The sequence below is a fragment of the Megascapheus bottae genome, chromosome 5, assembly GCF_031878675.1.
Source record: "Megascapheus bottae isolate mThoBot1 chromosome 5, mThoBot2.hap1, whole genome shotgun sequence".
NCBI lineage: Eukaryota > Metazoa > Chordata > Mammalia > Rodentia > Geomyidae > Megascapheus > Megascapheus bottae.
In genome coordinates, this window is record NC_143513.1 from 15286420 (window position 1) to 15358508 (window position 72089).

The window sequence follows — 72089 nt, forward strand, 5'->3', positions numbered from 1 at the left end:
CTGGTTTTGCTCTGTATGAGGTACAAAGAATCAAACCAGGGTCATTGTGCAAGCACTCATTACCACTAGGCTAAACTCCTGGCCCCTACAGACACATATCTTTATTGAAAAATGATAGAGCATTATGAATAGGAATGTTTTTAAAAGGTTATGTGATTTAAAAAAAAAGATGATGAAAAATTGGCTCATTAAAAATTACTATCTTCAGGCCAGGCCCATAGCCTAGTAGTAGCATGCTCCCCTAGCATGCATGAAACCCTGGGTTCAATTCCCTGGAACCACATATACAGAAAAAGCCGAAGTGATACTTTGGCTCAAGTGACAGAGTACTAGCCTTGAGAAAGCCCAAGGACAGTACTCATGCTCTGAGTTCAAGCCCCAGGACTTGCAAAAAAAATACTGTCTTCCCAATATTTCATCTTGAGCAATATTCTCTATGTATTATGTATTTTGTTTTTATATGTCCAGTTTCTAACATATAGTTAGCTTTATTTCCCACATACATATTTGGATATAATCTCATTGACAGCTGAATTTAGCATCCTCAAAATCATTCTTAAGCTCTAGCTAGTCCTGTATTTCCAAATGCTACTGGACTGACCCATAAACATAGACATAGGCATAAATTCAAAATAATGATTGAAAAACAGCTCACAATTTGATGTTGGAAAGACAGGGTTATCTCTTGTCTTCAAAGACACTTTCTATGTAACTGTCAAGTAACACAGAGCATTTAATTAATAGCACCTAACGTGGAAGTCCTGCCTCTGTCTTAATAGCAGTTCAGAATTATAAGCAGGTCATTGCAATAAACTATACACAGTGGTAAATCCAGCATCATCTCCTGCTTCGAAACCCTGTGTGATTTCCATTGGCCTGGATAATCAAGTCTACAACTTTATCCCAGTTTGCAATTTTATCCAAATACTTTTCAGTTCTCAGCTTCAACCACATTCGTCATCTTACTCTAGCATCTAGTTGCATCAAACAAAGATTTTTGTCCCTTCATCCTTCTCTGTCTGGATGACCATTTGCCCTTCCATCTTATCTTCTTAGAAGAGCTTTAATTTCAAGAACTTTTCAATTGAGTGTTGCCCTCTAAGAAGTCCCATGAGGCAGATTTAGCTGCTCCATATTCCACAATACCTAGGTCCCTATCACAGGGTTTGGATGTGATTGTTTACTGATCTTTCTCCCTCTCCAGTGGAGCATCATTCTCCTAAGCATCACTGATGCTAGTGGAGTGCCTGGAACATACAGTGAGGTTTGATAAGAAGTTGTGTATCATGTGTTATTCCACTCTTCTTTGACTCTGATACTAAGTATCTTCATGTTGATAAGAATCCTCAGCAGAACATTCTTTGGTAGGGTCATTTAAGCTCAACATGTTGCATTTACATGTATGTAAAATACCCCAAACATATACCTGGAATTTTTATGTTGAATTTTACATTATTTTCTTGGAATTTGCCTTTTACTTTTTGATATCATGGCAAGCGGGCACAAAAATGAAGGGAAAACTCTTCTATGCATGTCATGAATAAAGTATGATTTCTTAGCTTGCTTATTGCTACAAAATTATTTGGTGCAAGACTCAAGATTTTAAGAAAGTCATAACAAGGCAATTATAGCCTTGGGACTCCTGCTAGAAGGAGTCTTGCTTAGCTCCTTTCTTTCCCCTCCTCCCTCTCCTCCTAAGGATGCCCTTCATAAGGGTTTCAGGAACCTGATCTAAGAAATAAAACATTTTAGAAATCATGATTTCTCAAGACATTATCTTAAAAATATGTTTCTCTTCCCTCCCCCTTGCAAATTGCTTTAGGTTTAAGGTGGTTCTGTCAGTTGTTATCAGCTGAAACACCAGAAACCTGAATTGCAATAAAAATATTGACAGAAAAAATTTTAAGTAATGAAATAATATACGCCTGTATCATTAAACATCACATGCCTGTCAAGATTCTCTTTCTCAATGTGGTTATTTATATACAATGGAATTCTAGGCTGCTATCAGAAAGGATGACATCATAAAGAAATGGAAAGACGGGAAAAAAATCATATAAAGTGAAATATTTCTGTATTACTTGAACAAGAAAACTAATCTTTCATAAAATATATTACTATCTATATTTTCTAAGTGAAATTTAAAATATGCAAATATCATAAAGCTATTTTGATAGCTGTTTATCCTGTCATTCATATTGATCTATCTTTTCCAAAGAGGAAACACTCTTAAAAAATGGTTGTTCGGACCTCTCAAAAACCTTATAAGACATCAATAATATTTGCAAACATATGTCAATTACAGTTCACTAAGAAACAGAATACATTCCAGGTAGTTTGAATAGGCAATTATTTACTACTAAGAATTAAAAGTGTAATTCTTTAGAGGCTTGAAGCTGGCCATCCAGAAACATTTCCAGAATAATGTGAAATAGTCTCATCAGGGAATTATTGTTTGCGTTTCAGTTAGAAGGATGAAGAGTCCTGCAGTCACAATAGGAGCTACTGAAAATGGCACCATGACATCTCTAACCAAAAGGGTGATAATCTCTACCACTTGCTGTCAGCCTGCCCCACACCCTACCAATACATGTCAGTTGAATTTGGATGTGGGACCCATCACAGGAAAACCTTGCTTGCTTCCTCGGCCTCACTTGGCAGTAGTAAGCAGTAGTATGGTGACTGCCACCTGACTTTTGTGCCCAAATCTTAACAAGTACCTCTAACTGGCTGAACCTAATTTGCATTGGGAAAGTTCATAGCATTGCGGACAAGGGACATTTGCTTTTAGCCTTCCAGCCCCTTCAGTACAGAAATGTACAATATGACAAAGCAAGGATGTTTCTCAAATAGCCATAAGCATTACACTGAGGTACAGAGATTTGGGAAATTTCTTATGCAAGGTGACAGACTTGAATTCAGTTGTGCTGGTCACTTGTCCTTTCCACTATATCAATGCATAGCACTGAATACTTGGAAGACATTTGCTGAAGGAGACATCGTTTCAAATCATATGCTAATTAATTCTGGCATCTGAGAATATGGCCTCCCTTTAGTCTTCTGTCAAATTTAGTTCTTCTCCAAATTCAGACTTAATCTTATCTTACAGTACTTACAGTGAAGCCAAACATGGCTTGGGGTTAATACCTCTGAGTATTTTTCTCAGCAGGCTTGCTGCTTAATCCAGTTAAGGTCAGCACAATACAAACTTTCTTATTAAAAGGAGAAAAACTCATTATTAGGGACTTCATTAGGGGCTTTTTTGCTGCTGGTTAAAGCTACTAATATGACAGTATTTTTAATCTTTATTTTGTGTTTTCTGCTGACAATCTATAGAAAAAATGTTTAAAAGGGTAAGATTTGGGTTCTAAAATCATTTTGAATTTTAATTCTACTTTTTTTAAATGTAGGTTCTTTTAAGCAAATCTTCTTATATTTACACATCAAGGTTAAAATAAAAAATACAGAATATGCAAATAAAATATTTGGATAAAATGCAAAATTTTAATGCACCTGCAACATCACATTCATAGGCAATTATGACATAACTTTCTTTTCACATGTGGTTTACATCTACTTTGGAGATATATATTCTTACCTTTTGTTTTCTTTTCTTGTAATGGAGTTTTACCATTGTCACTGTTATAATTTAAGCTACATCTCTCCCCTAGCTTTTTGCTGGTTATTTTGGAGATAAAGTCTCTTGGACTTTGCTGCCTAGGCTCATTTTAAATCTTAATCATCTTAAGTAACTAGGACTATAGGAGTGAGCCACTAGTGCCCTGCCAGAGTTGTATTTTCATATATATATATATATATATATATATATATATATATATATGAGCTAAGTGCAAAAATTCTTATTTTGTACCTTAGTAGACGAATGCAAATTACTAGATATACCTCTAATTTAGACTTAAGTATCAATACTATGTTAAAATTAAGTTCATGGAAGGAATAAAAGAAAAGCAGATATGACCATTACAATCTGTTATGATAGATTTGTACTTTTTCTCTTTTTAAGGAATAACAATATAATTTGACTAAACTTGTTGGCCAAAGTGGATCTAATAGTTTTGTATTTAGAGTACATGGGATAGAAAACAAAGTCAAGAAACAACACCTACGGATGTTATGAATCAAATGAAAAGGTAAAATAACCTTAATCTTCAATGGGTTAAGTTATCCCATTATCACAGATGGACTTTATAGGCCTATTGATTAAATGGATCAAATCAACAGTTAGACATATTTCCAATCAAAACAAGCACTTGTGTTCAGCATAGAAAATAGTGGAAGCTGTGATTTTCCCAGAGAGATATGTTACAAGTTTCCAAAAGTGTATAATTGATCTTAAGAAAAAAAAGTTGGCGGGGCATGGTGCCTCATGCTTGTAATCCTAGCTACTCAGCAGACTGAGATCTGAGGATCAAGGTTCAAAGTCAGCCCAGGCATAAAAGGACCTGAGACTTTTATTTCCAATTAATCTCTAGAAAATAGGCTTGGCTCAAGGGTAGGGCAGTACCCTGGAGCGGAAGAGCTCAAGGATAGCATCCATGCCAAGTTCAAGCCCCATGATGCTGGCGGGGATGGGGCCAGGAGGGAACACTGCTACACTGCTGGTGGAAGTGTAAACACGTTCAACCACTACAGAAAGCAGTGTGGCAGTTCCTCAAAAGACTAAACATAGAGCTTCCCGAAAACCCAGCAATTCCACTACTTGGCATTTACCCAAGGGTTCAAAAACAAGGACATACTAAACCCACTACTAGAACAGTGATGTTCATTGCAGCACTATTTACCATAGCAAAGATATGGAACCAACGCAGATGTCCCTCAGTTGATGAGTGGATCAACAAGATGTGATATTTATACACAATGGAATTCTATGCCACCATCAGAAAGAATGACATTGCACCATTTGAAAAGAAATGGAAAAACTTGGGAAAAAATCATATCAAGTGATGTAAGCCAGACCAAAATGAACATAGGTTCAATGGTTTCCCTCATTTGTAATAATTAGTACCATCTACAACTCTCCTAGCATAGGATTACAATAGTGCAAAACCTGGATACATAAGGCCAAATAGGATGAGGCCAAATTAATGGACCTCCAGGGTGTGAAAACAAGAGCTTAATTATGAGTGACTGTTATTCTTAATGTATTATGTTTTTCTCTATTCTCTGGTGTTGCCCTTTGGTTAATCTTATATTGTTACAGTATCCCACTTTGTTACCTGGTATATTATATAGATGTTTACTAGTTTATTTGATATAGGATGGGAAAAATGAGGGAAATGGGACAAAAACATGAAAAGGGGTAGCAATGTGTGAGAAATAATGCACCTTCAATCTGGCAAATATAACTGTAACCTCTCTATACATTAAAAATTTAAAAACAGTGCAGGAAGAGTAATGGTACTTTTTAAATAAAATGAGGTATAGATGATTCTAATGAGAGCTAACTTAAAAACACCATATTATTTCCTTTATTGTTTTATCCAATATTTTGGCTATACACTAAAAAGAAATGCATAAAATATGTAAAACCAGACATTATCTATATTATAAATATAGACATATCTTCTATATATTTGCTTTTCTCTTTCTTTTTCATAACATTAACATTTATTGCTTTATCTGAATACTGTATTGAAAACGCAAGCATTCAGTTTACACAAAGAAATTATACAATTATATACTGCTTCACAAAGGCAGTAAACACATTATTTTCTACAAAATCTACTTTACAGAAATTTAAAAATTCTAAATATCAAAAGATACAGATGAAGTACAACTGGAACTCCTTGCCTTTTTCTTTCTGAGCATGAGAAATCAGAAATTACTGTCTTAGAATCACTGCCATTACTTATCAAGCTGTTGATGGCTGCTCTAATCACTTAAAGTGTTGTTTCTCAACCAATTTTTTTTAAAAATTGCTGGAAATTTGAGTTAAGGTATAATTACATAAAGTACTTAGTATTTTAAGTATAACATTTCCTTTTAAGCATATGCTTTTCTTTTCATGAGACTTACAAAATGATCACTAAGTTATAACTATTATGTACTTTTTCATGTTGCTGCTGAAAAATGCCTTCTTTAGATTGTATAATAATACTGACATTTAGTAATGAAAACAAAGTTTGGGTGCCTAAAAACCACAACCTACTTTATAATTGGTTAAGATCTTGAAAACGAACAAACTAGCTTTTAAAGTATAATCTGTTATATCTAAGACTATTTCCTTTATTAATTTTCATGTAGGGCATGTTTAAACATACCAAGAAATCTTATCATAATGTCAATGTTTATTATGTCCTACACTAGGCAATCCTATCACTAGAACAAAATGGTTTGGAGAATTGTGTCATCCTGAGCCAACCTCCAGTTTTATTACTTTGTTTACTGAAGTTAATATTGAGTTGGAGCTCTTCAACTATAAGTAGGAAAATTTAGTTTGTATTTTATCTTTTGTATATTTTCCAAAATCAAATAATTTACTCTAACAGGCTTCAGACTAGTGATTTTACTTAAAGGTTTCTCCCCTCTATCAGTGGTTACATATATTAGAAAAATCATATGAATGTTGGGCATAAATATGACCTCACAAAATATACTTAAGTAAGTAAAATAAAGTACAGATTTTTTTGCCAGTCCTGGGCTTGAGCTCAGGGTACTGTGACTCAAGTGGTAGAGTGCTAGCCTTGAGAAAGCCGAAGGACAGTGCCTAGGCCCTGAGTTCAAGCCCCAGGACTAACAAAGATAATATATATATATATATTCTATTTGATATCTTTAAATATCAATTGACACTAAACCAATTACTATTTGTTTTGCATCTTCTGAAATACATTTGCTTTAGTGAATTGATTTGTTTATTCATCTATGTATTTGTTTTCTGTGTGGGGGTCCAAACTTGGGCATCTTACAGACTCTCTGCAGGCTTTACTACTGAGCTGTCTGCCAACCTCTTGTGATTATATTATATATTTGAATATTATATTCTTGAATATAATGTATTATATATTATATAGTATATGTATTAATATATTAATATTGCACTATATTATACATTATATAATATTATGTATAATATAATATATTATGTATTTATATTCTTGAATATCTGAATGGATATTAAAACAGAAACTGAAAGAATGTAAGAAATGTGCCCATGAACAGGGAATAAACTGAACCCAGACACCAATTCCCATCAGAGATTCTTACCTCCGCATAGGCAGGTGCAGGCAGGAGAGCCTCTAGGCTAAAATGTTAAGTTTTACAAGGAAAATATTCTTACTTCTTGTTTTGGAAGTGAATGGTGAAGAATACGTTGTTTTACAGGACACTCCACCATCAGCTACATCCCTTTGATTAAATATGTAACCAGATCTCTCTACTCATTATCAACCCACCAGTCAGGTAATAGCAGATTTTTCTGTGCTGACTGTAGAGAATGTTGCCAGGGAGTATGTGTGTGGGGGGGGGAGGACGGTTTCAGTGACAGTACTAAATAAGAATTCATTCTAAAATGATTAATAGATTTTTTAAGAGTCTTATATAATCCTGACCACTTCTGCATTACAAAGTCTTGTGAAAGTAAAATATATAGAGAGTAAATAAAGGACAAGTTTCCTATACAACATAATGAAAAGGTACTTTATTAGAAACTATTAGCATTTCATTGTATATACTGAGTGAGTACAACAAAATGAATACTTTGTGGTCAGCATAAATGTGCTAAATTATTGAACTGCACAACTAAATATGCATATGACCTTCAGTTTACTGACACAGAGCTTAGGGGTTTGAAGGTCTGACTCTTCTCACACTAGAGTAATACAAGAGATTCATTTGAGTGTTCTTTCATTTATCGTCTGTTTCCTGTAATATCAAGCATCTGACTAGTCCTAAGTATTTAACGTAAAATCTGTTTGGCTGACCTTATCTCCCAATGAAACAACTTCAGTCTTTAAGTAATTATTTTTCCTCTGTATTTTTAGTTGGAGAATAAATGTCACTTGGTTTCCTTCTTGTTTTTTAAGTTTAATTACAAAACTATTCCATATATGGAAAAGTTGAAGGAATGAAGCAAATATATGAATGAGTGCACTGAAATGTAAAGCTACAACATGAATTTTCTAAGAAAAAGACCTCCAGCACAATCAAAATATATTATCATTCACAAAGTCTCAGGCCATGTACAATTCAAGTTCAAATGAAAATCTTTAAAAGTCGAACTTTGATCTCAGTTTATTTTTCAATAAACTATATTTGGGAGTTTTATATGCATTAAGACGATGCTGTGAACTGAATCCAGGGACTTACATGGGGGTGGGCAAGCCCTCTATGGAGAGGGAAGTCACATTTCCAGTCTTTTTAAAGCTTTGTTATTGCTGTTAAAACTAATTAACATACTTTTCTCATTGAAAAATGTATTGGATCTTCAGTTTGTTCAATGTTATGGCTTTGAATGAAATAAAATAATTTCTATGTATACCCCAATGCATGCATGGATAGCTACTTCTGAAATCTCAGAAGGTAATTCAACCAATCAAAATAGTCAAATGCAACAGGTCACCAATGTCTCATCTTTCTAGTCCTACTTACTCTGGAGCCTGAGATCTGAGGATTGCAATTTGAGGCCAGTCCATGAAACTCTTAACCCTGGTTAACCACCCAAATTGTCATAGGTGAATATGTGGCTCAAGTGATAGAGCTCTAGCCTTGAGCAAAAGCAGCTTGGGATAGTACCCAGGCCCTGAAGAAGCCCCAGGGCCAGTGGGTGTGCTCATGCAAACACACACACACACACACACACACACACACACACACAAATAATCACAGTGTCATGAGCTCTTTGAAGCAAATCATTCTGAGAGAAAAAAAGAGTTTTGCTACCTAAAGACTCTTCATTGGAAATTAAATAGAGTAGAAGGTTGGTCAAATCAGTTTTATTTTTTTTGTTAATCGTTAGGCTTGAACTCAGGGCCTACATACTGTCACTGAGTTCTTTTACTCAAGGCTAGCCACAGTGCTATTTCTGGTTTTCTTGTGGTTAAAAAATGGGAGACAAGAGTCTCACAGATTTTCCTGATAGGACTGATTTTGAAACATGTTCCTCACATCTCAGAGGTAATTAGAAGTAGAAAGCAATGGTTTCTGGAAACTGTCAGTTCATATTTTTAAAATACTTTTGTGCTGAAGGTGAGCTTTATTGACACTCCAAGCAAAAAAATGTTGACCTGGGTGCTGTTGGATCACACATATAATTCTAAGAGGCTCAGACATGAGGATCGAGATTCAAATCCAGCCTAGGCAGAAATGTCCATGAGATTTTAATTCCAATTAATCAGAAAAATGGTGGACTGGAGACACAGCTCATGTAGTAGAATGTCAGTTGTGATTGAAAAATAAGAAAAAGAAAGAAAAAGACCAGTTGGGGAGTGGAGGCCAAGTACCAGCAGACTTACACACACCAAAAAAATTGCAAGGGAATTTCATTATGCCACTATTGAACTTGGAAAAATTCTGGAAATTTGATAACATATTTCATTCCTGGCTATACAACTAAGACTGCTAATGGCCTCTTTTCTAATATCTCCCAAACACCTATCAAATCTATGAATTTTTTTCTATCCCTACCACCAAATATAACATGATATGAATTCTAGATAATAAATAGTTCTAAATTCAAACCAAAATAGTGGGACAAAATAAGATATCAAATGACTGTAACAAATATCTAACAGCCGTAAAAGGTATAGGCTTAAAAAAATCACTTTATTAAGATTAATTTATTGGAATTAGAATATCCCTTTAATTATGAGGCGTTACATGCTACAGAATCAATAAATTAAGTTTTTATGTACCTTTTTGTCCTTAACGTGACTAAACTAGGAGACAATTGTACTTTTTATAAGTTCCAGAACAGAATAGTTCTGTATGCTTACAAAGTGATGCAGAAAGTGAAGGTAATCTAGAGACAAGACCTTACACTGCTCATCTATAAACACAATCTTTACAGATAACATTATATGCTGTCATCTTTTTTGTTATTTGTTTGTTTGCTTTAAACTGAACTTATTCCAGATAACCTTTCCCAATGGTGCCGGGTTATTTTCCTCTATCACATATCTGAGCTAAAAGGCTGATTCCTTTTAGCCACTTTGCAGATTTTTTACTTTATGCTGTACAAATAAATCTACCCACCACAATATACCCCTGTTTCTTTGTAGCTCATGCTTATGATTCCCTTCACATTTTCATCTTTTGGATACTAGTTTTTACCAGTCTACTATGTTTCACCCATTCTTCTTCTGTGAGTGTGTGTGTGTGTGTGTGTGTGTGTGTGTGTGTGTGTGAGAGAGAGAGAGAGAGAGAGAGAGAGAGCTATTTCTAATAGCTATTTGAAGAGCTATTTCTAATATTGTCTAGTCTCCTAGAAGCCCAATCTCCACTGCTCCTTTTGTGCTCACTTCTTTCTCTTTCTACTATCATTAATATCGATTATTCCTTTACTGTCCCCCCACCTTTGATACATCTAAATCTCTTCTCTTTACAACCCCCCCCCCCAGATTTCCTCCTTTTCTCTCCCCACTCCTTCTTTCTTTCTCCCTTGTTTTTACTGAAATATCATTCACTAAAAAGTCAAGGCAAGCAATGGTCATTATTTGGAACAAGGGTCTCACTATGTAGCCCAGGCTGCCCTCAAACTCTAGTAGCTGGAATTATAGGCATTTCCCACTGCATCCAACTGCAATGCAAAAACTAAAGCTATACTCCCTTAATCTTGTGTCCTATTCATCTCTCTCAGTCACTGACAACTTTATAAGCTCATTTGCAGATATTTTTCATTACTTCGATTCATTTGCAACTCAGTACTATCACTAACTCAATGTGACTTTCAGGCCTACCACTCTACTGAACACAATACTCATTGAAATTATCCATGACTCCATGAGAAACCCAAAACGACGTATTATCTTCTCATTTTATATAAATTTCTAAATAGCATTCAGTAATATTAACTACTTCCAACGCTTCTATACTTCCTCCTTCTGACACTGAATCTCATTTTCCTGTCACACTCTAGAGTGTTCTTTCCCAGTCTTTTTAAACTTGTCCATCATCTTCTACCAAACCATTAGGTTCAGAGTTCTGACTTTCCAATTCTTTAGGGCTTAGTCCTACTCATTGTAAACTACATACAAATGACTATTGAATTTGTATGCTATGCTTTTCTGAGTTGGCTACTCAACAGCCCAATGTCTCAGAAGTAATTCAAACTAAAGTATGAAGCCACTGTATCCAGTAGTGTGTGTCATTATTGCCCAGTCAGATACATAGTCCAGAACAGTGTTATTATATAGTATGGTAGAATGGCCTTAAACACTGTGTGTGTGTGTGTGTGTGTGTGTGTGTGTGTGTGTGTGTGTGTGTGTGTGTTCATGCAGGCTGGTCGTGGGATTTGAACTCAGTGATTGGGACGCTCCTGAGCCTTTTTTGCTCAAGGCTAGCACTCTGCTAGTGGAACCTCAGCTCCACTTAAGAGTTTTTGGTGGTTAGGGCCAGGAGTTTGGCCTAGTGCTTAAAGGGCTTGCCTAGCATGCACAAAGACCCGGGTTCAATTCCTTGGTACCACATACATAGAAAAAAGCCGGAAGTGGTGCTGAGGCTCAAGTGGTAGAGCTCTAGCCTCGAAAAGTCCAAGGACAGTGCTCAGGCCCTGAGCTCAAGCCCAGGACTGGCAAAAAAAAAAAAAAGGGTTTTTGGTGGTTATTTTCAAATAAGAGTCTTAGGGAGTTTTCTGCCCAGGATTGGCTTTGAATTGTGATCCTCAGATCTCAGTCTTCTTGAATAGTTAGGATTATAAACATGAGACATCAATATCCAGATCTGAAGCCATTTTTACACATGCAAATGTGTACCATGTGAGATATCATTTAGGATCTGGGGGCCAGATGGCCCTCACAAGCAAACAACTTCTCCATGTTAACTATCTTGGTTAATATCATTGGCAATATCAGGACTGATGAACTTTTTTATTTTTTCTCTCTAGTTCTCTCTTTCATTGCTCATTTCTAATGTCATCTGCACTATCTTTCTTCTGTTATCCAAAATAACTGCCTAACTGTGCACATCAGTCTTGCTGCCAAGTAATAGTTTTCATTTTCTTTTCAGAATAACTTTTCTAAGACCTCATAATACCTTTATTAGGTTTCTATTGCTCATGGAATAATATCTAGACTCTATCAAAGCTGTACGGTAAGAATGTTTCTAGAATTTCTGTGTATCATCTCCTGTTCTTCTCTCCAAGTCTATTTCTCATTTCAGCAACACTGCGAAACCAGCTTCTCTTCAATCATCCTTAGTACCCCAAGTACCTCATTCCCTAAATGCTTACCATAAATGCTCCTGTGCTTCCTTTCAACTCTTCCTTCCTTATGAACTCAATAGGAGGAAAACCTATTGTATTGTCTAATGTAGGGATACATTACAAAAGGAGAAGGCTATTCTGAAAGTTTTCCACTACATTTACAGTCGAGGTATCAGTTGGAAAGGAACGGTAGGCGAATGCAATCCTAATACACAATGCTCATGTGTGAAAATGGAAGCTAGTAACTTGAGGGGATGAGTAGGGTTGGGAAAGATGAAGGAGAATGTTAGAGACATTGATCAAGATGCACAGCACCTACAAATTGATTTTTTGAACTGAAACTCCTTTTGTATAACTACTTGAATATAACTTTTAAAGAAAAATAGCCAGGTACTAGGGACTCATGCCTATTATAGCTGCTCAGGAGGCTGAGATTTGAAAACCACAGTTCAAGGTAACCTGGGCAAGAAAGTCAGTCCATGAGACTCATGTCTCCAATTAATCAGCAAAAATGCCAGAAGTGAAGCTGTGCCTACAGTGGTAAGAGTATTGACCTTGAGCAAAACAATCTCAGGGATATCACCCAGGCACAGAGTTCTAGCCCCAGGATCAGGAACAAATGACATAAATAATAAATAACAAAATAAAAAATAATTAAAACTAAAAAGTAAAGAGAAAGAAAAAATAAAAATCTTACCAACCAACCAACCCAAGACATTCACAATACTACTGGTTATCTTCCAAGTTTACTGGAATTCCTCGCCTCAGATACCAAAGAAGTGAAGTTATATCAGTGGTTTCCTCTTTTAAGAGGGTCTGGCAACAAAGAGTTGGTCTAGAAGCAATTTATTGTCACATCTCTTTCCCCCAGCCCTCATATAAAAATCCCGGCTGGACCTCACATAGATGGCTACTGAAAGGCGCCATTACGTCTTACGTCATCACGCAAGGACATGAGGGTGGATCCTTCATCCAGAAGACATGTGGGCGGGGCTTGCGCGGTGGGCGGGGCCAAGGGGTGCAGGCGGGGGCGGGGCCGGCGAGGGGTCCGGGGCGCTTCTGTTCTTCAGCGGCGGGAGGCCGCGTCCGTGGAGTCCTTTCGACATCGGGTCCCGACAACATTCCAGGACACTGCCAGTGCCGACCAGGGGCAGCCCTGTGACCGGACGGAAGCAAGTGGCAGCCCGGACTGCGGCCGGCGGGAAGCACCCGGTACTGGGGAAGTCCCGGGAGCAGCACCTCGGCGCCCCCCACTCAGCCTCGGGGCCCCGGCGCGGGTCACTGGGCGCGGCGCCACCGTGAGCGACCCCCGCCCGGATTGAGAGTACCCGGCCGGGCTCCTGTGCCGATCGCGCCGCCCCGCGGGGCGTGGGAGCCACCTGCGCCTCTTGGCGCCTCAGCGCCAGGCCCGGGCAGCTCACCTGGACGGGCGCGGGGCGCGGCGGCCTCGCCCCCTCCCGGAGGACGCAGGTGGAGCGGGCGCGGCCCGTCGCTGAGTCCAGGGCGCCGGGCTGCTTGTGCCGGGGTTAGGGAGCCGCCTCAGGTCGGGACACAATGAACGGCGGCGGCGCCAACATCACCTATGCCAGTCGCAAGCGGCGGAAGCCGGTGCAGAAAACGTGAGTGACCGGGAGAGGAGGGCGTCCTCCGCCTGGGGGAGAGGGGGGAGGGCGCGAGCGCACGGGCGCGCGGGGCTGGAGGCGGGAGGCGAAGCCCCGCCAACCCAGGGTGGCCGGGAGTTAGGTCCCTTCTGCACCTCGCCAACCAGATCGAGGGTGGCAGGACACTTGGGGAGACCCAGGACGTGGATTTTCAGTTCTTACATTGCGCGTGTGTGTATACACATATACATGCACAGGCATACCTGCATACATATATATATATGTACACACACACACACACACACATACACATACACACACACACACACACATACACACAATCTCCGCACTCTACAGGGTGGGCAACGCGCTAGTTGTCTTGCCACTCTGTTCTCAGAGCTGAGTTTGCTGCTGAGGGCTCTGACCTGCCTTGTGGGTGCTACTGGATTACTTAGCATAAGCCTGCCTGGAAATCCCTCCCCCTCCCCCCCCCCACCTCCAGTAGTCAGTCCCTGGTGTGAGGTAGGTTAGAGGACAGCCTCTACTGCGATTCTTGGTTGGGTGGGGTGAAGAAAGAGGCTGAGGGGCTCTGAAAGGGAGTTTTTTTTTTTCTTTCTATAGCTCCTGGGATTTCTGTTGCTCTCTAATGTGCTACTTGTTAGACAGTGATTTTATTTATTTATTTATTTATGAGCCGAGGGACCACATGAGTGAGGTGTGTAAGGATGATACCAGGTAGGAGGGCTCAGTGGTTAGGTAGGTCGCAGTGAGAGTTTTGGTGTTACTTTTTATCTTCTCCTTGGGAAGTTTTTTCCCCTTTTTCTTTTTGTATCTGGGCTTAGAAGACTTAAGAGCTGGAATTTTATTGGAGGAAGTTTTTACTCCTAGTATCTACCTGTAATTCCCTCTTCTCTTCAGAAGTTCCCAATTCTAATATAATAGAGTGATTAACAAATTTCCTTTTTTGCTTGCTTGTTTTGGTGTTTTCGTGTAAGGAGGTACTTCAGTTTTTTTTCTGTGTGTGGAAAAGAATCACTGGAGACATTTCCTTTTGTGACATAGGTGTATTAGTGGATTTGTAATGACTATATGTGAGTTTCTTTATCGCATCAGTGGTTTTCAAATTTTTGTAAGCAATTTAAAAAACATTTGTTTACTCAGAGGAAATAAAAAGTATGCATTTTGCCTAAATCTTGACAACACTGCATGTGAATCATAAAAAATAACAGCTCAAGTACTTAAAACCTTAAATGCTGCATTGGTTTTTAGCCAGTATTAATTTCCTTTAAGAATTTAAACTATTGTAGTTCTTCAGACCTGATTTATAGATTGACATTAACAGAATGCTCATGTTTAATAGCTTGATTAAAATATGGAAGTTTCATGGTTCATCTGTCTAACAGAATTGCTCAGTTAGCAATTTCCTATGTTGGTAATATTGCTTATGATTTAAACACAGTTGTCTTAATTGCCTTTGTTGATTGTTAAAAGAAATTTTCCAATGCCTAACGCATTTAGGCACTGTGAGCCAGTGCTCCACCTCAGGTTTTCTGGCAGTTAATTGGAGATAAGCCCAGGCTGGCTTTGAAGCAAGATCCTTAGTTCTCAGCCACCTGAGTAGTTGGCTTACAGACATGATCCACCAGCAACTGGAAAAAACTTTGTTTTTAATGAGTGTTATTTAAATACTCTATATTTTCAGGCAAAAATACTTTCTGTGAATTTGAATGTGTGCTGTCTTGCAGCTTGAACTCAGGGCTGAAGCAGTGCCCATTATAACTGGGGTTTCTATTGCACTCTAATTTACTACTTGTTAGGCATTTTAATTTTATTCACCATAAGTTTAACATTTTGGGTTTCTAGTTAATATGAAATAAAAGCACCTTCCCTTTTACCTTACTACATTTTAAAGATGCACTTCTCTTAATATACTTATATGTATTTACTAATTCCTTTTTGTTGTTATTGTTGTTTTTATTTATTTTTTTTGCCAGTCCTGGGGTTTGAACTCAGGGCCTGAGCACTGTCCTTGGGTTCTCTCAAGGCTACAGCTCTACCACTGAGCCACAGCACCTTTTCCAGCTTTTTCTATGTGTGTAGTACCCAGGAATTGAAACCGGGTCTTCATGTATGCTAGGCAAGCACTCTACCACTAGGCCAAACTCCCGGCCTAATTCTTTATAATATACATATTATATTTCCTCATTTATTTTATTTAGGTAGATGTTTCCTGAGAAACATTCATTGCTTCTAATCATACATTAAAGTCACTAGGGGACTTGTGCTGGCAGTTACATTATCAAATGGGAGTGTTTTCACTTATTTTTACCCAAATGAAAAATAACAAATTTTATAATGAAGTTCCTTGAAGTTCACTCTAAAATTAAGCTATTAAACTTTAAAAGGAATCTCTAAATTAAACTACTAGTGAATGGCTAATGAGGCTTTAGCCATGCCAACATTGGGGAAAATACATTTTTCTTAAGTTGAAAATGTTCAGACCTACTTGACCTGTTTACTTGCGGAGATGATATGCTGTAATGTAATTACAGAACTGTTTTAAAAGTGGCCATTCTGAGATATGATTCTATAAGAGGGTAAGATAGATTTCAACTTGAAGCTCTTTCAATAGTGAGCAAAGTAAACGCCCTCTAGTGGCAAATCTCACATTGAAAAATTACCTATATGAGGAAATGTGTTTAATTTCAGAAAAGGATCTTTTGTATGATAGACTTAATGTTTCCTTTATTTCTGGAATAAAGAAAGTTAAAGGGTCTGAAAAAATCTTATGAAATCCATATACTTTATTTTGGGAAGAAAAATTGCAACGCTGGTCTAAAGAAGGGAACCTATTGTAATGTTTTTAGAATGATCTGTATTTAGTAAATATACTCGAAAAAGAGTAAATATTTCTACTTAAATCTTGTTCTTGTTTTCTTCTCTTTAGAGATGAATTTATTTCTGTACTTTTATTTTGTCTCACAAAGATAGTTGAAAAGTCATACTAGAATTAAATAGAATCTGTTTTCGTTAGTAATAATTGGAGTTTTGTTAATAGCTGAACTGTCTCGTTATTTCATTTTACCATATTTCTACAGAGTTAGCACTTAATTTTGGCAAGTGTTATGTATTGGAAAAGGACATCTATAAATGGTATTATCTAAAGATAATACCGGTAGTAGTGACTATAAAGCTATCCTTCATGAGATGTCAGGATTGAAACATTGGTTGATCTCCTGTTAAAACTCTTACTTTATTAAAATACTGTTAATCTTAGCATAATATAAAACATTGTCTTTCTGACTTTGCTAAATTGCAATTTATTTTATCTCAACATCTTAAGCATTGTGTGTATAATACAAGCTACTGAATTTTATTACTTCCGCTATATAATACTTATTAATGGGTTATTCCAGTTGCATAATCATTTTGAAATTTCGTCATTATTTTTCTCTGAAGTAGCAATACTACATTGTGGCTAGGAAACTCCTGCACATTGCAAGAGATGAAGTGAAGTGAAGGTGAAGGTGTTCAGTTATAGGCAGCATTAAATGACCACAGAAGAAATACTGAGATCTAAGTTGAGAGGACTGGATTTAAACTAACAGCAGTTCCCTTGCTGCTGTGGATCTGGTCAAGTCTACAGAACAGAACAGTCTACTACACAGACTCTGTTATAACTACAATTACTAAATCCCAAGATCTTCATAAATGTGAACACTGCACAAGATATCAGTGATATGGAAACATAAGTTCTGTTCTTCCAATACTGTTAGCTTGCATGTGGCAGCACAAAGATTTCTGTGAAGCGGCAAGAGGCGGTATATGGTTATGTTCTCACAGATCCAAAGTAGTCTACTTCCCCAATGAATAAACTTATTTAGCTCAAGCTTGTTCATATGTTCAGTTAAGACAATTACTTAGAAATAAGTACCATGAAATTTTTAACCACAATTTACCTATCTACTTCAACATTTAAAAAAAATTGCATGGTGGTTTAATATAACAAAATTACTGTCTGCATTTTCACATGCTCTGATTCTAGCTAGCTTTATATACCTAACTTACTGCATTTTTGTGGTAGTACAAAGGCTATTGTATTTAAGTTTTATTGATAGGGACCCATGGTTCACATGAAAAGTTACCCAAGAAGAATGGGAAAAATCTTGGATTGGGTATTGGATCTCATGTCTTTCGGCTCCAAACTTTACCTTTTTACTAACTACTCAGTAAACCCAGGCAAACGTCATGGGATTGTATGGGCCCCTGCGTTCTGGAGATTTTTCCACGGTTGGCAATCTAATAGCACCGTGGCTGATAGAAGCTACTTGCTATTTCCCATAGGTGGCTCGTACTTACTCATCCATATTTGTCCATTTATGTCATTTCCTCTTAGGATCTTTGATTTGCTACCTACTTTTTTAAAAACTTTTTTTTTGGTCAATCATGACACTTGAACCTCAAGGCTTGGGCTCTTTTCTTGAGCTCTTCTTGCTCAAGGCTAGTGCTATACCACTTTGAGCCATTGCTCCATGTCAGGTTTTCTTGCAGTTAATTGGAGTTAAGAGTCTTACAGTCCAGGCTGACTTTGAACCAAGATCCTCAGATCTCAGTCACCTGAGTAGCTAGGATGATAGGCATGAGCCACCAGCACCTGGAAAAGCTTTGTTTTTAATGAATTTTATTCAAATATTCTATATTTTCAGGTATAAATTCTTGAGTTTGCTGGTTTTGCAGCTTGAACTCAGGGCTCAAGGTAGTGTCCCTGAGCTTTTGGCTCAAGGCTGTTTTGCCCTACTTCTGTCTTAGGGGTGCATTTTATTAGAGATAAGAGTCCCATGGACTTTCCTGCTTGGGCTGGCTTTGAATTACCATCAGATCTCACCCTCCTCAGCTAGGATTACAGCTGTGAACTACTAGTGCCCAGCCAGGTGTATATAATTTTAAGGTTGAATTAATTGCGCTCTTGACATTTAGTACCAAATTAACACTACACGGATTTTCTTACTTTACTCCCATTGGCATCTGGAGATATATTTGTATTTATTCATTTTGCTCAAAAATATTATTATCAATTTTGTAAAGAAAAAGGAAAAAGAAACTAATATATGTTGGGATTGTGCTGTGTGTGTTACTGGGAATCTATAGGTTTACAAATATTCTGTTTGAGTTATCTTGTACACGTGGATTTGTTTACATAGATTTTTTCCATTTTTGCTTTGCTCTTTTCTCTTTTTGGATTGAAATACTTGTTTAGGAATGGTTTTCTATAAAATGATTAGATATATTTACAAAATCATATATTTAGTATTATCATAAATTCAGCCCGTTAGGCTGATGTCTTTTTGTGGTAGTTAAGGGTTTAAACATTCTCTTTTCTCAGTGTTTTCCATTTAATAATTTTGAACTAAATCCATTTTCAGAATTCTATTTGTTTTGATTATGTAAATAATTACTGATAAGTTAGGTAACATGTGATGCTTACTCTTCTATCTGGATGCTATCATTGATTTAATTTTCAACCACTTTTCCATCTTGCTGTTTATTTGCTTATGGATAACTTGTCACTTAGATTTATTGGAGACAAAGATTGTGTTTCTATTTTCTTAATTGTAGTATGAATTTTCTGGAATAAAAAGATAGCTATAGAAAGTTACGCATTCTGTCATCACAAAATTGTGTCTTGCATGTATCTTAAACCTAACTTAGATGGCCACATCGGCATGAACTTTTGAACATCAGTTTTACAGTACAAACATTGTTGACTAGGATATTGTGCTTGACTGGCTCTGTGATAGAATGTGTTTCTTCCTAGTAGGATAAGTAAACTCCTTAAAAAATGGCTATCTTTTCACATATCTCTTTAGTTACTAAATCTTAGTACCATGCACGTAGTATTTGAGGTTTGATCCAGGGTTTGAACTCAGGGCTTTGCACTTGCTTGGCAAGTGCTCCATTACTTGTGTCATTTTGGCTTTTTGCTGTTATTTATTTTGATTATTGGGGTGATGTACAGAGGGGTTATAGTTACATTCATCAGATAGTGGGTACATTACTTCTTGGACCTTTTTACCCCTTCCCAAGTTTTTTGCTGGTTTTCTTAGCGTTGGAGTCTTGTAGACTTTTTTTTTTTTTTTTGGCCTGGGCTTACTTACAAACACCATCTTCCAGATCCGATTTTTCTAAGTAGCAGAGATTATAGACATGAGCCACCAGTAGCTGGCAAGATCTATTAAGTTAATAATTGTTAACTACTTAAAATTTTCCTAGTCGTGTTTTTTAATGATTGATGTATAATGGATACATTTATTCACATAAATATCAAAGGTTAGTGCTGTACAAAAAATATGGTCAAGTGTGGAAGCATGCTTTTGTATTCCTGACATTCACCAAGTTAAGATGGAAGAAAGACTGAATTTGAGAACAGCCTGGACAGTACAGTGCTACACTGCCTTAAAAAGAAAATATGTAGGGCCGGGAGTTTGGCCTAGTGGTAGAGTGCTTGCCTAGCATGCACAAAGACCCAAGTTTGATTCCTCGGTACCACATACATAGAAAACAGCCAGAAGTGGTGCTGAGGCTCAAGTGATAGAGCTCTAGCCTTGAAAAGTCCAAGGACAGTGCTCAGGCCCTGAGCTCAAGCCCAGGGCTGGCCAAAAAAAAAAAAGATATGTATATGCATGGAGAAAAGAAGACAATTTAGTTTCTTTTTCATGACTCTGGAAAGACTAGTGGTTTTAAGGCATATTTCATTTTTCTGGTTTTCACTGCTGACATGTTCTTAGAGCAGCTGCTTCTTTTGCTTCTCACAACTGGACAACAGCAAGAAGACAGTGGTAGAAGATTCTGTCCTATTCAAGTAACTTCCAACATTTGTTCTCAGAATTCTTTTGCCTCATATAGGGAAATAAAATATCAAGCTATAATCTGTCCAAAAATGAGATTTGACTTTGTTTATGGTATTTATCACCTCTGCTATTTTACATAAAGCATGTAGTTTATGACTAGAAGCATACAGGAATCTTGTGAATAGAAATCATCTTAGTAGATATTGAAAAAAGAGGGTCTAAGTTCTAGAAAATATGAACAAATAAGATAATCAGACACAGAATGAAACCAAATAAAAATAAAGACGTTACTGATAGATAGGCTGAAGCAGAGGGGCAAGACTGAATCATCCAGAGGAAAAAGTCAATATAACAAGTCAGTTCCTGGCAAGGTAATCTCTTGTTAGAAAATATCACTTTAATGGAATTACTGAAGCTATTTTTACATGTCATTTTGAGTTTATAAGTAATATAGAAAGCATTGTCACAGTATGTTATGATTAGGCTGGATTCTTATTATTTTCGAGGTTACTTCAAACACTGGCGGCAAATTGTGTGTCTAGCTAACATTGTAGTTTAGAGCATTTAAAAGGGTTTAGCAGGATTCAGACTGGACCTACCATTGAGTCTATGAGATTCAGTAATTTGGTCTCAGGGCTTCTAACCTAAAATTGTGGCATGCAGTCCATTGGAACATTGATTTTGCAATTCTGATGTACATATTGGGACATATTTTTTGAGGTATTTTTTGTTTGTTTTTGTTTTTGCCAGTCTTGGGGCTTGAACTCAGGGCCTGGGCACTATCCTTGGGCTTTCTCAAGGCTAGAGTTCTACCCACTGCACCATTTCTGGCTTTTTTTTTGTTTGTTTGTGGTTCTGAGAAATTGAACCAGGGTCTTCATGCATGCTAGGCAAGCACTCTACCACTAGTCCACACTCCTGGCCCTTGAGGCTATGTTTTAATCTAAGAAAAAATAGATATTTCTTTACTTCATCAACATTTTACAATATATGTAGTTAGGTCACTTAATACTTAAATTTTAGAAATGTGATTTCATGCCAAATGTTTCATAAGATACTAAAAATACATGACAGAAGAAGATGGTTATGCACAGTACGAAGAAAGCCTCAGATTATAATGCAGAATTAAGTATTATACAGTAGCAATACAGTGGCAATACAAGACAAGCAGCATACTGCATAGAGTTTTAAGTTACTGTTACTTTTTATTCCATATAAGCTTATTTTACTGGAAGATCTTTGTTACTCTCCTCTGGAATCTCTCACGATCATTACTGCAAGATTAAGAGCTCATGACTAGGGGGCCAAGTGTAATCACAGCTCCTCAAGAGGTAGAGGTAGAGACTGGCAGTTCAAGACAAGCCCAGGCAGAAGCAAGAGATTTTTTTTCCCCTAAAGCAAACTAAAAAACAAAGGGAATAGGACTGAACACACACTTCCAATTTGTTATTTGTATAGAATATTCCATAACGGAATGGCACACTAGACATTTATGTAAGACTCAGCAGACATGTGGAGTTGGATAGCTGATCAAAATTTTAAGCCAAAGACCATAGAAATCTGGAGCAAGGATTTGAAATGGATAACACAAAGCAGGGTTTCCTAAAAGCACAGAAATACACATTGATAAGTTTCAAAGATGTTGTAATTCTGGGGTAGAATGGAAATGGAAGCTTCAACTATACACAGTGAAGCCAGATATAATCTGGAAAGACCTTTGCTAAACTAAGTTTCGTCAAGATATCTTGGACAAGCCCAGCGTACTATAAGATTTTAGTAGAGGAGTGACATAGTGACTGGTGATATAATCCTAATTTTAGTAAACGCTACTCTCTTTTTTATATTCTTAGTCACCAAAGGCAGCCTGATAAAATACAGGCCTGAGGATGCTGATCCAGAGCTGACCAAGGCTCCCCAGCACCAATGTTTAGTTTCCTACAATTTGGTGAAGCTTACTGTTTCTTCTGTGTCTTTCATCAAACATCTTGGCTCTTCCTACATTGTATTTCAAGTCTGTGCTGAGGTACTTGCCTTGCCATTCAAAAGCATCACCTCCATCAGTGCTTACTTCTTCCTTACGTTGCTTCATTTTTCTTAATGCACATCAGCTAGAAAATCAAGCGACATGTCTTTTCGTTTATTTCTCTGTCATTTAACTGGAACATAATCTCTGTGAGAACAGGAGTTTTTGTATGTTACTGGTGACTGTTCTGTTCGTTTCATATAGTAGGTCTGTTGAAAGAATGGGCCTGTGGGGCTAGGAGTATGGCCTAGTGGTAGAGTGCTTGCTTAGCATTCATGAAGCCCTGGGTTCAATTCCTCAGTACTACATACACAGAAAAGCCAGGAATGGTGAGGTGGCCCAAGTGGAAGAGTGTTAGCCTTGAGAAAGCTCAAGGACAATGCCCAGACCCTGAGTTCCACCCTCAGGACTGGAAAAAAAAAATCAGGCCCATTCTCTTTCTTTCCTTTTTTTTTTTTGTTTTATATTCAACCAAGGGATTTCTAACAGTGTATCTTTCCCAGTTGTACTCCCTCATGAAATCTGGTTCAAGATCCATTGCAGATACCAAGTTTTGATGAAATATTTTTTCAAGCAGTTAATTATTCTTTCTACTTAGCCATTGACAGCATTTTCCCCCCAAGCCTCAATTCTTCTTCCTCCTTCTCCTTTCCAAACCAGTGTCTTCATTGTTCCATTTCCACACATGTGCATAATGTATTTAGGCCTTATTCACCCTCTTTTACTCTTTACAATAACCCATTACTGTCCATGACAGTTATACCCAAGTTATGGTAAATATTCATTTTTGTTAAAATGCATGTTATTTTTTTCAAAGGAATTCATTGTGGTATCTTGCCATATATACAATATAATATTATATATATATGTATATAGTAGCTTGGCTTACAGGTGTGAGTCACCAGTGTTCAGCAGTATCTTTTAGATTACAGGCATGCTACATTGTTGGGATTTTAGTGAATTTTCTCATTGAGACACAATACTATGAATAATAATTAAGTAGAAATATGCCTAGTCATGAAAAATAAACTCTTCAATTAACCTCTAATACTTGTTATCCAACAAATGTAGAGTCAAATTTAGTTTCCTTATTGCATTTGAGGTCTGTATTAGATGCCTTGAGGACTAGCTTCAGATTTCAGAGAGCTTAGGAAGGCATTACTAAGTGGGATAAAAATTAATACAGATAGGAATCAGGGAATGATAAAATAAACATTCAAGCCTTTGAATGTACCTCAAAATAAATGATGACATGCTCCTTGTGGAAGATAGCAAAGGAAGCTTGAGTTTTACATAATTTATTGTACATGTCTTTTATTTTTCCTTATCTATCAATGTCTGTGTTTGAGGGAGAAAAATCCATAATAGATTTTGTTATTTTGGAATTACTAAACTGTATATGTGTACCATATATATGTAATACATATGAACTACTAGATGTATTTAGCATTTTCCTGTAATGAAATAAAGTATGCCTTTTTTTAAAATAAAGCATGACTTTTACCATTTTCTTAATTTGGATATGCAAGGAAGATTTGGGGAGATTGTATATAAATTGAAGTAAATTTTTAAAACTTGTTAGAAACATATTTAAGATGTTAATGCAATAGAAATTTTTGCTTCAAGTTTCTTGAAGGATTTTCATGTTATTTTGTTTGCTTTTCAGAGTAAAGCCAATTCCAGCAGAAGGAATCAAGTCAAATCCTTCCAAGCGACATAGAGACCGACTTAATACAGAATTAGACCGTTTGGCTAGCCTGCTACCTTTTCCACAAGATGTTATTAATAAGCTGGATAAACTTTCCGTTCTTAGGCTCAGTGTCAGTTACCTGAGAGCCAAGAGCTTCTTTGATGGTATGACAACAAAGTTTACTATTTCTACAATAAGTACGAAACACATTGTATTCATAACTAAAAACTAACAATATGTGAAGTTTTGATTGATATATAGGGTCAAATTTATTATTATCCTAAAATCAGTTTTCCAGTTTTATTCATGCAACAGATGTAACCATTTAAATGATATATATGCCATTATTCCTGGAAAATTATATATTTAGAAATTATGATCAAAGTAATGTTATTTCTCTTTGATTTGTTTGTCCGTTTTAAGAAGGCAAGAATGAAACACATTAAGAATGATAAGATAGGGGCTGGGTGAGGAGCCTAGTGGTAAAGTGCTTGCCTAGCACACATGAAGTCCTGGGTTAGATTCTTCAGTACCACATAAACAGAAAAAGCCAGAAGTGGGACTGTGGCTTAAGTGGCAGAGCGCTGGCCTTGGGCAAAAAGTGTCCAAGAACAGTGCACAGGCCCTGACTTCAAACCCCGGGACTGATACAAAAAAAGACCAAAAACAAAACCAAACCCTCTTAGGACCTTTTCTTAGGTCTTCATGAGCATAGTCCCCAGACAAGCAGCACTAGCATCACTTGGAACTTGTGAGAAATGGTAACTCGAGCCTCACCCTAAACCTGTGCTATTAAGCTGGTTTGGGGCTAAATTCTTGGGTGTTAAAGTAGGAGTCACTATTGTACATTGTTATCTGGAGCTCCTGTCTAGCTACATGAAATGCTCTCTTATCCTTAGCGCTTATTCCCATGCTGTGGGTACTGCTTGACTGTAGTGTGGGATTCCATGACTTAGAGTTGTCTCTGTCCTAAGAGAGTTTACATTTAGAGGCCAGGGAGACCTTCATTCTTGACTGTGGCAAAGACTTCTTGACTAGATCACTTTAACTTTCCATTTTTGCTCCTCTATGGTAGATGTGTGTGTGTGTGTGTGTGTGTGTGTGTGTGTGTATACATGCATAGATATATATAGTTATATCTATGCATGTATATATATATGTTTTAAAGAGAAACATATATATATGAAATATATACGTTAAAAAGAAACGTGTAGGTTGTACATTCTTTAGAGGTGGAGGAACAGAAGCTGAGCATGATTACACATCCCTATATTACTAACACATAAGAGCCCTGGCTATACAGGAGGATCTTAAAGTCCATTAAAATAAAAATTTAAAAAAAAGAGTAGTAGATCAGAACTGAGGCTTCTTAGAGTACTGACATAATGACTCACTTTTAGACAGATACATGTTTACCAGTATAAATACATGTTTATGCACACATGTTTAACATGTATATCAATGATGCATATGTAGATGTAGATACCCACACATATGCATAATTAGACCTCAATGTCTCAAATAAAGCAGACTCATAACTTTACCATAGAATGTTAGAGTACAAGAGGACTCATGGAATTTTGTTAAAATCATTTTAAACTCTTTGTTACTCTATTTTTGTTCTGTTTCAGCATATTTGACAATGCTATCTTTTTTCTCTTTTTTATTGTAATTAATAGAGAGGTTACAGTTACATTTGCCAGATAGAAGGTGCATTACTTCTCACACATTGATACCCCTTTTTGTGTTTTTTGTCCCCACTCCTTCCCCTTTAGTATCTTATTACTTGTTTGTATTATTGCTTCTAAACTGTGGCATGCATAAGAATTACCTGCAAAGAATTGCCTATTAGAGCATTCCTCATATATTTTGTTACAGTTTCATATAAAACTCAGAAGACAGTATTTTAATAAGCATGTCACATTTTCTGTGACAGTATTTGTCTATAAATTATGTCCTTAGCTATATATGACTTTCTTTGCCTTTTGAAGGAAAAACCTAAATTTATGGAATGTTAAGACAATAAATGTCTTCAGGTGAGCCTTGCTGTACTTCAGATTGTTCAATCTATGAATGTAAGGTTAAATGACAGAGAGAAAAAAAATCATTATAAACCAAAAAGATCCTGTCTCCTGTAGACCACCAGAATTTTGGGAGCGTAATACAATATTTTAGAACATACAGAGAATGAAAATTTGAACATAATACCATCATGAATTAAAAAAGAAAGGCTTAATGCAAACAGCGACACTTGCAGTGCGCTAACAGCGCTTAAACATTTTGTGCATGAACTGTGCTTCCACTGTTAGGGACATAGCCTAGTGAAGGGAAGGGAAGCTCACGATGAATAACAGGATGCAAACAGGGGGTGTGTAAATTCCTGCGGAAAGAACAATGTAAACGAGTAATCATACAATCTTGTTAGAAAGGAAACTCAAGTTTTACTATAACAATAGATATTTTTCCAAGAAAATACACCTATTTATTACAAGTTTAAATAATCCAGCTTGGATGAGTCTTCTTAAACTTTGGAGCCATTGACCAGATCTCTACTACTATCTGAAAAAGCATTACTTGAATTTTAAGTACATCATTAATATTTAGTCATTTCTGATTAGTTGAAACATTCTAAACTATAGTATAAATTCCTTGAATTATGATTTAGTTCAAAGCAGTTTATTTGATACTCTGTACTAAGCTCAACAATACTATCTTTGAAACGGAGAATATGTTAAAAGTTTAAATAACTTTAATAACTTTGTCAGACCAATAGTAGCTCCTTTTTAACATCTGAAATGTTTATCATCATGTAAGTATTGTATTCAGATTGTTTTCTTGTAAGCAATGTCAAAATTTCTATTTTGAAGAAATTGTGAAAATTTGAGGATGATCATCTTTTGTTTAAAAAAATACAAATATGTAATAAAATGAAAAAGTCATAAAACTTTCTGTATCCAGAGTAGATCTTAAATGTCATGTAGCATTTATCAGTTCAGTAAACTATTCATAGTAAATACTGTGTCATTTAAAACCGGCACACATACACCTGATGCAGTGCCTTAGATTGTTCAGTACAGGAACATAAAGTTAGATGGACAAAAGATTCCCTAAAATCCAAAAAGATTGCAGCATATTTTCTAGACCACCTGTGAACTGGGAAAATAATGCAATGTACTTAGTGTATTAATAAGTAGTTTTATTTGTATAACAGCACATTTGAAACACTGCCCATATTTGATGAATCTGAAATTTTTCATAAGGTATTGATTTTTTTGTACCCTGAAAATTTCCATAAGATGTGAGAATTTGTTTAACTGTCAGTTTCACAGAATGTTCATGTCAGTTGGGTTCTTATTTCTTTGACAATACTGGGGTTTGAAGTTTTTTTTTTAATTTAAATTTAAATTTTTTCTTGTCAGGGTAATGTATAGAGGGGTTACATTTACATTCTCCAGGTAGTGGGTGCATTACTTCTCACACATTGATACCCCTTCTCATGTTTTAGTCCCCATTTCCCTCCCCCATCCCTTCCTAATCATCTTGTTTTCCCCACTTCCCTTTCCTATTTCAAATATGAAGTTAGGGTTTTGCGCTGGCTGTGCAGGTTCTCTACCATGAGCCAGACCCACAGCCCATCTTAGGGTATTTTTGAATGGGTTATTTTTTTGAATAAGGTCTCACTTTTGCCTGGGGCTGTCCTCAGACCTTGATTCTTTTACTTCAGACACCTGTGGATCTGGGATAACCCGTGAAAGCCACTACTCCCAGCCAAAGCCACTACTCCCAGCCCCACAGTTGCTTCTTGATTGTGTCTCCAGAGAAGTGTCAAATTTCTTTGTTCCAGGGACAGCATTCCATCTCTGTTCAGTGTGGCAGAGGGAGATTTGTATCTTATAATACTCATTTGGCTGGCAATGCAAATACCAGTTCAGCTAACTGATTTTGAGGTTTGTTAAGATCTTAAATGTGTGGACTATACTGATGCTAGCCTGCTCTTTTAGATTTGTTGGGTATTAATCCTGAAAAGAATTGGCCTAATGCAGTAATTCTTAGGATTAACATAGTTGCTGTGTAATTTATAATTACCTCTTTTAAATCACTGATATTTTACTTATGTCAGTGGGATTTGTTGTTCTGGTGACACTGATATGTAGGGTCTTTAGGGACCTGTAGTATTAATATTGCCTAAGAATTCCTTGTTAATTTAAATTTGTATTTTGACTTAAAGATGGAAATTTTTCTAGTAACTTCTTTGATAGCATCCCCATGCTTTTCTTTTATTAGAGGGGTACATACTCAAATCTATTCACAACATTCAGGAGAAACAGGCTTATTTCTTTCTGAGGGACACATACTGTATCAGTCTGTGTTGTTATCCTGTTTTCCATTTTAAAAGTTTGAGCATCAATTTTTGTCTGTACAATTTTAAGTAGAGTTTCTTTCTAATGCTCATACTTTATAAGTATGATATTTAAGTGCAGAAGTTAAAATTTTGTAAAATACAGAGGCATTAGAGCCAAAACATATAGAAGTAATTTCTCAAATCCTGATGTTCTGACTCACTGGTTCTCAGCACGGCAAATAGTGTCATCTGGACATTTTTAATGATGGTTGTTGCACCATCAATATGTAGAATCAGAAATTGTGTAAGGATCCCAACATTAGAATGAATCCTGAGGTTTGAACTCAGGACCTGGCTGCTGTCTCTGAGCTCTGTTTCTCAAGGCTATTACTCTGCTAGTTAAGCCACAGTTCCACTTCTGGCTTTAGGGATGCTTAATTAGAGATGAGTCACATGGACTTTCCTGCCCATGCTGGCTTTAAACTACTATCCTTAGATCTCAACCTCCTGAGCAGCAAAGTTTACAGGTGTGAGCCACCAGAGCCTGGCGAAATAAGCCTTTCAGATGATTGTACTGACTACCTTAATTGCTATTATAATTTATAGATTAATATATTTACCACGAGCCAGTCTTTCTCATGAATTTTCTATCAAACAATTCGAAGTATGTTCTCTGAAGATGAAATATTTGGCTTATGGAGAGAAATGGAAATCTGAGCTTAAAAGAAGGAAAGGACTATATTAGAAAACAGGAATATGGATGAATGCAAATTGTAATTAAAATTGAACCCTTTGGAATGGCAGTTTGATAATTCTGTCATTTATTTACGCTCTAAATTTCATCATTGATTAAATTCTTATTTGTTTTGTTGTTGCTTCATCAGCTTCTTAATAAGGAATATCTTACCACTGTATATATTGTGATATCTTTGTATTCATCTTTGGAAAGTAGCGTACATCCTGTTGGTCAGGAAGATTTTTAACAGCTGTCCTAAAGTGGTTATTAAATAGTTGTACAGCAGAGTTATAATTACAGAAATCAGATTATATGTACAGTGCTTCTTGGTCAGTATCATCTCTTCCTTTTTTCTCTCCTATTTTCCCCTCACATTCATTTTGTTTCTTAATAATATACATAGATTATGGTAGTTTGTTTTTTTACATAATTTACATTGAATAAATTGACTGCAGCAGATACTTTTGAAACAGCAGAATCAGCTGTATTATCCAAAGTGACAGCATTTCAAAAACAGATTGTAGCTAATCAGTTAGAATAGTGATAATTAAATTTTTATAGATGTTAGAATCATCTGAAAGGCTATTAATTCTAATGGTGGATCCTCCTGTAAATTTTCTGATTCATTTGGTTTAGGATAGAACTTCACAGTTTGCATAAATAGAAATAGTTCAAATACTATGATTGCCCCCGTCCCCTTCCCTTCCCCTTCCCTTCCCCTTCCCTTCCCCTTCCCTTCCCCTTCCCTTTCCTTCCCTTTCCCTTCCCTTCCCTTTCCCTTCCCTCCCTTTCCCTCCCCTTCCTTTCTTTTATGGTGTTGATCAAAGGTAGGACCTGGGCCCTTTCTTTGAGCTTTTATGTTCAAGGCTAGTGCCCTGCTACTTGTGCCCTGCTACTTGTGCCACAGCTTCACTTTTAGATCTCAGCCTCCTGAATAGCTAAGATTACATCCTGAGCCACCTGCACTTGGCTACATTTTGTATTTGTGAACTGTTGCATATTTAATTCCAGTGCTGTGGTGTCTAAAATACATTAAATATCTGATTGTGCATATGATTTATGTATCATCTTGTAGTATTGAAGTACATCAAATCTATGTTCTATAGTCATCAGAAGAGGTTTGTTAAGTACTTGTTAATGTTAATTCCATTCAAAGACAAGAAATCACTCAGTTAAACCTCAATATGAAATATGTTAGAAGTTTTTTCTAAGTGATCTCAGATTGGATAAAATCAGCAGTCCTGACTGTCAATGGTTGTCTCCAGGCATTTTCCAAATACTCTACATGTTATTTTACCCTTAATAAAATTTGTCCCAGAGGGATAGCATTGTCCTCCTTTAAAGGCGAGAAAGCAGAAAGTGAAGGAAGTGGGAAGTCTGAGAGGTGGTCTCTCATTGCCCACAGACTTGGTTCAAGCAACCTGTTTTTTTTTCTTTTTTTGGGGGGGGGTGGCCCTGGCCTGTATCACTTAAGGTTCTATGATCCTGGGAAACATCGCTAAGTCTCAGATCCTATTATATGGAAAGAACAACAGACCAATTTCATAAGACTACTATGGACTTTTAAGATATCAAATATGGGTATTGATTCACATAAAGAATATTAAATACTCAGGGGGGAGGGAAAAAAATCCTGTGATAGGACTTCATGTCTCCATCTAGCTCTTCCACTGCTTCCAGGAAAAGCAGTGTGTACACAAAAGTGAAGAGTATCAATTAGCATTCCTGCTAGTAATTTTAAGAAAATTAAGGGAATAGATATGAAACCAGGAAATGGAGGAAAAACTTCATAGAAGGGTAAACATTGCGTATATGGGTTGAGAAGCCAGTAGGAAGTTAATTTTCTGCAAAAGGTAAACTAGCATTTCTTTAGATGATGCTGGAAAGTGAGTGTGCCCTCTGGACTCATTCTTGCTCAATATTTACTTCTGTGCCATGTTGCTGACCAACAAAAGAACAAAATAGAAGTATTTGTTTTCAGTAAAACCTTCTAGTAGTGGTCATCTCTAAAATGAATTTATCATGTTTCCCACTTAAGCAGTAGTTTTACATATTAAAAATTGCCATCTAGCATTCAGATGTATAAGCATTTTAATTTTTTTTAAACTTTAAGTTCCTTTAATACTGTTTTGGCACTTCATATTTTTGACATTCTTTTCTAGTTATTTACTTTCACAGTGTGTATGTCCAGCATAAATGCAGAGCCTTCTATGTCTTCTAGTACCCTCAATACAAGCCAAAGAACAAACCATAAATTACTCTCAGATGAATAATCTCTTTAATTTCTTCCTCAGTGTCTCAGTGGTGAGGAAGTTTCCTCTCTGTGCTGTTTTATCTTTTTTTCCTACCAGTTTCTCTGGAACAGACATCTAGTCTATTGCTTAAAAAATTATTTCAAGAGATTCCTCAGGATAATTTAGACATTCTAAATTTCACGTCATTTTAGACTTGTTGATTTTATAATGTAACGATTTGGTTACATTTTTTTCTTGGTCATGAGCTCAGGGCCAGAGGATAGAACCACTTGAGCCACAGCACTACTTCTGGCTTTTGCTATGTATGTGGTACCGAAGAATTGAACCTGGGTCTTCGTGCATGGTAGGCAAGCACTCTACCACTAGGCCAAACTCCCAGGCCCTGTAGTTTTCTCTTTAATGTGTTTTATTTGCTATAACTCTTTAATTGTGCCTCATACTCTGCATGCAGCATTTGAAGAAGTTGCAGAGTTTATTGGTATTGTCAGGTTTTAGTGTATTGAAGAAAATATTTGGCCATAAAATACGTGAGCAACAACAAAATAGCATACAGAGCATAAAAGAAGAAAAGATTGTTCTCACTTTATTCTTCTTTCTGATGAGAAACATTTGAGTATTTCCTCTGGACTTGATTAGCTGTTAGATCAATTTATCTTATGTTATTTTTCTTTTCTTTTTTTTTTTTTTGGCCTAAGGAAATCTGTTCTCTGCCCTTTCTAAATTTTTATATTCAAAGGCCAAGTTCCTGGCCTCTTCTTTTAGAGAGATATCTTTCAACTTCTGCAGCAGCCAGAATTTGGCATAAGATTCTACTGTGACACATGCACTGATTACTTACCAGAAAGTACCCTGCAGACATGAGAGTGTTTTATGTGATAACTTTGTTCAAGCTAAGAGAAAATCTGATTGTTCATAAATCTTCTATTTTACTGAGCCAGATTATTTTGGCATGTAAAAATCTAATGAAATAAGAAAACTTAATATGATTGTCAAGATAGTATTTAAGTATCACAGCCTTAAAAAGAGATTAGCAAAAATGGAGAGGGAAAGTGAAAGGTATTTCAAATATACTTTATTACTAGGCAGTCCTTAAGTTCTTGAAAGTGCTGCTAATAATAACTCACTGATCTGTTGTGTGTCATGAATTTCTGGTGTAGTCTCATTACTTTTCACACTAATCTTGCAGGATGGATTATTATTATTATTTTTATTATTATTGCCACTTTGCATATCAGAAAACAGGTGCAAAGAGCGTACACACTTAATAAATGGCAGTGCTCTCATTCTTATGCAATTCTCTTAGATACTTTAGCCATATGATTTTAAATGAGGTAATACTTAAAAGTGCTTGATAAAAAGCTTACGTAAATGCTAACTGAAATATTACTTCAGTTATATTGCTCTCTAAACTATAAAGATCCAAACACACAGTAGTTCAAATTGTCCTTTTGTGTTAGAGATTTTTCTCTATAGCCTCTTCATACTGCTTAAATAAAAATATGTCTGCTCTATCATTATTTCTTCTTTCTTTAATAGTTGCACTAAAGTCTTCCTCTGTGGACAGGAATGGAAGCCAGGATAACGGTACAGCAAAATTCAGAGACATGAACTTGCAAGAAGGAGAATTCTTATTGCAAGTAAGTTTTAGTGAATAGATTTCTTTAAGGACAATTGCAAATGAAAAGTTAGTCCATTTTTTAAAATTGTTTCCAGTTCTTTAGGACTCTTAGGATCTTAGATCCTGTCTGTGAACTATGTTGGTACATGAGAAAATGAAATTAGGTAAACTGAGTGCATTACAGGTCTGATTATCACCTCCCTGTGTACTCCCTTAAAACAAGAGGATCTCTTCACTTAGTTTACATATAAAAATTGGGTTTACATATACTTTTTTCAAGAATATAACTCAGCCCAAAACTTACTGCATTTATTTAATACTTAAAAGTTATTTTTAAGCTGAGGGTTTTTTTTTTTAGAATGTTATAATGTAGCTTACATTTCATTGTGTGCAATTAGTAACAACAAATGCAAGCCATCTTCTCTGCTTTAGACTTCAAAAGGTTTTTTTCTGTTTGTTTTTTTTGCCAGTCGTGGGACTTGAACTCAGGGCCTGAGCACTGTTTGTGGGCTTTTTCAAGGCTAAAGTTCTACCATTTGAGCCACAGCACCACTTCCAAGGTGCCATATGTATGTGGTATCGAGGAATCTAACCCTGGTCTTCGTGCATTCTTCCACTAGGCCAGACACCCAGCTCAAGACTTGAAGAGTTTTAAATAGATTTGTGAAAACATTTTAAATTGTTCCCAAACTCCAATTTAGAACTAGACGAGTTATTCCAACATGTTTTCATTTTCACAGACTTCTAAAAAGTTTATTTCTTTTGTTGGAATAGAATAAAATTAAGACCAATGTTAGGACACAGTGTTACCACGACTTCATCACTCACTTCTATACAGTAAACTCAGTGGAAGAACTTGTTTTGCTTTTGTGACAAAACGTAAAGTAGGTTTTGAGAATTCAATTAGCTCATTCAGTGCCTGTTCAAGTGTGGCAATTAGAGTGTAGTGTAATAATTCTTATAAATTTTTTATTACAACTCTGTGATCATGTCCAAATTACTGATAATACAAATCAACTGGACTTCCTTACATTAAATGAATGGGATATATTTAGACATGAGTCCTCTGCCCATAACCAGCTGATGTTCTCTTGATGTGTGTTAATTAAACCAAAGATTTTTTATGAAGATTCTATGCAATTTTCTAATACTTTGTTGTTCGGGGTGATTAAATACATTTGGGACATTTTATAAGGTGATAAGGAAATCCTTTATTTCAAGAAAAATATGGGCTGATAAACAGAACAGTAAATTGGTTTAAAATGTAGCTAATGACTCAGTTTTTGTTTTTTAGTTTTATTATCAGGGATAAAGAGGGGTTACAGTTACATTCCTAAGATAGTGAGTATATGACTTTTGTCCTAAAATTATTTAGACAAATTATATGGCATATCGTATGCCAGGAAAACACAGTAAGAATAATATTACATTATTTCTATACTAAGTACATTGCTTGATATATTTTCCAATAAGTTTGTTTTATAATTCTTTGACAGTGCTCAGATTTTAACATGAACTTAAAGTGTATTTCTACAAAGAAATTTTCTTCCAATCTATACTACTGTCTTTTAGGATATAGTCAGCATCATGCCTTTATATAAAGCAGTATGATAGACTACATGAATGTTTTTTATATAGTTGGACAGAAAAACTACTGTGGTTGAGCTTTAAATTTAGCTGTAAAATTTCCTTTAGCCAAGTCAAATATTAATAGATTTTTCTTTATTGCAGGTATGTAGTATGTCTGATTTTGAGGTATAAGGTATCTAACCATTGTAAAGAATTTTTTAAGCTGAAATCACTATGTATGAATAACGATGTTAATTTCCATTACTGATTTTATATTTTTTTCCTTCTAGGCTCTGAATGGCTTTGTACTGGTTGTTACTACCGATGCTTTAGTCTTTTATGTTTCCTCTACTATACAAGATTACCTGGGATTTCAACAAGTAAATATGTTTTCCTCTTTTAAAACCATTTTCTTTAGAAAATGAACTTATATATATATATTTTATGTTTTAAGATCAAAGTTGATTATATGTCATTAAAATGTTTGGGCTATGAAACTATATTTGCTCATTTTACTTATTTTTTTTGCCAGTCCTGGGCCATGAACTCAGGGCCTGAGCACTGTCCTTGGACTTTCTCGAGGCTAGAGCTCTACCACTTAAGACTCAGCACCACTTCTGGCTTTTTTCTATGTATGTGGTACCAAGGAATTGAACCCAGGTCCTCGTGCATGCTAGGCAAGCACTCTACCACTAGGCTAAACTCCAGGCCCTCATCTTACTTATTTATAGCACTAATTTCTCAATATGTTAGTATGATTCTTGGTTATTGGGTTTCTGTTTGGACTTTTCAATAATCTCATGTACAAAAAACCCTCAAGGTACTGTAGATATAGCTGAATGAGAGAGCACTAGCTTAGCTTGTATGAGGCCCAGGGAGGGGACAGTCCTCACACAGAGCATGTGGATCTTTCAGGCAGACAGAGGTTAGGGGAGTAGACATGAAAACATTTACCATCAGTTAACATGGACTGCTAAAGACATAAAATAACTACGAAATAAGAAAGCACAAGGAACATTTTGGTTCATTCTGATTCATGTGCATTATTGAAAATGACCTAAAGAAAATGGATTGAGATGGACCTAGAATGTGGAAAACAAGGTGGGGAGGGGAGAAATATATGTACTATAAGCAGTAGACTAGAAACCCTTGAAAGAAGTAGATGTTTGGCTCATTTAAACAACTTTGAGTAGATGGTGAATAAATGAGAGAAAATGATAGAATTTGAGAACAGATACTAAATATACTAGTTATTCCTACATTGCAATGTGATGAGTCATCTGAAATATTTGATAAAATCTATGGATATGTTCTAGGTGTTCAGCACCTAGTTTTCCGCAGGTCATGGTATATACATGTCCATCCATATCCATGGATATGCATTTCTACTGGTCCTAATAAAGCTACTGGTCTGAATAGCTCTTACCTAATGCTGTTGCATAGACTGTACTTTCACTTTATTATGTACACTGTGGATCCCATTGAAGGTTTTTATTAAAGAGAAAGTGAAGTGTGTGCATTAGCTTCTCTTTCAGATGACAGTTCTGGCAATTATATATTAGATGATACTAGAAGATTAAATTCCCTAGGGAGATTAAAGCATAGATAGCAAAAGTAATGGAATTTGGTAACTACTACAAAGTCTGTGATTTTTTTTCTTTGATTTTTTTTGTCAGCCATGGGACTTGAACGCTGGGCCTGGGCACTGTCCCTAAGCTCAAGGATACCCCCTACTCCAGGACCACAGTGCCACTTCCAGTCTGGTGGTTAAGAGTTAAGAGTATCACGGACTTTCATGCCCCAGCTAGCTTTGAACCACAATCCTCAGATCTCAGCCTCCTGAGAGGTGTAAGCCAGTAGTGCCTGGCTTTTCTTTGATTTTTAACACAAATGTATTAGTGTCCATAGGAAAGTATATATTTGAAATTTAATGAGTTGTATAACTTGGTTAATCATGATTTGATGCCAGACTCAAAGAAACATGGGCTCAATGGTTTCCCTCATTTGTCCTAATCAATAGAAGCCTTGGGCTCTCCTAGCAGAGATTTACAATAGAGCAAAACCTAGATACATAAGGCCATATAGTATGACACTAAATGAAAGGACCTCCAGGATATAGAAACAAAAGCCATATAATGAGTGATTGTTGTCCTTAATGCACTGTTATCTCTCATCTCTTTTGCTGTTCCTTGGTTATCTCATATTGTTACAGTATTTTACCTTCTTATCTGATGTATTGTATATATGCTTATTTGGTTATTTGAAATCGGATAGGGAATGGGGGAAAACAAGATGAGGGATGGGGGTAGGGAGAGGGAAATGTGGACCAAGACATGAGAAAGGGTATCAATGTTTGTGAAGTAATACACCTTCTATCTGGTGAATATAATGTAACACTTCTATTACAATAAAAATATATGAAAAAAGAAAAACTAAGAGATTAGTTACATTTAAACTTATTATTACACTTTAATACAAACAATATTCTTTAAGAAAACATTCCTATGCAAAATGAGTGAGTCACTGCACCCGATTTCCAAACTTTCTTTTTAGTTGGTTAGGGTAGAATAAAATAAGAATGCAATATTAATAAGCTGAAAGGTATATATTTTGTGCAACTTTTCTCCATGCGCATGTATGTTTGAGTGTGTGAGGGTTAGGAAATGTGTTTTTATCATGAGTTAAGTTTAAACAAAGGGGAAAAGCTAAAAAAATGCAAAAGTTAAAGACAAAGGGCTTTATACTGTAGTGAGTTCTGAAAAATGAGGAAAGGCAGGATCCTGCTGTGGTGCCAGCACAATCCTATTGAATCTTACCAATACAGTGAAAATTTACTGGAAGGAAATATCAAATAACAGTGAAGGAAATGACATAAATTCTTCTGATCTTACCAGTGCAAAGAATTTAATGGAAGAAGACATTTAATAATGATAAAGGAAATAATGTAATAAATACTGCTGAGGTTACAGGACTAGGTGTTCATAGAATGATTCATTGGTGAGACAGGATTTACAAGATGAGTCAATACATAAGAATCATGTGCAGATTTTAATAAAGTATTTTTAGGTAAAGTGGGTATGTTATGATCAAATATGTGATGGTAAATAACAGAACCAATCAGTTATAATGCATGTTTGATTTTTAGGTTTTCATATTTTTGATGGCTAGGAAGTTTTGACTTTGTTTGAATTTACATTCATCACCATTAACAAATGCCCACTAATCTAAAATAGGACTTGACATTGTTTTACCAAGCCATTGAATTGGTTCATCAGTACTATTATTTCCTTGTTTCATTTTTTTCTTTAGTCTGATGTTATACATCAGAGTGTGTATGAGCTTATCCATACTGAAGATCGAGCTGAATTTCAGCGTCAGTTACACTGGGCATTAAACCCTTCACAAGAGTCTGGACAAGGAATTGATGGTAAGAATGTATATCAAAAGACAGTGTTGGTGGTAATTTGGACATCTTTCTGTAAAAGGAGGCTGGGAACCTTTGCAGCATAGGCCACTGTGCTGAAGGTTAGGAAAATGTAGAAAGAACTAAGTCTAGCCAGGGCCAGAGCTGGGTATAGCACCTTGTGATCTAAAGAACTTTTGTCAGATTGCAGCCATTGAAGAGTTTCACATAGGAATGTCGACATACGTACAAGACTATATACTGTTTGATAGGAATAACTGGTTCCATCCTGAAAACGAAAGAATGTGCAAAGCTGAAATGGAAGTAAATGTACATGGTTCTTTTTAAAATGTATCATTAGGGGCTGGGAGTTTGGCCTAGTGTTAGAGTGCTTGCTTTGCATTCATGAAGGCCTGGGTTTGATTCCCCACTACCACATGCCTAGAAAAAGCCAGACGTGGTGCTGTGACTCAAGTGGTAGAGCTCTAGCCTTGAGAAAGCCAAAGGACAGTGCTCATGCTTGCCCCAGAAATGTTAAAGGAAAATGAAAAAATGGATCAATTAAAAAGTAATTTGGCAGATGCAAATAAAAATGTTTTATTGCACTAAACATAGAGCTCCCTTGTGACCCAGCAATTCCATTCCTTGGCATTTACCCTATTGTCCAGAAACAAGAACATACTAAAGCCACTAGCACAACGATGTTCACTGTAGCATTATTTACCATAGCTAAGATAGAGAACCAACCCAGATGCCCCTAAGCAGATAATTGAATCAAGAAGATGTAGTACTTTATACACAATGGAATTTTATGCTGCCATCAGAAAGAATGACATTGTAAGGAAATGAAAGACTTGGGAAAAATACATATTAAGTGAAGTAAGCCAAAGGAACATAGACTCAATGGTTTCCCTCATTTATAATAATTTGTTCACATCTAGGACTTTTCTAGCAGAGGATTACAATAGCTCAAAATCTAGGTACATAAGGTTACATAGGATGGGACTAAATGAAAGTATCTCTAGGAGATGGAAATAAGAGCTTTATCTTGTGTGATTGTTGTTCTTAATGTGTTATGTTATTTCTCTTTTGTTGCCCTTTGGTTAATCTCATATTGTTACTATATCTGACTTTGTTACCTGGTATATTGTATCTAGCTTTATTTATTTGAAATAGGAAAGGGAAGGGGAAAACAAGATGATTGGGAGGGAGTGGGAGGAGGGAAATGGGGACAAAAACATGAGAAAGGGTATCAATATGTGAGAATTAATGCACCTATTATCTGGTGAGTATAACTGAAACCCCTCTTATACCCAGACAATAAAAAATAAAATGTTTTCTTGATATAAATGGTATTGTCAGAAATCTCTGAAAGTGCTTAAAAAGTAAAGCATTAGAAAATATGAAAACTGTTGTGAGTGATAGCTCAATAATAATAAAAATTAATGTTCTGTGTGACAAAAGTGTTACATTATTCAGGGACCAGGAGCATGGCCTAATGGTAGAATGCTCATCTAGCATGTCATTCCTTGCTACCACATATACAGAAAAAGCTATAATTGTCCTATGGCTCAAGGGTAGAACAAGTAGCCTCAAGAAAGCCCAAGGACAGTGTCCAGGTCCTAAGTTTAACCCCCCAGAACTGGTAGTAAAAAAAATACAGCTCATAAAAATGTTATTATTCAGTATATTTTTGTGAGAATGGCAAGATGCTCCATGCCCATAATCCCAGCTACGTGGGATTATAATTGAAAAGCCAGCCCACATAATGTTAGCACAAGACACTATCAGAAAAAAAAAGAAAGAAAAAGGAGTGGGATGTCTCAAGTGGCAAGGTGCTTGCCTAACAAGTTTAGTGGACTGAGTTCTGTTTTAAAACACCACCAAAGAAAAACAATAAATACATTTTGATTATTTGGATCATGTTTGAAAGTCTAATTTTGAATATATACTCCAGTTGAAGGAATTATTGCAAGTTTCAAATATTTTATAGCAAAATGTTATATAAAATACGTGTTGGTTTTATTTCTACAGAATCTCATAGCCTAACACCGGCAGGAGTCTATTATTCTTCAGACCAACTTCCTCCAGAAAACTCTTCTTTTATGGAGCGGTGTTTTGTATGCCGGTTAAGGTGTCTACTGGATAATTCATCTGGTTTTCTGGTAAAGTACACAATCAAATGACTTTATTATACTATATAAAACAAAAAATGAAGCCAATATTCTTGGTTTATATTTGAATTCAAATTTTTAAATTTACCTATCTCCCTAAAAATTTGGTATAGGAAAGTAAGTCTTTAAAATAATTATTTCAGATATTGAATATCTTCCATGGCCCAGAACATATACATATGCGTATTCATTCTCATTCCCTCCCACCCCACCTCTCTTCCTCCACATCCTTCCCCCTCACTTCTTCCTCCTCTTCTTAAGATTCAGTGAAAAATTTGAATGAAATAACATGGAACGTGTAACCTATATTCTGACTATTTGGGGGACTTTTTGGTATGAAAATAGAGACTTGCCTAGCTCTTCTTTAATAGGAGGGTGCTTACCATCTTGGAGCTTGGTGCCTGCTACACAAGAAATTGTGGCTGCTTCCATATGTGTAATAACTAATTGCACATTTATGATTATTGAACCATCCTGAGCTATGTGCCTGATATGAACAGACTAATCACCTGCATGGGATATGACAGGGATCCTTCAGAGGATATTCAGTGTGAGTGTCTTCATTCACTAAATGTCTTCAGAAGAGAATACAAAGGCTATTAAATATTTTTGTGTGAGTCATTAGTATTTTTGGAGCGGATAATCTTAAGCTAAGCACTACTAAGAAATGCTTTTTATTTATGTGTTTATTTCAGAAGAAAGTTATGCTGGCCTATGGTTAGAGTTGTACTTTGTACTAGTGCTCAAATTAGTATGAATTTCTTACTAACATTCAGTCATTCAGAAAATGTATTTTGAATGCCTGGTATTAAAGGAACTGTGGTAGGCAAAAATGATACTCCAGTTACAAGCACCAGGGAAAACAATGGTCCATGTATCATTCTCTTCCCAATGTTCCTCATATACTTTCTGGGATAGTTTTCTTGTGCTTCATGTCCAATGCAGAGTGAAAGGAAGTAATAATTCTCAGCTTCAGGACCTTCCATCCAAACATTGAAACATTAAAAACAAACCTATACTACCAGTCTTACTTTAAACTTTGTTTACATAAATTAACTGTACAAAGGGGTTTCGTTGTGATACTTAATATACGCATATTATATAATTGTATCAGATTCACCCCATTTGTATTACTCAATTAGCCCTCCTTTCTCTTGCTTCCTGGTACTTTGTATTTTAATGAACTGTTTTTGCTGTTTAAGGCAATGAATTTCCAAGGGAGATTAAAGTATCTTCATGGACAGAACAAGAAAGGGAAGGATGGGTCCATGCTTCCTCCTCAGTTGGCTTTGTTTGCTATTGCTACTCCACTTCAACCACCATCCATACTGGAAATTCGAACCAAAAACTTTATCTTCAGAACCAAACACAAACTAGACTTTACACCAACTGGTTGTGATGCTAAGTAAGAGCTGCTTGCTTTTATCTCATCAATATGTATTTTGTTTTGACATATTTCTCTTACTATGTGAAAAATAGGATGTAGGTTCTGCACATTCTAGATAGTTATTAGACATTTGTTTTATGATATGCCCTGCTAGATGTATTTTAGTCATATTAACATTGTTTTTTTCTGGTTAAAACTAAAAGAGGTATAAGCAAAAAAACTAGTTTACATAGATACAGTTACTCTTTCAATATGTTAATTAGAAATTTTGAATGCCAAGTAAAGCATATTATAAGAAGTAGACTGTAACTATCAATTGATATTGGTTATTTATGTTAAATTGTAATTTAATCTTATTTTACCCTTTAACAAAAAACAGAGGACAAATTGTTTTAGGATACACCGAAGCTGAACTGTGTGCAAGAGGCTCAGGATATCAGTTTGTCCACGCAGCCGATATGCTATATTGTGCTGAGTTACACATCCGAAGTAAGTTGTTCCTTAGAAACAGCCCAAAAACATAGCATATTCTCTAATACATGCTCCAAATTATTACAACAAGTATCATTTTGATTAACCAGAGTTATACTTTTATTTTAATAACTCTACCAATCAGTAATCTAGTAGATTAATGATTATGAAAAGACCTGTTTAAGAAATGTTGCTTATTTTAATGACATTCATAAACCTTTATTACTATAGATTGAAAAATGCTGAGCCTATAGCAAAATATCCCTTGCTTAAGTAGAAACAATTTATTTTTATTTTCATGTGTTACTGAAATCATTTGGCCCATAATCTTTCTTTTAACATTTTTTTTGGTCAGTCATGGGGCTTGAACTCTGGGTCTGGGTGCTGCCTGTGAGCTCTTCAGGCTACCGCCCTACCCCTAGAGCCACAACACCACTTCCAGTTTTCTAGTGGTTAACTGGAGATGAGAGTCTCATGAACTTTAGTGCCCAGGCTGGCCTTGAACTACAATCCTCAGGTCTCAGCCTCCTAAGTAGCTAAGATTACAGACATGAGCCACCATGCCTGGCTTCTTTTAACATTTTTGTTTAGTCTGAGGCAGAAAAATACAACCTTGAAAAAATTGTTTCTGGTACTTTCGGGTTCAATATGCAGTGAAAAGTGGCCAAAATATTTAAATGGTGCTACATAAAATACATCTACAAATATGTCATTACAGAGGTTTTATTTACCAGTTTGGAGTTTAATGACTTCATTTTTAAAAATTTTATTGTAGTGATCAAGACTGGAGAAAGTGGCATGACCGTTTTTAGACTTCTTGCAAAACACAATCGATGGACATGGGTCCAGTCAAATGCACGCTTAGTTTATAAAAATGGACGACCAGATTATATCATTGCAACTCAGAGACCTCTAACGTAAGCACAATAACTTAAAGTGTTGGCTGGTTTTATTTTTTTTAATAACAATTTGGTGTATTAGCCTTCTTATGTGAATTTTTTTAATTCTAAGGTAATCCTAGAAATACAAATCAATATGTTAATACGTGTATGTATGTATGTATATATATATATATAGAGAGAGAGAGAGAGAGACAGACAGACAGACAGACAGACAGACAGACAAAGAGACAGAGAGACAGATTATTACCCTTGAGTTTAAGGAAAGATTGAAAAGCTAGTGTAATCAGGACCAATATAACAGTTATGTTTTATATTTTATTATTGAATGTGTTTTCTAAATGCAAACTGATTTGTAAGGGTTTCTCACATGTTCTAGAAAGGAATTCTTGTAGAATCTTGAAATATTTGAAAGAAACACTTTCTCTTTTGTTTTTGTTTTTCTTTTTATTTTTGTTGGTTGTAGGACTTGAACTCAAAGCCTAGGTGCTGTCTCTAAGCTCTTTTGCTCAAGGTTAGGGCTCTACCACTTTGATCTCAGTGCAACTTTCAGATTTCTGGTGGCTAATTGGAGTATTGTGGACTTTCCTGTCCTGGCTGGCTTTGAACTGTGATTTTCAGATCTCAGCCTCCTGAGTAGTTAGGATTACAGGTGTGAGCTACCATACATACCAAGAATAGTTTCAAATGAAGGAATCTTCTCAAATTTTGCATCTTAAATATTTCTCCTACTCTAGAGAATTGTTTTTAGTATGTGTTTTGAGGAAGGTTCCGTATAGACTTTTTATTTCCTTTAGGTGTATCAATTGGCCAGTAACATTTATTGAAAATATAATGTATTGAAAGGCCATATCATTATACTGTATGTTGATTAGAGGATTTTATCTGTGATGTTGTTTCAGACTTGGTCAATCTAATTATTAACTGTTCTACCATTGTTGCTGCTTTTGGCAACATTTGGTAATGTCTTCGTTTTTTTTAGCTCCTTCCTTCCTTCATACCTACCGACCTGCCTATCTACCTTCTTTCCTTTCCTCCTGCTCATCCTCCCTCCCAGCCCCTCTCTCTTTCTTTCTTTTTTTTCTTTCCTTTTCCAGTCCTGGGACTTGAACTCAGGGCCTGGGCACTGTCCTTGGGCTTTCTCAAGGCTAGCTCTCTACCACTTGAGCAACAGTACCACTTCTGGATTTTTCTGTGTATGTGGTACCAAAGAATTGAACCCAAGGCTTTGTGTATGCTAGGCAAGCACTCTACCACTAGCTCCTCTTTCTTTTTTAGAACAATTATTCTATTTATGTTTGCTTATATGGTACCAAAGAATCAAACTGAAAGCCTCAGAGTGCTAGTCATGCACTCTATCCACTAAGCCATGTTCCCAATCCCTCCTTTCCTCCTTCCCTTCTTTCTTTCCTCCCTTTCTTCCTCTTTCCTTCCTCCCTTTCTCTCTCTGTGTATCTTTCTTTTCTGTTACTTCTGGGACTTAAACTGGGGCCTGGGATTTTTTTTTCCTTGGATTTTCACTTCAATCTATCCTTCTTCCACTATTGCTCCACTTTGGGGACTTTTTTTTTTGGTGCTTAATTGTAGTCTCATGGACTTCCCTGCCCAGCCTGCCTATGGACTGAAATCCTCAAATCTTAACCACCGGAGTAGCTAGGATTACAGGCATGAGCCATTAGTTTGTTTAGATTTTGCTTTGGTTCTTCTTGACACTTTCCATCAAAAATTACTGAAATTTGATAGATTGACATTGAAAGCATAGATAATTTGGAGGAGAGTTAGCATCTTTAAATACTAAGTCTTTTGACCCATGAATTTGATAAAGGTATCAATGTGCATTTGTGAGTATGAGCAGACATAGATAGCTACATCATATGTACCAATACAGATTCATTTCTTAGTATTGCTGAAGGATTAGCAATGTTATTAGTTTCCTTTAGGCTTCAGCTTCACAAATTTCTACTATGCTTTCATTTGCTGGGTTTTTTTGAGCATTTCTCATCAATAATTTTTATTAAAGAATTTATTTTTACATATTTTAAATGACATGTTGCACAAACACATATTCAAGAAGGGAATCTCTATATAAAATCACTGGCATTGAGATTTTAGAACATAATCCAAATTAGGCTGAGGGTTTGTATGTCATAGAAATATTAATCTATGTAATAAAACATTATGTCTACAGAGTAATAAGTTTTTATGTCTATGTAGTTGTGTTTATAGTTCCAGTACCATACCCATAGCATTGGGTACGCGAATATTGAGTCCTTGCTCTTGTATTGTACATATCTAATAGCCACATATTAAGGATACCATGCACCTTTTGTTCCTTTGGTCTTGACTTGTCTCACTCAACATGATTTGCTCTAGATTCATCCACTTCCCTGCAAATGCTATTATTTTATCTTGTCTGTTGGCTATGTAGAATTCCATTGTGTATATATACCACATTTTTGGTATCCATTCATTTATCTGCAGTAGGACATCTGGATTGTTTCCATCGCCTGGCTATTGTGTATAGTGTAGAGATAAACATGGGTTATGGTGTTCAGGATAAATGCTCAGGAATGGTATGGCGGAATCATAGGGAAGATCAATTTTCAGTTCTTTAAGAAACCACACTGCTTTTCAGCGTGGCTGAACTAGCTTACAATCCCACCAGCAGTACAGTAGGGTTCCTTTTTCTCCACAACCCTGCCAGCATATGTCATTGACTGAGCTAAAAATCTTCGCCATACTTGTTGAGGTAAGGTGGTATCTTAGGGTTGTTTTTATTTGTATTTCCTTTATGACCATGGATGATGAGAATTTTCTCATATGATTTTCTGCCATTTTAACCTCTTCTTTTGATAAGTCTCTCTTTAGTTCCCTTGCCCATTTAATGAATGGTTTGTTGGGTTTAGGAGGGATTAGTTTCTTGAGTTCCCTATAGATACTGGATATTAAGCATTTGTCTCATATATTATTGGTAAATATCTTTTTCCAGTTGGTTGGCTGTCTCTCTACTTTTGCAACTATGCTTTTATCTGTACAGAAACTTTTATTTTTAAGTAGTCCCATTTATCAAGTCTTTCTCCAATCTATTGTGACCCTGGGATTCTGTTCAGGAAACTTTTTCCTGTGCCTATGAGTTCCACTGTGTCACCAACTCGATCATGTAGCAGTTTCAAGGTTTCCGGTCTGACATTGAGGTCTTTGATCCACTTTGAGTTAATGCTTGTGCATGGCAAAAGTCTAGGGTCAATTTTTAGTTTTCTGCATGTGGCTGTACAGTTTTGCCGGCACTAATACTTGAATAGGCTGTGTTTGTTCCACTGTATAACTTTGGCTCCTTTGTCAAATACAAGTTGACTGTAGGTATGTGGTTCTATTTCTGAATCTTGTATTCTGTTCCATTCATCTTCTGGTCTGCTTTTGTTATTATAGCTCTATAGTAGAGTTTGAAGTCTGGTTTTGTAGTACCACCTGCATTGTTCTTTTTGGCTAAAATTGTTTTGGCTATTCTAGGTCTTTTCTTGTTCCATATGAATCTTTAAATTATATCTTCTATTTCAGTAAAGAATGTCTTTGGGATTTTGATGGGGATTGCATTGAATTTGTATATCAATTTTGGCAGTAGGGCCATTTTCACTATATTGGTAATCCCTACCCATGATCATGGGATGTCTTTTCATTTCCTGGTGTCCTCTAATTTCTTTTGTTAGGCTTTTATAGTTTTCATTAAATAATTCCTTTACATCTTTGGTTAAGTTAATTCCTAAGTATTTTATTCTTTTGGGGGATATTACAAATGAGTTCATTTTCTTGATTTGGCCTTCTGTTTGTGTATTGTTAGTGTACATGAAGGCTACTGATGTCTGAAGGTTAATTTTGTATCCTGCCCCTTTGCTAAAGTGGTTTATTAATTCTAGGAGTTGGGAGTGGAACTTATTGGATCAGTCAAGTAGAGGATCATGTCATCTGCGAATAGGGATAGTTTAATTTCTTCTTTCCCTATGTGGATCCCTTTGATGTCCTTCTCTTGCCTTATTGCTCTGGCTAAGGGTTGCAGCAATATATTGAAGAGAAGTGGAGAGAGTGGGCATCCCTGTCTAGTTCCTGATTTTAAGGTAAATGGTTCCAGTTTTTCTCCATTTAGTATAATACTGACTATAGGTTTGTCATATATGGCTTTAATTATTTTAAGGAATATACCTCTTATTCCTGTTTTTTCTAGGGCTTTCAACATAAATGGATGTTGTATTTTGTCAAATGCCTTCTCCACGTCCACATTCAGAGAGATTATCATATGATTCTTATCCTTAGCTCTATTGATTTGATGTATTACATTGATTGATGTGTGAATGTTAAACCAGCTTTGTATCTGTGGGATGAAGCCTACTTGATCATAGTGTATAATTTTTTTTAAATTTGTATCTGGATTCTGTTGGCTACTATTGTTGAGGAGGTTTGCGTCTGTAGTTTTCTTTTTTTGTTGGGTTTTTCCCTGGTTTGGGGATGAGTGTAATATTAGCTTCATAAAATGAGTTTGTTATTGCTCCTTCTGCTTCTGTTTCTTGGAAGAGTTTCCAGAATACAGGTGTTACTTCATCTTTAAACATCTTGTAGAATTCCATAGTGAAACCATCTGTACCTGGGCTCTTTTTGGTTGGTATTTCCCTGATTTCTTCCACAATTTCATTATATGAAATTGGTTTGTTCAATTTGATAACCTCATCATTTTTCAATGCGGGTAGCCTAAATTTATTTAAGAAGTCATCCATTTCTACTAGATTTTCTTGTTTGTTTGAATATAGGCCCTTGTAGTACTTATTTATAATGGACTGAATTTCTTGGATATCGGTTGTGATTGTTCCCGTGGGGTCTCTAATCTTGTTTGAGTCTTGTTATTTCTGTCCTTCTAGTTGTTTTAGAATTAACTTTTTCTTGCCCCTCTAGGTGCTTCAATTTCTTTTTTAGGTTATTTACATGCTCTTCTTCTGTCTTTTTAATATGCGCTCCTAGTGCCCCTTAGAAGTGCCTTTGCTTTGTCCCATAAGTTCCTTTGTGATGTCTCTTGGTTGTCATTACATTCAAGAAAGTTTTGAATTTCTTCTTTGATCTGATCTGTAACCCAAGAGTTATTCAGAAGTGTGTTGTTCAGCTTCCAAGTGTTTGAATTTGACTTTTACTGCATTGTTCAAAACTAGTTTGACTGCACTGTGATCTGATACAATGCATGGGATTATATCAGTCCTCTTGTATCTTAAGTTTTCTGTATGAAGTATTATATGATCTATTTTGGAGTGTTTTGGATGTATTGCTGAGAAAAATGTATAAAGTTTCAACATTGGATGGAAGATTCTGTGTATATCTGTTAAGCCCAGCTGGGCTATGGTTTCCTTTAAGTCAATGGTGTCTTTGCTTATCTTTTGTTGAGTTGACCTGTCATTTGGTGAGAGTGGTGTATTGAAGTCTCCTACTATGATTGTTTTTGAGTCTGTCTTGTTCTGTAATTCTAAGAGAGTTTTCTTGAGGAATTCGGATGTTTCCTTGTTGGGCGAGTAAATGTTTATAACTGTAATATTGTGGGTATGGATTGTACCCTTTACTAATATGTAGTGACCGTCTGTATCTTTATGTACTGATTTTACTGAGAAGTTAATTTTGTCGGAGATTAAGATTGCTACTCCTGCTTTTTTTCCTGGTTCGTTGGAGTGGAAAATTCTTTTCCATCCTTTCACTTGGGAGTTTGTTTCTGTCTTTGGCAGTGAGGTGGGTCTCTTGGAGGCAACATATGCATGGGTCTTTTTTCTTAATCCAGTCTGCTGTTCTGTGTCTTGTGATTGGATTGTTCAGCCTGTTCACATTTAGGGAAGTTATGGAGAAATGGATAGTTTCCTTTTTCATTATTTATTTTTACTTCTGAGTTTCTTTCTCTTTTTCCCCTTTTGTGTTTAGTGATTTATAGGTGATTGCTTCTAGATTGGGGTTCTAGTTTCGCTGGAAATATCAGTCTGGGTTGGCTGTTGTTGGTCTTCAGGGTATCAATGATATTTTTGCAAGCTTTTCTTTCATTTAGGGTTTGCATGGAGAGGTCTTCAGTTATTCTAATTTTTTCCCATTGTAGTATAGCTCTTTCTTTGTTTTTGCAGCATTTAAAATCAGCTCCTTGGTATTTGGGTCTAGTGTTTTTACCATGATGTATCTAGACGAGTTCCTTGTAGGATCTTACCTGCTTGTAGTTCTGAAGCCTTCAATAATGTATTTTCCCTTTTGAGGCTGGGGAAGTTCTCTGCTATGATTTTGGTGAATAAGGGTTGCATTCCTTTATTGATAAACTCCGCCCCTTCATTGATTCCTATTAAACGAAGATTCGATTTTTTGGCTGTGTCTGCCAGGTCTTGCAGTTCTCTTTGGTGAATTCTGACTGATTTCTCAGACTGATGATTCTCTGTTCCATCTCTTGCATTTTATCTTCTGTTCCTGATGTCCTATTCTCCATCTCAGTCAATCTGTTGCTTACTGCTTCTATTTTTGTTTGAATTGTGTACACTGAGCTGATCATGTCTGCTGAGAGGGTATTAATCTTTTCTTCCATTTCTCTTTTGAATTCCAGGAGCTCCATGATAATTTCCTGCTTATGTTCCTGGAATTGTTTTTGGAATTCTGCTTTAATCTCTTTAGTCATGTCCATAATCATCTTGAATAGAGTCATGTTTCATGTCTCTTCAGGTGTCATTTCTTGGGATGGTGACATCTCTCTCATCCCTTCACTCTTGTTTCCCTTTGGGCTTTGTGTGGGACTTTGATTATTTATATATGTTATAATTTGTCATTGTACTTTCCAAGGCATCAAAGACTGTTTTTGTAGGTTCACTCTGTGGTCAGTAGGTGGCGGTCTTTTCATAGTTTGGGACTGGTGGTTCTGGGAATCTGTGTAAAGGTGTGGTTCTCAGCCAAATTTGTTCCGCTGCTGACTAGGTTAGAGTTTGCAGCGTTTACACGTGTTCAGCCTCTTCACAGAGGCTGTATGCTGCTGCACAGCAAGCTCTCAGCCCAGCCAGTGGCCCAATAGTGGGCCATAGGATGGAGTTGTGCACTTTGGTCTCAACTAGCCCAGCAGGTGGCTGGTTTGCCTACCCTTTTCCCAGGGGCAGGGCCCAGCTGAGGGCCTGGGGTTTTGGAGTTTCTGGGAGCTCTCAGCTAAATCAGCTGGGTTTCTGTCCTGTTCCAGGGGCGGGGCCCAGTGGGAGGAGTTGGGCTTGAGGCCAGAGCCACGCCTGCCTTTCTGGCTCTCAGAGGGAAAACTGGGCACCTGGTGGTCTGACCCTCAGTTCCCTGCTATGTTTCACCTGCTTTGGCTGGTGTCTTGCTGGAGGCTCCCAGCAGGAGGTTTGGGTCAGTCAGAGCTGGCTCCCTGAATCACGCACACCCCCACCTGATGTTGGAAGGCAGTGTCTTAGTGCCCCTCAGTCTCCAATTTCAGTTGTCTGAGAAAGGAGGCTGTTGGGCAGGTGGGAGCAGGGATACCTCTTCCCTCTTTGGTGGGGTGCTGGGTCTTAGAACCCGCCCACCTGTCAGTCTCCAGTCAATGTCCTGGGGGTGGGGGCTGTTGGAGGAAGGGACAGGATTCTGAATTCCTTGCCCCCCCCCTTGCACTTGCCAGTCTTTCTTGGGCGGGAGGAAGTGGTCTGGGTTAAGTTCTGTAGCTGGCCACGAGCTCTGCTTTCCCGATGGGTTTTGGGGAACCCGCTGGACTAGTTACTCTTCGGGGTTTGGCTGTGAGCTGCTCCATGGTGTTAGAGGGTTGTTCTCCTCCCCTCGGGTCTCCATCGCCATCTGTGCTGCCCACGCCCAGTCTGTGTGGAGGCCTGGAGCTCTCCACTGTGGCTTTCGTAGGCTTGGCGCCTACAGCGTGGGGTGGCGGAGGAGTCCTCACTTTTTGGATTCTTTGAGAACATAAGCTTTATCTGGATTTCTTTTTCGATTTGTGTACTTTTCCATTGCTTCTTGAATTTGTAGTTGTGGATTTCTTAAGATAGTTGGCTTGTGGGATTCCCTGATTGTCTCTTTTTATGGGAGAGAGCTAGGCTGAGTCCCTATTGTCTAGGTACCACCTTCCAACTTCGATTTTCTGTTCTGTTTATATCTGTTCATATATTTTATCTGGGGATAAACCAGATAAACCTTTTATTTTTAATGTATATTTAATTATATATCAGTTTTATTTTCTACAATTGTAGTTACACACCCACAAACTTAATACATCTCTTATTATTGTTGATTGAAAATGCCTTTTCTAAGTTTTAATTGCTTAGAAATAGAGTACTCTGCATTTTGATAGATTTTGCTTTCTGTTTGGGGATTAATGTTTACCTAAATTCCATTGTCATTTTCTGAAAGGCTGCCAGCCCTTTAAAATGATTTTAGTCCTTTGAATCCATTTATGTCTTCCTTTATGATCTGATATATAATGAAATATTAGTAAAATATCCCCTGAACTCTAATAAATAATCAAGTCCTCTTGGTTAGAAATACAGTGTTCTAATCATTTATCATCATCAGTACCCTAATTTCTTCATTATGTGGTTCACATATTTATGTATTTGGGATACTTTGTGTGCTTGTTTGATCAGTTACTGAGAGTGTTGCTGATTCATTTCTTACTGCTAATGAGGCAAGGTATTTCTTTATGTCTTCTAGGACATTTTTCTTTTATGAATTGCTAATCCATACTGTTCACCTCTTTTCTGCTGACTTGTTTACCTATCCTCAATTTATTGGAACTCTTTGCTGTGACACATTTGAATTTTGTACTTACATATAATTAATATGTTAATCCCTATTGCCAATTTTTCTTTATTAACTGGATTTTCTACATGAGCTGGGTGTATGTATTACTTTGCAAAAGTATAAAACATTTTGAATTTCACAATTTCTATTTCTGGAGTTTTCTATGTTTTATTGTTTTATTTAGACATGCCTCTTATACTCAGCCTCCTAAATTCTTAGAGTTTGTTTTCACATTGTGTGCATACACATTATTTTTTTAATAGGTGGTCAGATTAGGGATATAGCCTAAAGAGCAGGCTTAATACTATATGCTATATACTAAATTTTGGAAATGTGCGTGTATATAATACTATATACTAAGTCTTGGAAAAAAATTTAATTCATTTAAATATATTTTGTGCCAGTTCAGTGTCTTGATATATTTGACTTACTGGTTAAAAATGTTTATGTTAAAACTCTTCGTAATATGCAGACATTCTTGTACATGATTTTAGAGATGAAGAAGGAAGAGATCATTTACAAAAGCGAAATTTGACCCTGCCTTTTATGTTTACCACTGGAGAAGCTATGCTCTATGAGTTAACCAGCCCATTTTCTATAATGGATTCCTTACCAGTAATGACTAAGGGCAGCAGCCCTCGTGGAAGAGACTGTGCTACTAAATCGACTCTAAATCAGGATTCTGTCCATCCCACTTCCCTCCTGGGTTCCATAATGCAGCAGGATGAATCTGTTTATCTCTATCCTGCCTCAAGCATAACACCTTTAGGAAATGTATTTCAGGAGTCTGTGAGTGAATATGGTAATTGGCAAAACAATATTGCACAAATGGGAAATGCTACCATTCTGAAACATGAGGTTGAACAGTCTCAGGAAATTAATCCAACACTTTCTGGAGCTCACACAGGGCTCTTTCCAGATACTAAAAATAGTGAACTATCCAACATCATGAAAAACCTAGGCATTGATTTTGAAGACATCAAACAGATGCAGAATGAGGAATTTTTTAGAAGTGACTTCTCCGGTGAGGTTGACTTTAGAGACATTGACCTAACAGATGAAATTCTAACCTATGTCCAAGATTCCTTAAATAAGTCTACTTTCCTGAGGGCTGATTACCAAGAACAGCAGTCTGTGGGTCTGAACTCAAGTTGTATGCTACAGGAACGCCTGCAGTTAGAACAGCAGCAGCAGCAGCAGCAGCAGCAGCAGCAACAGCAACAGCTACAACAATACCCTCACCAGCAGAAGCATGTGGGGATGGAGCCTCAGCAACAGCTGTGTCAGCAAATGAGGAATATGCAAGTTAATGGCATGTTCGCAAATTGGAACTCTGACCAGTCTATGCCGTTCATGGATTGTCCTCAGCAAGACCTACAACAGAGCAATGTCTTTTCAGATTTACAAGGGGCTCATCAATTGTTCCCCTACAAATCTGAGATTGAAACTACACCTTACACACAGAACTTCATTTCCTGTAATCAGTCTGTTTTACCACAACATTCCAAGTGTACACAGGTGGACTTGCCCATGGGGAACTTTGAACCTTCCCTATACCCTGTTCCTTCTTCCAATTTAGAAGATTTTGTCACTTGTTTACAAGTTCCTGGAAACCAAAAGCCTGGAATAAATTCCCAGTCAACTATTATAACTCCCCAGACATGCTATGCCGGGACCAATTCAATGTATCAATGCCAGCCAACCCCTCAGCACACCCACATAGAACAGATGCCATATAATCCAACTTTCCAAGACCCACAGGCATTCTGGAACAAGGTGAGTTTGACAGAGCTGAAGACATATCTATGATATTTCTCTCCTATAAAATATAGACTAAGTTATCTTTTTATGCCTGTGACTAACTTCATTCTATTATCTGCAAGGTTTATGGAGATGGCATTTGGTTTTCTTTTATTGTTGGGTGAGGTACAGACGGTTACAGTTACATTCATCAGGTAATGGGTACATTATTTCTTGAACATTATTACGTCTTCCCATGTTTTCTATCTGTGGTTGTTTTTATAAGTCTGTATCTCTTTGAAAAGAGATAGAAATTAGTGGTTATAAAAGCATGAATATGTAAGATGACCTAAATTTCCTAATGTAGTTGGTTTATAACAGAAGGTTTGTCATTTTTCTTGATTCTTTTCTTTAAATTTAATTTTAAGCAGGGCATGGTGGCTCACATCTGTCATCCTAGTTACTCAGGAGGCTGAGATCTGAGGATCAAGGTTCAAACCCAGCCCAAGCACAAAAAGGACCTGAGACTCTTATCTCCAATTAACCCCTAGAAAAAACGGGAAATGTGGCTTGGCTCAAGGGTAGGGTGTTAGCCTTGAGATGAAGAGCTCAGGGCTAGTGCCCTGGCTAAGTTAAAGCCCCATGATCCACAAAAAAAATTTATTGTTAAGGTATATACAGAGGGATTACAGTTACGTGCATAAGGTAGTGAGTACATTCCTTATCCAACATTGGTACCCCCTCCCACATTTTTCTCCTACTTTCTCTCCCTCCAACCTCCCCAAATTATAAAGTTCATTTCCAACATGCTTATGAGTATGGTTGATGCATTGTTCACCCTTTGTCCTTTGTCTTACCATTTTGTTGTTCCCCTTCCCTTGAACAAATGCATGGCTTTTTAAAAATTCAACATTTACAAAATAGGTAGGAATTTTTAGAAATTATTTCTTCAAAGTTAATTTTCTTCATCTGTGTTTGAAATGGTATCAAATTAAAAGTACACAGGATCATCCCCAGACTCCTCAGAATGTGCTGACTATACTTCCATGGTACTAACTCCATCCTCCTAAAATGGAGGGTTGTTTTTTTGTTTTGTTTTTGCTTGCTTGCTTGCTTACTTGCTTTTTCAGCACTGCCTGGGATTTGAGCTGAGACCCTCGTCCTGTAAGGCAAGTGATCTACTGCTTGAGCCTCACTCGCATCCCTTTTTGCTTTTAGTTATTCTTCAGGTAAGGCCTGTGTTTTTGTCTGGACAAGCCTCAGTGACCTATGGCCTCCCACATATCTAGAATCACATGTTTATGCCACCATGCCCAGCTTGTTTGCTGAGATGAAGTCTTGGTATGGCCTCAAACTATAATCCTTCCAAACTACTTTTCAAGTAATATTAGTCAGTCATAAAAGGTGTTAAAACGTTGGCCTTGGTGCCAACATAGATGAAACAGGCTATTGTGTTAAGTGAAATTAACCAGGAACAGAGGCAAATACTATCTAATAGCACTTAGATGCATAAATTCTAGAAAGTTGATTTCATATTAAATAGTAAAGATTACCAGAAGCTGGAAAGAAAGGCGGAAAGATGTTGTTTACTAGTACAGATAAGTAACAGTAATAACTTTGCTCTGTAGCATAGTCGAGTGACTACAGTAGAAGAAATTATTTCTAAGTTTTTTCTGAAACTCTATAAATGATAGTTGCTCGAGATGACCTGTATGCTACTGGTCATAACAAACATTACTGCTTATATAGGCATATCAAATGTCACTTTGTAACCCATAAATATAGCAACTGCATTATCAATTAAAAATGACAGAAAGCAGGCCAGACGTGTAACTACTCAGGAACTGTTCTGTTGGAAGCCAGTTGGGTAGACAAATCCATGAGACATCCATTTCCAAATTAATCAGCAAACAGCAGGACTGGAGGTATGAGTCAAGTAGTAGAGCATTAGCCAAGCAAGTTGGTCATGCAAACATGAAATCCCAAGTTCCAACTAGTCAGTACTAAATAAAATAATACAATTGGATTGCAGCTTATCTCACTACTCTTTTTTTTTAATGCCAGTCCTGGGGCTTGAACTCATGGCCTGAGCATAGTCCTTGGGCTTTCTCAAGGTTAAAGCTCTACCACTTCGGTCATAGCACTAGCACCACTTCTAGCATGTTCTGTGTATGTGGTACTGAGGAATCTAACCCAGATCTTCATGCATCCTAGACAAACATTCTAGCACTAAGCCAAACTCCCTGACAATACTCTCAAGTAAATTGTACAGAAGTTTATTATATAAAACTAGCTTTAACAGGGTCCCATGAGTTCTTTACATTGTCCCACACTGCTCTACTTTTTTTGCTACTTTGTGCATAATAAAAGAATGCCTGTGTGACCTTACATATTCTCAGTGTAGCCTCTACTTACATGTGGCTATGGAGAATTCCAGATGTTCATGGTCCATACTGACATGTGCTTTAAGTGTAAAATACAAACAACATTTTAATACTTTAATACACACATTCCTTGAAAAAGAAATGAAAAAACACTGAACTTTAAGAAAATAATGATCTGCTTCTACTTTTACTAGGTTTAATAAAATGTAAAGTTAACTGGTTTCTTTTTGCCTTTTCTTTTCTTTTTTCTTTCTTTTTTGCCAGTCTTGGGGCTTGAACTCAGGACTTGGTCACTGTCGTTGGGCTTTCTTCAAGGCTTAGCACTCTACCACTGAGTCACAGCACCACTTCTGGCTTTTCTATATATGTGGTACCAAGGAATCAAACCCCTGTCTTCATAATGCTTGGCAAAGCACTCTGCCTCTAGATCAAACTCTTAGCCCTGTCTTTATGTGGCCACAAGAGCTACAGTATGAATACAATTCTGTAGAATACACTCAGGCTAATGTTCTCCGATCTATGAGGAGAAAATTCACTTAAGCCTAGTCTTTTCTTTCTGGATGCCTTGCAGAGTATGCACTCATAAAAGCCACATGTTCAGTTGTTTCTAAATGTTTTAGTGTATGTTTAAGGGTGCTTCAGTAATCAGTGTTTTGATTACTTGAAGTTTAATGTTCTATGCACTTTAAAAAAGTAGATCTTATTTTACACAAATAAAGACACAATTTTAATCTGTTTGAAAGTTTCTACAACTTTCTCTAACATATTACCATGTAAAATTTTATAAACTGTAAAGCTCTACAGAACTATGCATCTCCAAATTCTTCCTTACTTTCTTCTTCTTGTTGTTGTTTTTAATTAGCCATTCTGCAGGCAGTTCAGCTTAAGAAGACAAAAATATTTTTGTTTTGTAACTTGAGTCTGAACTGGGGCATTGCTTTTAGTGATACTCATTAATTGAAAATATTTTATAAAGGAATCTTATAAAGAAATTTAAATATTCCTTTTGAAATATCAAGACATCATTAGAAAGTCAGAAGTTGCTATTTAGGGGAATATGAGGTCATTAGAAATTTCAGTGTAGTAACCCCAACTATAATCAGTCCATTGATACCAGATACAAAGATACCCTGATGTCAGGAATTTGACTGGTTAAAGCCAACCTAGTAAGTCAGAGAGCACTTACCATGATTTGTCACTGCAGTCTTTGATCCTTCAATTTTATCCAACACAAAGGCAATCTCAAGTGAGACAAGTGTATAATTGAACTGTTTTCAAAACTGCTTTGCAAATGAATGAGAAAAAAAGCAAAAGGTTCAAAATGCAGCTAATACAGTGAGTCTTCACTGAATGAAAGGTCTAAAATTAATTAACAGTAAAGGAATTTGAGACATAACTTACAGGGATAACATTTTTAGAAATGTATTTTAATATGTTATTTAGTTATATAAAACATTATGAATATTTATCTATCCTAATAAATTGTATTGCTCTTTCTCTTTCCAGTATCAGACTGGAGGAATAAATGAAACATCCCCCGCTGAGTTAAATAGCATGAATCACACGCAGACCACCCCTCATCTTCAGCCCCTTTCTCATCCATCTGATGCCAGACCTTTCCCTCACCTGACACCCAGTGGATTCCTCTAACTCCAAGCCTGGTTTTACCATCATTTTTGGATCAAATTAGTTTGTGATGGATCACAAAAATGTTATTGTTGGGCATCAGCACTGTAATTCTGAACCAAATTTTAATCTTTGTTTTTAGAACCTGAGTAAAATATCCACTTTATATATAGTAGTCTTTGCAATAGCAGCACACAACTGTGTAGAGATGCCTTCTGAGTTCACATCACCCAGCTAACACCATAGGAATTACCAAGTGCATTCGGTACTTTCAACTCTATAGGAGGACTTGATGTGACTTATTGCTGTCAGAATAAGAATGACTTATGTTGAATTCTTACATTTCCTTACATTTTTAGCTTCTGCTGTTATCTAAGTGTGGAAATTTAATGGTTTGGTGCTTTTGTAAAAAGGTGATCTCAAAGCCTTCTTCCACTATCAGTCTAAGTGCCTCACCTCTTTCTTACCTGTAACTCTGTAGGATGTGTATTTTATATTAAATAGTCTCCTTTGCACACAAATATTACTTGTAGTTCCTACATCTAATCATTTTTATTAATCTAGGCATGTGTTAACTGCATTACTCACCCATTTCCTTTAGGTAAGGGCAAATATTGAATTGAAAAGATAATTATTATGTAATACGGTTGTTTCTAGGCTTTAACTGTTGCTATGTGCCTTATGTTGAAGAATTCAAAAACCAAAGGATATTTTTTAAAATTACCTTATTGGATAAATATTATGACAGTAGCACTTAAATTTCAATAGTGTTTTGTTTTGGAAGGGAAAAAAAACAGATTTTTCTGAAATCTATCTAAATAAAAAAAATCCTCATACTTACAATCTTCACAAGAATAGAAAGATGTTGTAATTGGAAAAGCAGTCAAATGAACTGGATTTGTTACATTGCAGTACAGAGGAGATGAATGTGTAGCTTTTAGTCAATTAATCATAACACTTACTTCAATGTGTATAAATTCTCTAAAAACTTCCTTGGATGTATAATCCTTTATAATGTATTGACTTTATAAATTTACCTTTTAAAGCAGTGGAAACTTTGTTTTTCTCCTATTTGGGGAGTGTTAGAATTGAAGATGGCAATGTTTGGAATAAAGAAATGAAATGGTGGTGTACTGTATAGACATACAGAACAAAATTAAGTGTAAGATATTTGGGGAATATTTTATATATGCACATAACAATTTGAGTTTTATATATTTTAACACTGGGTCTTCTTATGAAATTAGATAATGAACTGTTTTTAAGTTAGTTGGTATGTGTACCTTTACTCATTAAATTCTTTTTATTTCAAGTACGGCGAATCATCTGTCAAATTTAGTGTCCTCAAATGAATTAAAGGAAAAATGCCACTGTTGGCCAGTGTTTTACTTCAGTATAGCCCTTGAAGACTCTACACTGGGTTTATGCATATCATTTAAAAATTTCATAGAAACCTAAACTGAGATGTAATATTTACATATTACATACAGATAAAAATATGTATGTAATATGCATGCATGCATGCATGCATAAATGTATGTATGTATATATGTATGTATGTATGTATGTATATTTTGTATGCTGGCCCTGAGGCTTGAACTTAGGGCCTGGGCGCTGTCCCTGAGGTTTTTTGTTCAAGGATACCACTCTCCCACTCTACAGTTCCACTTTTGGCTTTTTGGTGGTTAATTGAAGATCAGAATCTCATGGTCATTCATTCCTGCTTGGCCTGGCTTTGAATGATAGTCCTTAGCAGCTTCCTGAGTAGCTAGGATTACAGGCATGAGACACCAGTACCCAGCTAATATGTTCCATTTTTAAGGTAAATTAATATACATAAACAGAGCTTCAGATAAAATATATGTCAGATTTTTGCATTTTCAGTTAAAATTTTGAATCTAAGGAACAAGTATTGAAAAAATTTGTCTAAAACATTTCATAATTTGTCTTTAGCATGAGTTTATCACTTAGTATTTAGGCCAGTGGTCTAGATTAATATTCTGTTTTGACATTTAACTATCTCTTAAAATTTTATGAAATCATTTTTGATATTTTCTTCTACATGTTACTGGGTAAATAGTTTAATTTAAAATAATCTTCTTAAATTATGAATATGTGGACAATTACACACTTCCAAAACTCAAAGGTTTTTAAACAGTTTTGTATATTTTTATCTATATAAAACAAGTAAAATATCCAAAAATGATAAAATCACATTAAACCAAATACACTTTTGTCTGTATTGCTAACTGCCAGAGAGAGAATACTTAGTATTCTGCAATATTGACAGATTTATTTTTTGATAATGTATGTGTCTAACAATGTGGATAAATATGACTAATAAAGTTGAACTTTTCCCAAACCAGGTTGTTCTCACAGTACTTGCAAAGTCAATCAGTGTTCTATTGTACCATCAAACTTTCAAACTGTGCACAAACTATTATTTTTCAGTGTTAATACATTTTAGATAACTGTTTTCATAGTTTTTCTGCTATTCTTTAAAATGTTACTGCTTATGTATGCCATGCATAATTTTTATATAAAATATGATTTATAGTATCCTTACCAAAATTGTATGCAATAATATATATGTAATAAAATAATCACAAAGCATTAATGCTTTAATGCAATTTTTGTCTTTCTGGTCCATATTAAGGAAACTGTTACACATAGTATAGCATTGCAATTATGTTAGACAAGGAGCAGTATTTATCAATATGTTAAGTCAGTAATTCATAAACCTTTTTTGACAATACTGGGATTTGAAATCAGGACCTTGAGATAGCTCAGTATGCTTGTTTGGCTGGCACTGTACTACTGAATCCACACCTCTAGCCATATTTTTTGCAGGATAGAGAGATGGAGTCTCACAAACTAATAATTATTATCGATATTATCTGACCATACAACATAGGGGTTCCATGCCACCTAGCTTTTGATTAAGTACTCAGATGTTTCCATCACATTTGTCATTAGGTGATGTTTGACTTGCATTCACTTATTTTCTCTAGGTACAGAGTCCAATAATTTCTATTACTGTGAATGATGCCAACTCTTCTCTATCTCACCAAACACTGACCAGAGAACACTGGCTACCTGAGTGATGGTGTCAGTTACTTACCCTGAGCAGATGACTGTTGCCAGTTCTACTAACAATAATGGAGAGCTGTGTCCTATGTTTGTAACTTCATTTACACAATATCACTTTTCTTATTGCTTTTAGCTTATCTCTAGTGTGTAAAGAGAAGAGATTCTTGAACTCTAAAGTTAAACATTTGCCCATTCTTGTGCAGAGAGCTTCTCTGTAAACTTCACTGTACACAAAACTCCCTCCATCCTGAAAAAAAAATAAACTAGCCCCTTGAAAATCTGGTTTCATTTTCTGTCATGCTGTATATACTGCTATTACTTTTATTACTGTTCACTTAACTCTTACAGTATAGACTGGTTTTCTTTAGCCTGTAACCAAACTGTTTGCTGCAACTTTAGCAATGAATCTTTTAATGTCTGTCTGTCTGTCTTTGTGTGTCTCTCTCCTCATTTGTCAAAAGGCTAGGTTTAAGTCACGTGTTCTTTCTTTACATGGTCCTATAATTTAAAATGTTTACCTTTATGAGGAATATTCTCAAAATTTTATCTCACCTGTAAGAAATATTTAGGTGTTTTATTTCTGCTTGTCCTTGTGAAGCATCCTAATTTTGGGGAGTAGTGTAACAGGGCTGAGTACAGGCTTCAGAGCCAGACTACTGTTTATAAATTCCCACTTTATACAAAAGATAAGGGTCGTTTGGAAGGTTTCTTTCTCAGAGCTTGAGTTTGGAGTTTTGCAAGGTAGGTGTTCGTGCTTCATAATGCTGCCATTATTTTCTTGGAGGATGGTTCCTGTGGGTCTCGCAGCTCATGCCTACAATCCAAGCTCCTTAGGAGATCTGAGTGCCGTAGTTTAAAGCCATGCACTAATGTCCATGAGGCTCTTAGCTCAAGTTAATACTAGAAAACTGGAAGTGGCGCTGTGCCTTCAGGGATAATGTGGTAGCCTTGAGCTGAAGAGCTCAGGGACAGCACCCAGGCCGAGTTCAAGCCCCACGACCGACCCCCCCAAAAAAGTGTATTTGGATGCCCAGAACATGCGAATATGTACATTTGTGCTTCAAGAGAGAGTTTGCAGATGTTATTAAATTCTAATCTAGGACTTAAGATTGGGAGATAAATTGCTTTGCTTCATAAATGTCCCTCCAGACTCTTGTGTTGGTGGTTATGGTGATGTGATGTAGGTGATAGAACTTTTAGAGGTGATTGAACTTTGGATATGAAGTTGGTGCCTTGGAGAAATGCCCTTGGAGGAGATATTGGAAATAGACCTGTTCTCTCTGGTTCCATACCACTGTGAGGTAAACAGGTCCAATGTCATACCAGGACCAAGAAACCATGGACTAAAATCTAAAACCATTAGTTAACCATTTTTCCTCACTGAATGCCCCAGAAATTTGGTTTCAGTAAAGAACAACTAAGAAAATTTATCCTGGGTTATGTTTAAACAAAACATATGTAGTAATTTGTTACATCAGTCACAAACTAATAATTATAGATCTTTTAGAAAACAAAGGATGTGATGGAGAGAAAACATCTTAGAGAAAAGAATGGAAAACTATTTTCTGTACTTTCTTTAGATAGGACAAGTTTGCCATTCTACAGGGGAGGACCAGGAAATTTTGGCAACATTCCTGTCCATCTCTCCATCCTCCAAGGCCTCTGGATATGCAGCAAAAGAGCCTCCTGGACTTTAAAAGGCAGACATTGGCCCTGATAGGCTCCAGCCTTGTCTCACTGCACAGCTTGCAGAAGAGCCTTGCCTTGTCCAATATTTTATCTCATGTCAGCTGCCAGGAAATGAATTGCTCACATTTTCACACATGTTTCTGGAAAAAGGTCCTAATAATGTGTCTGGTCTCCAAATAATGGTGTAAATTGGTTCTATTGCTAGATGAAACATGGCTACAATACAGAGGGTTACATTACACAAGCAGTGTTGCTTACCTTCCTTAGAATAGATTTTCTGCATTGAAATTCTTTAAAGCTGTTTGGGGAGGGTCATTTTACAACTCTGTATGAAAAGCGGAGAAAGATAGATCCCTGATTTAGGATATATCACATATATCATATATATATATATACATACACACACACATGTATCCTATATTTATCACATACACATTTTCAGAAGGTTGACTATGGGTAACAGAGGGAGAGGGAGAGAGAATGTTAGAGGGAGAAAGTCATTCTGATTTAAGTATAGTAGATGCATTATAAAATACCACACCAATCCCTTTGAACAATTAACATACACTTTAGAAAATGACACGAATGTAAAACATAATTTCTATAGTATGAGTACTAGTTAAGAGGGAGGAAGGCAACAGACTGGATGAATATAGTTGAAATAGTTTGTGCACATGTGTGTAAATGAAACAGTTATCCTTGTTGATATTAGTTTGGAGTGAAGAAGGAGAATGAAGGAGAGTGATGGAGGGGTTGAGACTGATAATTTTTAAGATATATTGGACATGCCAAAGTGAAACACCCCCTTGTACAGTTCATTTAAACTAGTGGAGTAAAAATTTAGAAATTTAAAGTACATAAACATCTTTGTATAGGTATGGTCCATGATAAGAAATAGTAAAAATTGAACCTCTGGTTGAATGCATACATCAAGCCTTTACATTTCATTCTTGAAGTTCAGATGTTTAACTGTGAGTCAATATCAGATAAGATCTATTGAGGAATTATTGCTAGGGATAAAAATTAAGTAATGTTTGTTCTGAAGTTCTACTACCCTAGTAAATTATTACCACCAGATTATAAAATGATTGAACGACCTGACTAATCTTTTGAAGGTTCTCTTTTATTCAGATGAGGCAGGAATTTACCACTGAGGATGTTCAGAATTGCTATTTGCTCTTTCCAGAGTTCTATCTTTTCTAGAAAATTAATACATGCCTCTGCATAAAGGCTATTGACAAAATTTATTTTTTACTTGAGTATCAGCCATTCAGTGAATAAATTTTCACTATCCTGTGGTATTGAGGAAATGATTTTTTTTTTGCTTTGCATGTGTTTGAGGCAAAATTCTATTCTTTGAGTTAATGTCTACTCTGACTTTTCATAACATTCTTCATGATGACTTCAGTGATTTTTTTTAATCTTGCTAATAGCACAATGAATCATTGCAGAAAGAATCTACAGATTTTAGTGTGTGTTTTATAGGACATTAGTCACATAAGATGTCAACAAACAGAAGTGATGATCAAACAAGTTTGGGAAACACTGAGCAAAGAAAAGCTAATCGGATTCCTTGACTAAAGAGCTTTAGTGTGTTAATGTAAGTTGTAATATTCCAAAAGAATTGGTTTGCAATATTTTCTGTACTTGACGTGAGAACGATTATCCAAGCTCATTACATAGTGCTAGTCTTCCAAAGAAAATGCTTTAAGGAAAATCTCATCTGTGGCAAAAGATTCCAGATTCTTTTCTTGTATTTATGGCTTAGTCTATTGTATTTTATGCTCTCTCAACCATGTGAAGCATGGGTCCATATTAAACTTATTTGGTCTTTTACTTCCAAAACACATCTAGTCTTTACATATTTCCACTCCATGCCCCAATCTAGCCTTCTACTTTCTAGAAGACCTCAGTGTTACCTCCACACCTGAAATACTCACTCATTTAAAAATATACTCTGAAAATTTATTTTTGACCAGGCTCATGCATGTAATCCTAGCTATCTGGGAGGCTGAAATGTAAGAACCTGGTTCAAAGTTAGCCTAGACATGAAAAGACTGTGAGACTCTTATCTCCAGTTTACCATCAGAAAGTCAGAAGTGGAGCTATGGTTCAAGTGGCAGAGCTTGAGAAGAAAAAATAGCTCAAGAAAAGTGTCAAAATCTTGAGTTTGAGTCCCATGCTGACACCAAATATATAAATACACATGATGAATGGAGTAATAGAGAGGTTGAGACTGATATATCATGAGCATATATGGACATAGCAAAGTGAAACCCCCTATACAGTTAATTTATGCTAATAGAGTAAAATTTTACAAATTTAAAGTACATAAAAACTTTTATGGTGGTGGTCCATGATAAGAAATAATAAAAATAAAACAACCATTGGTTAAATGGTGAATGTGTGTGTGTATCTATATGCACACACACACACACACACACACACACACACACACACACACACACATTTAGAAAACTCCAGTTCAACCGTGCCAAGCTAATTTGGCCATCTTTGGATAGAACTTAAGTAATATTTTAGTGCTTCGTAAAATTTAATTTCATTGAGGGTGAGTAGGAAGAGTATGTATCTTTGAGACCCAGGACTATATTTACTTTAGTAATGCTATTTAAACCCTTTAGAAAAGGCCTGTGTGCTTTTTTGATTTTTATTTAGAACTAGGAAAATAACATTTACTTATCAAACTGTAAATGGATACTTATTCTTTCCAAAAATTTTAGCAAGGATTTACTTTACCATAACAGTGTTAAATTCAAAAGAAATGAAAGAAGCATTTCCTGGTGCTCATGCAGGAAATGAGAGTTAAGGACTCTCACTTCTAATTTTGAACCCCAGGAAGTTAAAACAGATCCGGTTATAAGTGCAGAAATATCTCAGACCATTACAACCTGCAAAACTGTGCTTTATTTTCATGTCTCCCTAATTGACATTAACCTATGGCTTTATTTTTATTTACACTTATTTTTATTCCTGCTAAATTATGTATGGTTCTAATCAAAATCCCCCCTAGCTCACTACCTATTTTTAAAATGATTTCAAAGATATTTTTATACATCTTTTTTTTTTGTCGTTGTTTTTGCCAGTTCTGGGTCTTGAACTCCAGGCCTGGGCACTGTCCTTGGACTTTCTCAAGGCCACTACTCTACAACTTGAGCCACAGCACCACTTCCAGTTTTTCTGTGTATGCAGTATCAAGGAATCGAACCCAGAGCTTCTTGCATGTTAGGCAAGCACTCTACCACTAGGCCATGCTCCTGGCCCTAGAAGACATTTTTGAAAATGCAATGAATGGAAGAAAAAATACTCTGATTCCAACTCTGACTTGAAGCAATGGTATGGCCAGATAATATAGCTTAAATGGAAAATTATTAACATTCACAGTTCATTTTGTAGTGTGTACATAAAGTTTATGGTAGATGGCTTTGTTTCTGGTTTTACCATATACATGCTGTAGGAACTGTATCCTTCAATTCTCTTTAAATGCTTCACTGAAAAACCATTGAGTGTAGGTAAGTATTAATGTAAGTCAAGATTGTTGTGAATAATACAAGCTGCCCCACTTAAAAGGAACAGGCTAACTACCATCTACCATGGAGTGAAATTATTTCCTCAGGGCCAGTGCTGGTCTGAACATATGCTAGACCCAGACAGGGAAAGTTGCTCTGGCTCTGCAGTCAACATTAGTCAGGATATGCCTTCCAGACCTCCCATCTTGCCACCTGCCAGAGAAACAAGGATCACATCCTCTGAATTTATGAGAGACCTCAAGTGCAGAAATTCATTCTGGATATTTGTGCTCTGTGGAGGTTGACAATTGAATTCAGCTCTAACCTGATCTGGAAAATGTAGAACTGTTTCATTCTTCATATTTCCAGATCACAAAATGGTTTCACTGGGTATGTATATAATAATAAGCTTTACTTTTCCTATCCTTTCATTAATGATAGAAATAATTTCTACTCCTTCTGTTTTAATTATTCTATCTTTTAAAAATTAATCAGTTTGAGAGTCCTTAGGAATTTCAAAGGCTTCTATCATTTGGCTTGCAGTTACAATTTTGTACTATTTCTCTATCTCTTACATATCTATATCTTTTATAGATAGAAATCTTTATACTTTATCCATTAATCAATTGATGTATCTATGAGTGAATGTGCCTGTGTGTTTGTGTATGTCCAGTCCTGGGGCTTGAACTCTATGCTAGGTCTCAAATCATTTTTGCTCAAGGCTAGTGCTTGACCATTTTGAACCACAGCTCCACTTCTAGCTTTTTTTGGTGGTTAATTGGAAATGAATCTTGTGACTTTCCCTGATGACTTCGTACAGCAATCCTCAGATCTCATCCTCCTCAGTGGCTAGGATTACAGATGTGAGCCATGGTTCTGGGCTTTTTTTTTAAATATAAATTGTAACCATCCAAATACTGAATTATATAAATCAGTATTTTTTATCCCCACATATAAGTTAATGCAATTATTATTATTTTTTGCTTTGGATATAATTGACAAATATATGCAATGTATGACATTTGGGTTTTGTGCACTTTGTGAAATGTTCAATACCATAAAGCTAACAATCTCTTAAATCTCAAAAAAGAAGTAAAAGTACCATTGCCTTCAAAATTCATTTCCAGAGGTAGAGGTTAAAAGAAACTGAACTACAGGTTCCTTTTTCAGGCCTATGAGCTGTGCTCTGAGACTCCAATCCCCCTCCAGTGCCCTCCCCCAAAACACATATACCCAAGTCTATCACTTTTCAGTTGGTGTTGCCTAGAAGATTGCTAGGAAATCTCAGATTCTACTCAAGTGACTAGAAGCCAAGTGGGCATGGCAGAGGCCTGCATTATCCTGGCCAGACTGGTTCTTGGTAGTGGGTTAATTTATACAGTGTCCCCATAATTATGGACACAAAGAATACCTATGCAAAGAAAAGGCCTAATGCCAATCGCAAGGCACACCCTTTCTGTAGGCTTAGTTTCGAGGTTGGAGGTAGAATTGCCTAAGAATTATGTGACTGTTCATTAACACCTAGGATACATACTAGCCAGAGACCCTCTTCTCACCTTTATGCTCACCAAGCCTGTGGATTTTATTTACAGCATAGTTGTGAAAACATCATAGTTGCTACACTGCAGGCAAAGAACTTAGGAATTCTCTGGTATTCCGACCCTATTTTCACAAATGTGGACATTGAAGCTCAATAGGCCAATTAATTCCCTCAGAAACATAGTTGGTCATCACAAATCCTCTCCTATGTTGAGAAAAAAAACTATTTTGTGCACAGCCTCATAAATGAACAAAAACATTCAGAAATAAATTCTATTGCATGCACAGGAATCCATGTAGGATCTTGTTACCATGTAGGTTCTTACTCAGTAGTTCAGGACAGGGCCTGAGGATCTGCATTTCTACCAGTCTTCCATATGATGCCACAATTTCTGCCCTTCACTTTGAATACTAGGCATTTGGAGGCAAACCCTCATAGTCTGTGGGCCTGAGCCTTCAGCAGTAAAGCAATAAGGACTTCCCACTGTGAATTAATTATTTCCTGACATAGTAAGCAATTCCCATCTTTTGCTCTGCCCTGGGGGAAAGAGGATTTCTTGAGAATACTTCTTTCTGAAATAAAACTAAAAAGAATCATTTAAATGTCCTCTTCTATTTGTGTTAAATGTATGAGTTCTGTTCCTGAGCATCCTTGGCAGAAGAACCCACCATGATTAAGAAAGTTCACATCTGTGTCTCCTATTCTGTCAGTAGGAGTATGCTTTGCTTCCTCTTAAGTAATACTCAGCATTGCAAAACTGTAGTGAGGCAGCTAGCAAAATATTCCCAAGGAACACAGCTGCTAACTTTAACTCATAACAATTCCCTTTTCTGTTTCACAGCTCCTGTGTATACTCCTTTATGGCTCTCTACCTCAGTAGTATTGTCTTTTTGGAATTAGTCTCTGTTTCTTATGTGAGGCAGTCTGTAATCAGTGTGACAACCATAATGTCTCCTAACGCTGCCATATGTCAATTGGTGTGCAAAAAATATACATCTTGTTCAGAACCACTGGCTTAACAACTATTTGTACTATGTTGAGAATATAGAAAGGAAGGGAAGTAAGAGCCCTCCTGCATTTAGGAGGGGGGGGGGTTACATACCAAGTTCAGGTTAGAAAGACCTATTAAGGGCAAATCTTCCTGTTAACATAATTGAATTGCAGGTGCTGTCAAAGTTCCATTTTTAAATGGCATATATATATATATATATATATATCAGTTAAGCAAAAGTTCTAGATTCCATGTCTACTTTGAGTCTTTGCAAATGTAGTTTGCAGTCAGTGGGAGGGAACCAAAGTTCTTGTCCACTGTCATCAATGAAGACCAAGAACAGATGAGATGACAACTCATCTCATGGACAACTTCTGGGACCCAGACATGTCCTGCTGGGTTGTGAGATATCTTTAGTCTTTATGTAAAAGGGAAGTTTGCACATATCACTCCAAAATAATCTCCCCCTCCCAGTGAACCTTTCAGCTAGGTGAGACCTGAAGCAGCCTGTTTTTGACAGCTAATAACTATAAACTTACAGTATATTCCATATGATCTTTGGAATGATTTTCTCACTGCACTATTAGTAAAACAATTCTATTGGTATTTGATTGAAAAAAGAAGCAGAGAGAGAAAATATTTAATCAGGCATTTGACTACATATTGAGCCAAAATGACCTACCAAAGTAACCATTTAGATTTGGGATCTCACTTTAAGAGAAAGCCGAAGTAAAACCTATGCATTATATTCACAGATCCCCTAGCATCACTAGGACACAGTGATGGGAGTTCTGTCTGAGAGACACAAGGGTATTATGGGAGTTTATTTTAATAGCTAGAAGCCTTGGATGCCTACACCTATTGAAAGGAAAGGTGTTCTTTCTCAGCTCTAGGCTGGGGGTAACGTTTACTACCTTCCCATAAGCAGGAAATGTGGGCCTGCATACACCACTACCCTTTGCTTTCACATAGCAAATATTTTTTGCACACCAAATGTGTGTTAGATAGACTGTGCTATATCAGACACCTCCACAAAATCTGTATTTTATTTTCATAACAACTCTGTACATTTGAGTATTGAGTATAATTTGAAGAAAAGGCATTCATCTCATGATATAAGCCTGTTCCAGAAACCTGTGCTTCAAACAAGTGAATACTTGATTGGATTTGAAGTGTTTAGATTCATTACTTACTTCCTTATTTGATAACAAAACAGATGTGCTCACGAAATTTGGAGGCAATTTACAACTTTAGTACTTGACTCACTTCTAAAATATTGTGGTGTGGTTCCAGGCCTTTTAAATTTCAAGTTTTTATTAAACAACATACCTTTTGGTAAAATGAATGCCAATCTATGTCCGTTTTTCAATTTTGATTTTTACTGAATAATTGTCTCAAAGATGGCCAATTTTCTCCAACTCAATAAGATAGAATGAACAGTGCTATGCTTTGAATTATGTCTGTTTTGATCAGCTTCTTACTGCTACTATAAAAAATTTCCATAAACATTGTGAATTCAAATAACAAATTTATTGTTTAGTTCTAGAATTCTAAGACAATCAATCCCATTGTCTAAAGTAAACATATTGGTCTGGCTGGTTCCTTGCACAAAATGTGATTCTTGCCTTCTAAAGTATCCTACATTCCTTGGCTCATGATTCTTCCTCATTCCCACAAATTGATTCTGGCGATTGTGACACTGATTTCAGACCCTACACCTATAAGGACATTAGTTGATTATATCAGAGCCACCCCAATAATCCAGGATAATCTCCCTGTGTGAAGGTCTGTAAAAACTAGATGAGTATTTCATCCAAACAAATGCGAAAAACAGCTGAAAACAAAAGCTAAAACAAAAAGAAATGGAGTTCTTATTTAGCAACTGCAAGGCCCAGTATCATTTTTTTTTGCCAGTTCTGGGCTTGAGCTCCAGGCCTAAGCACTGTCTGTGGACTTTGACAAGGCTAGAGCTCTACCACCTGAGCCTGAGCACCATTTCTGAATTTTTTTTTCTATGTATGGGGTACTGAGGAATTGAACCGGGTCTTTCTCATGCTAGGCAAGCAATCTGCCACTAGGCCAAACTCCCAGCCCCCACAAACATTTTTTCCATATTTTTTATTGTAATTAATAGAAGGGTTACATTATAGTCATCAGATAGAAGGTACATTACTTCACATACATTGATACCCTTTCTCAAGTCTTGCTCCCCATTTCCCTCCCCCCACCCCTGCCCCTCATTGTTTTCTCCCCCTTCCCTATCCAATTTCAAATAACCAAATAGGCATATATCAGATAATGAGGTGAACAATATGAGATAGCCAAGGGGAAGCAAAAGAAATGAGAGATAGCATAATACATTAAGGACAACAATCACTCATTATATGGCTTTTGTTTCAATATCCTGGAGGTCCTTTCATTTAGCATCATTCTATATGGCCTTATGTATCTAGGTTTTGTTCCATTCTAAATCTCTGCTAGGAGAGCCAAACTTTCTACTAATTATGACAAATGAGGGAAACCATTGAGCCTATGTTCTTTGAGTCTGGCTTACTTCACTTAATATGATTTTTTTCTAAGTCTTTCCATTTCCTTACAAATGGGACAATGCTGTTCTTTCTGACAGCAGCATAGAATTCCATTGTGTATAACTACCACATCTTGTTGAGCCTCTCATCAACTGAGGGACATCTGGGTTGATCCCATATCTTTGCTATGGTAAATAGTGCTGCAATGAACATCATTGTGCTAGTGGATATAGTATGTCCTTGTTTCTGGACGATTGGGTAAATGCCATGTAGTGGAATTGCTGGGTCATAGGGAAGTTCTATGACTAGTCTTTTGAGGAACTGCCCTACTGCTTTCCATAATGATTGAAGAAGTTTGCACTCCACCAAAAACGTTTTTTTCAGCAGCACATGGAACATTTTCCAAAATAGATCACATTTTAGGCCATAAAACAAACCTGTACAGATTCAGAAATAATGAAATTATTCCCTGCACTCTCTCAGACCACAAGGGCATCAAATTGGAACTGAACACACATCTCCACCAACGAAAACCTTGTAACTCATGGAGATTGAACAACACATTGTTGAATCACCAATGGGTCATCGAGGAGATCAGAAAAGAAAGTCAACAGTTTATGAAATTTAACAAAAAGGAGCACACAAAATACCAGTTCCTTTGGGACACAGCAAAGGCAGTACTCAGAGGAAAATTTATCATTCTGAATGCCTACATTAACAAATTGGAAAAATCGCAAACCAATAAGTTAGTATTGCACCTTAAGGTCTTGGAAAAAGAGCAACAAACCAACCCTAATCCTA

The 72089-nt window shown here is 36.4% G+C and overlaps 1 protein-coding gene across 1 annotated transcript; it reads left to right on the forward strand.

Annotated features, from left to right (window-relative positions):
• The first annotated feature begins 13876 nt into the window (after positions 1 to 13876).
• Ahr (aryl hydrocarbon receptor) lies at positions 13877 to 58655 on the forward strand. Its single transcript, XM_090332727.1, has 11 exons — positions 13877 to 13998; positions 24518 to 24705; positions 33411 to 33511; positions 35352 to 35441; positions 38371 to 38488; positions 40499 to 40629; positions 41841 to 42043; positions 42405 to 42514; positions 43272 to 43413; positions 52668 to 53949; positions 57804 to 58655. Exons 1-11 carry the CDS (start codon positions 13934 to 13936, stop codon positions 57945 to 57947), a joined length of 2574 nt encoding a protein of 857 aa, XP_090188853.1. The 5' UTR covers positions 13877 to 13933; the 3' UTR covers positions 57948 to 58655.
• The last annotated feature ends 13434 nt before the right edge of the window (positions 58656 to 72089 follow it).

Excerpts from the sequence above, each read along its gene's own strand:
- Ahr (XM_090332727.1), top strand. The coding sequence starts at position 13,934 with ATGAACGGCGGCGGCGCCAACATCACCTATGCCAGTCGCAAGCGGCGG. Across the intron at positions 33,512-35,351 it reads AAGGAGAATTCTTATTGCAA|GCTCTGAATGGCTTTGTACT; the intron begins GTAAGTTTTAGT and ends TTTTCCTTCTAG. Across the intron at positions 53,950-57,803 it reads CACAGGCATTCTGGAACAAG|TATCAGACTGGAGGAATAAA; the intron begins GTGAGTTTGACA and ends TTCTCTTTCCAG.